General features: G+C 41.8%; 1 protein-coding gene across 2 annotated transcripts; it reads left to right on the top strand.

Moving 5' to 3' along the window:
* The first annotated feature begins 19340 nt into the window (after positions 1–19340).
* On the top strand, positions 19341–68412 carry LOC132393825 (uncharacterized). Of its 2 annotated transcripts, XM_059969216.1 has the most exons (8): positions 19341–19452; positions 23087–23410; positions 37473–37589; positions 44596–44614; positions 44778–44812; positions 46923–46957; positions 64857–64993; positions 65752–68412. In XM_059969216.1, the coding sequence occupies exons 1-7, from the start codon at positions 19398–19400 to the stop codon at positions 64962–64964; spliced, it is 693 nt and encodes a 230-aa protein (XP_059825199.1). In that variant the 5' UTR covers positions 19341–19397; the 3' UTR covers positions 64965–64993; positions 65752–68412. The 2 variants fall into 2 exon arrangements, with proteins under 2 accessions (XP_059825199.1, XP_059825198.1); XM_059969215.1 differs by having other exon boundaries at positions 64857–68412.
* The last annotated feature ends 3677 nt before the right edge of the window (positions 68413–72089 follow it).

Genomic DNA, 72089 nt, shown 5'->3' with positions numbered 1-72089 from the left:
CTGCCAATCAGCCAATGCTCTATCCACGTATGTAACTTTCCCGTAATTCCATGGGTTCTTATCTTGTTTAGCAGCCTCATGTGTGGCACCTTGTCAAAGGCCTTCTGAAAATCCAAATACACAACATTCACTGCATCTCCCTTCTGTAGCCTACATGTAATTTCCTCAAAAAATTGCATAAGTTTGTCAGGCAGGAACCCCTGTGTCACAACCACTTGTCACCAGTTCATCGGTCTATTCCCACGTGATAACTTCGTTTCCCGACAGGTTAGAACCATTAGTTCTTAAGTTCAGCTCTAGTTTCAAGATATTCCATGAAAACCCTGTCTCCGTATCAAGACTCCATATCAGAGCTCCGTGTCAAGATTCCTCCTGTTTGATGTTCAACGTTCACGTCTGCACAAGCATCCCAATTCAATCTCCGTGCCTGTGTCCTGCACTTGGGATCTCCTCAGTCGCTCTGTGCAACAGATTCAAGTTAGCAAGTTGCAAAGAGTATACAACAAGTCTGCAAAGGATACAGATGGGTTCATTAAATGGGAAGACACTAGCAACTGGAGTGAAAGGTGGAAAACTTTAGAAGGAAGAATGACAAACAAATTATTGTTTCAGTTGAATGGCCATACTGAAAATTACAGCATGGAGAGATATTGTGCTATAGAGTGCGGTTACCATCTGAAAGTAAGGCTTAGACCATTTTGGGACTGAACTAGGAGACTTTCCTTCACTCAAAGCATGGTGAGTCTTTGAGTTGAGAAGGACACTTGAGTTGACTTGGCTGTGGAGGGGAAGAGTGATACTGTCCTGCTGTGGAAGAAGGGTTAATTACAGTCAAAGGTAGGAGGGGAAAATTGGTCTGACAGATATGGAGGGTCAACAAATATAGGAGGGTGTCTAAGATGTGATAGTGGCTTGCAAGAGGCTCTTCAGCAGACACATGAATACATAGGAAATGGATTGTGCTGACAGGAAGGCAACCATAACTCAAATAACCATGTATTACAGCAGTGGTGAGCAGAAGAGTATCTCTGCATGCACGTCAAACATTGATGAGGATGGACTACAGCAGCAGATGACCATGAACATACACTCACTGGCCATTTTCTTCCGTACAGGTGGTACCCAAAACCTCCTGAGTGTATGTTCTATCAACAATCAAGATGGATGATATCTCCAGTGATGGATTACTTGGCTGCTCTCCAGGGCCTCCTTGTGTGTGGGTGAGACATAGTTGATGGGAAAGCAAGTAAAATAAATTGGAATCAGTCTAACTGGGTGGTTGATGGTCACAGTGGGACAAGGGGTTTGTTTCTATTTTGCATGACTGCAGGCTGGAGAGAATAAAGCCAGAGTGTGTCTAATTTTTGATAGGCTGGAGACAAGACACAGTATTTCCAGGTACAGAAACGGAGTGGGGTCAAGTGTTTCTAGATGTGAATGGGTGCAGGAGGGTAGATGGGGCAGTGTCTCAAAAAGGATAGGACTCTGAGGTAATTTGGGGTGGCATGGTAGCATAGTGGTTAGCACAATGCTTTACAGTACCAGCGACCCTGGTTCAATTCCCACTGCTGCCTGTAAGGAAGTACATTCTCCCTGTGACTGTGTGGGTTTCCTCTAGATGCTCCGGTTTCCTCCCACAGTCCAAAGATGTACTGGTTGGCAGGTTAAATGGTCATTGTAAACTGTCCTGTGATTAGGCTGGGATTAAACTGAGGAATGACACCTGCAAGAAGAGCATCTAGCTGCAGCTCCTAACAAACCGCGTTAAGGAACTAGAGCAGGAACTGGATGACCTCCAGATAATTTGGGAGAATGAGGAAGATTATAGATAGTAGCTACAGGGAGGTAGTTACGCCAAAGGAACTGCGCACAGGTAATTGGGTTACCGTCAGGCAAGGGAAAGCGAAAGGACAGGCAGAGCAGGGCTCCCCTGTGGCCATTCCCCTCAACAACAAGTATACTGATTTGGATACAGTTGGGGGGATGACTTACCTGGGACAAGCTGCAGCAGCCGGATCTCTGGCACTGAGTCTGGTTCTCCAGTGCAGAAGGGAGGGGGAAGAAGAGGAGAGCGGTGGTGATAGGGGACTCAATAGTTAGAGGTACAGACAGGAGGTTCTGTGGTCGCAACAGAGACTCCTGGATGGTTTGTTGCCTCCCGGGTGCCAAGGTCAGGGATGTCTCTGATCATGTGCACAGCATTCTGAAGTGGGAGGGAGATCAGCCAGATGTCATGGTACACATCGGTACCAATGACGTAGCAAGAAAGAGTGAGGAGGTCCTGAAGAGTGAGTATAGAGAGCTTGGTAGGAAGTTAAAAAGCAGGACCTCGAGGGTGGTAATCTCAGGATTGCTACCTGTGCCATGTGCCGTTGAGGACAAGAATAGGATGCTCTGGAGGATGAACGCGTTGCTGAGCAACTGGTGTAGGGGGCAGGGATTCAGATTTCAGGATCATTAGGACCTCTTCTGGGACAGGTGGGACCTGTACAAGGGAGACGGGTTACACCTGAACTACAGGGGGACCAATATCCTTGCAGGGAGGTTTGTTAGTGCTGTTGGATGGGGGGGGGGAGTTAAACTAGATTTGCAGGGGGATGGGAACCAGAGTGCCAGAGTAGATATTGGAGCAGGGGTGAAAATAAATGATGATAAAGTTTCATGCACAGTCACAAGTAAAAGGGTCGTGTGTGGTGGTAATAATCTTCTGAGGTGTGTCTATTTCAATGCGAGGAGTATTGTGGGGAAAGCTGATGAGCTGAGGGTGTGGATTGACACGTGGAATTATGACATTGTAGCCATTAGTGAAACTTGGCTACAGGAAGGGACAGGACTGGCAGATTAATGTTCCAGGGTTCTGATGTTTCAGACGTGATAGAGGCAGAGGGATAAAGGATGGGGGGGGTGGCATTGCTAGTCAGGGAAAATGTTACAGCAGTGCTCAGGCAGGACAGATTAGAGGTCTTGTGTACCGAGGTCATATGGGTGGAGCTGAGAAATAGGAAAGGTATGACCGCATTAATGGGGTTGTATTATAGACCACCCAACAGTCAGCAAGAATTGAAGCAGCAAGTCTGCAGAGAGATAGCAGACAACTGCAGGAAACATCAAGTTGTGATAGCAGAGGATTTTAATTTTCCACATATTGATTGGGACCCTGATACTGTTAACGGTCTAGACAGGTTAGAGTTTGTAAAATGTGTTCAGGAAAGTTTTCTAAATCAATATATAGAGGTACTGTCCGGAGAGGATGCAATATTAGATCTCCGATTAGGAAACAAGTTTGGACAGGTAATGGAAATGTGTGTAGGGGAACACTTTGGTTCCAGTGATCATAACACCATTAGTTTCAACTTGATCATGGATAAAGATAGATCTGGTCCTTGGGTTGAGGCTCTAAACTGGAAAAAGGCCAAATTTGAAGAAATGAGAAAGGATCTAAAAAGCGTGGATTGTAACAGGTTGTTTTCTGACAAGGATGTGGCTGGTAAGTGGGAGGCCTTCAAAGGAGAAATTTTGAGAGTGCAGAGTTTGTATGTTCCTGTCAGGATTAAAGGCAAAGTGAATAAGGATAAGGAACCTTGGTTCTCTAGGAATATTGGAACTCTGATAAAGAAGAAGAGAGAGATGTATGATACGTGTAGGAAACGGGGAGCAAATAAGGTACATGAGGAGTATAAAAAGTGCAAAAAAATACTTAAGATAGAAATCAGGAGGGCTAAAAGAAGACATGAGGTAGCTTTGGCAGTCCAGGTGAAGGATAATCCAAAGAGCTTCTACAGGTATATTAAGAGCAAAGGGATATTAAGGGATTAAAATTGGTCCTCTTGAAGATCAGCGTGATCGGCTATGCATGGAACCAAAAGAAATGGGGGAGATCTTAAATGGGTTTTTTGCATCTGTATTTACTAAGGAAACTGGCATGGAGTCAATGGAAATAAGGCAAACAAGTAGTGAGGTCATGGAACCTATACAGATTGAAGAGGTGCTTGCTGTCTTGAGGCAAATCAGAGTAGATAAATCCCCAGGACCTGACAGGGTATTCCCTCGGACCTTGAGGGAGACTAGTTTTGAAATTGCAGGGGCCCTGGCAGATATATTTAAAATGTCGGTATCCACGGGTGAGGTGCTGGAGGATTGGAGGATAGCTCATGTTGTTCCGTTGTTTAAAAAAGGCTCTAAAAGTAATCCAGGAAATTTTAGGCTGGTAAGTTTGACGTTGGTAGTAGGTAAATTATCGGAAGGAGTACTAAGAAATAGGATCTACAAGTATTTAGATAGACAGGGACTTATTAGGGAGAGTCAACACGGCTTTGTGTGAGGAAGGTCATGTTTAACAAATCTATTGGAGTTTTTCGAGGAGGTTACCAGAAAAGTGGATGAAGGGAAGGCAGTGGATGTTGTCTACATGGACATCAGTAAGACCTTTGATGAGGTCCCACATGGGAGGTTAGTTAGGAAGATTCGGACACTAGGTATACATGGTGAGGTAGTAAATTGGATTAGACATTGGCTCAATGGGAGAAGTCAGAGAGTGGTAGTGGAGGATTGCTTCTCTGAGTGGAGGCCTGTGACTAGTGGTGTGCCACAGGGATCAGTGCTGGGTCCATTGTTATTTGTCATCTATATCAATGATTTGGATGATAATGCGGTAAAATGGATCAGCAAATCTGCTGATGATACAAAGATTGGAGGTGTAGTGGACAGTGAGGAAGGTTTTCAAAGCTTGAAGAGGGATCTGGACAAGCTGGGAAAATGGGCTGAAAAATGGCAGATGGAGTTTAATACAGATAAGTGTGAGGTATTGCACTTTGGAAGGTCAAACCAAGGTAGAACATACAAGGTAAATGGTAGTACACTAAGGAGTGCAGTAGAACAGAGGGATCTAGGAATACAGATACAAAATTCCCTAAAAGTGGTGTCACAGGTAGATAGGGTAGTATGGAGAGCTTTTGGTACATTGGCCTTTATAAATCAAAGAATTAAGTATAAGAGTTTGTTATGATGAGGTTGTATAAGGCATCGGTGAGGACAAATTTGGAATATTGTGTGCAGTTTTGGTCACCAAATTACAGGAAGGATATTAATAAGGTTGCAAGAGTGCATAGAAGGTTTACGAGGATGTTGCTGGGACTTGAGAAAATGAATTACAGAGAAAGGTTGAATAGGTTAGGACTTTATTCCCTGGAGCGTAGAAGAATGAGGGGCCACTTGATAGAGGTATATAAAATTATGATGGGTATAGATAGAGGCAATGCAAGCAGGCATTTTCCACTGAGGCTAGGGGAGATAAAAACCAGAGGACATGGGTTAAGGGTGAAAGGGGAAAAGTTGAAAGGGAACATTAGCGGGGGCTTCTTCACACAGAGAGTGGTGGGAGTGTGGAATGAGCTGCCAGATGAAGTGGTAAATGCGGGCTCACTTTTGACATTTAAGAAAAACTTGGGCAGGTACATGGATGAAAGGTGTATGGAGGGATATGGGCCAGGTGCAGGTTAGTGGGACTAGGCAGAAAAATGGTTCAGCACAGCCAAGAAGGGCCAAAAGGCCTGTTTCTGTGCTGTAATGTTCTGTGGTTCTATGGTTGTAATTGCTGGGCGGCGCAGCTCCTCATCCTCACTGTATGCCAATAAACAAACAAATAATTAAATAATGTGACATTATTAATTAGAGTCATAGAAAACATGCACTTCAAACCATCTAATCCATTCCAAAACATTTAAACTGCCTAGTCCCATCAACCTGCACCCAGACCATAGCCCTCTCATCCACACTTCTCTTTAATTTTGAAATTGAAATTGCATCCACCACTTGCCCTGGCAGATCACTTCACACTCTCCCCACTCTCTGAGTGAAGAAGTTTACCTGTATCTTCTCTTTAAACATTTTACCTTTCACCTTAAACCCGTGACCTCTACTTGTAGTCCCACCCAACCTCAGTGGGAAAAGCCTGCTTGCATTTACCCTATCTATATCACTCATAATTCTGTATACCTCTATCAAATCTTCTGTATTCCAGGGAATAAGTTTCTAAACTATTCAATCTTTCCTTATAGCTCAAGTCCTCCAGTCCCGCAAACATCCTTGTAAATTTTCTTTGTATTCTTTCAATCTTATTTATATACTCGTAAGGAAAACACAATACACGTCAGCTAATGCAATGCAGACCATAAGGGTTAAATCATCTATGGTCGTTGTTTAAGAATATTGTTGCTTCTACGTTAGAGCGGAAATCGTGAAAATATGATTGCTGGATTCCGCCCAGCCTGACCAGCTCGAGAAGAGATAACCACAGGAAGAGATATCTGCTCTACACATCTAGCAGTTTGTCTAAACCAAGATCAAGAACTCATTTCATTTATCATTGTCTTCGCCTTCACTGTTTTCCTGTAAACAGTTTGCTAGTTAATATTAGTGGTTATTTTGTATCTGTGCCAGTTAAAAACCTTACAAGTTTCTGGAAGGGAGTTAACACAGATGTCTGTGATGTATGTGTGCATTCGGGTGTGGTTAATGTGTGTGTGAGAGTGTCTGTGTGCATGTGTGTGAGTGCTGAGTATGTCTGTGAATGAATTTTGAGTTACAGAGTATACATCGCGTGACTGTAATGTGTGTATCTGTGGGTGTGTCTGTACAGGATGTTATGTGTGATTGTGTGGAATGTGCTGTGAGTAAGAGTATGTGAGAAAATACGTTGTGTGTATTTTGTGTGTGTGTGTGCGTGAGAGAGTGGTGTGAAACGTGTGAGTATTTGTGCCTCTATGCACTCAGACATTTGGAGAGGAGTGTGTGGGAGGTGGTGAATGGGTAGTACTATTTTAGGAAACAGTGTTTCTTTTAGATTTTCAATGTGATTTTAGATGTGATTATCAGTTCCGTCCATTAATTTGACGCTTCACAAAATCTGCAAACAATAACTACATTATCAGGCAAAAGCTTGGATTAAAAATTAAGTACATGCTTGTAAAGCTGCCTCCAACCCACCTCTGTTGTTGTGATCTCTGTACTCCAATTCTGGACTGTGTGTGCTTCCAATTTCAACCACTACACTATTGTTGCCAGTGCTTCCATCTGCCTAGAAACAGAGACCTGAAACTTCCAATTTCAATGACAATAAGTAGAAATAGACCAAAAAATGGCAATACAAGAGAAGAAAAGCAAAGTCCTTTAATGTCAAATACAAGCCCCCAGGAACAATGTTTGCAGATAAAGGTCAAATATACAGTATTTGAAAAATAAACAAAATATCAAAATTAATCTGAATATAATCAAATCCAATGCTAGATATGCAAAAGCAAATTTCCCAAGAAAAAATATCAAATTGCTATTCACTGAAAGAATATCGTTGCAGAAATCAATACACCAACTCTAATAGACAATAGTGAAGTTATACTTCAAGTTTGGGGTGTAATATTTTCCTGTCATTCATTCTTTGGGGTTTCCTCTGTTTCATGGATGTCTACGAAGAGTAAGAATTTCAGGCGGTTTACTATGTACATTCTCTGATATTGAATGGAGCCGTTAAACCATTGAAGCTCGTTTATTGTTATATTCATATATACAACCAAATGAAACAACATTCCTTTTGAAAATGGTGTATACACACAACATGTAACACACAGCCCAAAAACCAAAATATTATACAATAAATAAATAAATAAATTGATAAAATATAATTCAAAATGAATGTAGTGAAGTGCAAAACAGGTAAGCAGTAAACAATGCTTCATGTCCCAGTGACAAAACCTTGATGCTGGCAGGGGAATCATCAGTTTTGCAGCCCGAGGGAAGATGCTGTTGTATGGTCTGGTAGTCCGAGTCCTGATGGTTGTGTACCTCACTTCTGATAGCGTTGGTTCAAAGAGATTGTAGAATGGGTGGTAGGGATCCTCAGACATGCTTTGGGCCCTTCATCTGCAACACTCGCGGTAAATGTCACAAATAGGGGGAGGGAGACCCCAAGGATCCCCTCGGTAGTTTTTACTGTAGTCAGTATGGTCTTGCAGTCCAGTCCCTTGTAGCCTTTGTTATCACACAATAAAGCTGCCAGACAGGACACTCTCGATGGTGCTCCTGAAGAAAATTGTTTAAATGGCAAGCCGTGCATGCCTCAAACTTCGAGAAAGTGTAGATGCTGTTATGTCTTCTTGATGAGTGAGGAGGTGATGTGGGTCCAGGTTACATCATCCATTATGTGCACACCAACATGCTCTTCACTCTCTCCACAGCAGAGTCTTTGATGTGCAATGGACAGTGGTTGACTCTTCCTGAAGTCCACAATCATCTCAATTGTCTTTTCTACATTGAGACTCTGGTTGTTAATCTCACACTATTTGACAAGCAACAATTAACATGGGAGTGTTGGTGTTGGGGATCACATGGACAGAAGTAGCAAGATACATAGAAAGTAAAACATGTCTCAGAAGAAAAGCATGAGCAAAATGTCTTGAACTAATAGTGAATACTTCCTACACAGTAATATTCAAACGCTTTGTAGAAAAAATATCAAGCTCTCATATAAAATTCCAAGTCCCCTGAAAATAAAGTCAAGCCCTTAATAGGGAGGTTCTCACATGTTCCTTCTCACAGTAGACACTTTAAAACAAACCACAAAAGGTGAAACAAAAGTAATCCTTCATTTATAAAAAAAAACTCAAATAAAAATGGATTTCAAAACAAATAAACTTCTGCAGCAATAAAGCAAAGTTGAGAGTATGAAGTATCTTTGAGGCAGCAAACCATCCAAGCCCCACATGTAAGTTCAAAACCACCAGGTATGATGCATCTATGCACAAAAGGAACAAGTTTACCTCTAACAAGGAAGCAACCAAATTGAAATAATGACTAACAAGAGAAAATCTGCAGATGCTGAAAATCCAAGCAACACACACAAAATGCTGGAGGAACTCAGCAGGCCAGGCAGCATCTATGGAAAAGAATACAGTCAATGTTTCCCTGCGACCCTTCATCAGGACTTTACAATTACTTTACATTCTCATATTGCATTCCCTCTTTAACACAGTGTTTAGTTACCTGTTTTTGGTTTCCTGTGCACCAGTGAAAACTATTGCTTCCTTGTGGTTAAGTTATATACATTAATGATCTGGATGATGGGGTGGTAAATTGGATTAGTAAGTATGCAGATGATACTAAGGTAGGTGGCATTGTAGATAAAGAAGTAGGTTTTCAAAGCTTGCAGAGAGATTTAGGCCAGTTAGAAGAGTGGGCTGAAAAGTGGCAGATGGAGTTTAATGCTCATATGTGTGAGATGCTACATTTTGGTAGGAATAATCGAAATAGGACATACATGGTAAATGGTAGGGCATTGAGGAATGCAGTAGAACAGAGTGATCTAGGAGGGAGAAAAAAAAGAAAAAAAATTCCTTAAAAAAAAGAAAAGAAACAAAAAAAAAATTAGATCATATTAAAATATTGAATAAAATGTCACCAGGTTTGCTCAAATTTGAAAGATGTATCAAACATCCGACTTCTAATTTTCTCCAAGCTTAAACAAGACATAATGGAGGACAGCCAAAAAAAACAGTAGGTGAATTGGGATCCTTCCAATGCAACAAAATAGCTCTCCTAGCCAAGAAAGTTGAAAAAGCTATCACATGTTCAGCAGAAGCAGGAACCTTTTCTGCTTCCTTTGGAGTATTCTCAAAGATTGCTGTAAGTGAATTAGGTTGTAAGTCCACACCTATGACTTTTGATAATGTTCTAAAAACATCTCTCCAAAAATTATTTAACTTTATACAAGACCAAAACATATGAGTTAGGGTAGCCACCTCAGCATTTCATCTATCGCAGGTGGGATTTATATTAGAAAAAATATGCGCTAGTTTATCTTTTGAAATATGTGCCCTGTGCACTACCTTGAACTGAATCAAGGAGTGACGGGCGCATATAGATGATTTGTTAACTAAATAATAAATCTTATTCCATTGATCATCTGAAATTGAGTCCTGAAGTTCCATTTCCCAAGCACATTTAACTTTATCAATAGGTATCATAGGTGAATTCATTAACCGTTTATATATAATGGTTATCAATCCTTTTCAAAATGGTTTGAGCTGAAAAATAGCATCTATCATATTTGATAAGTGAACAAGTGGATAATTCAGTAAGAAATCATATAAAAAATTCATAACTTGTAAGTATCTAAAGAAATTGTGCGTTAGGTATATCATTTTTATCCACTAACTGCGAAAAGGACATTAAACAATCCTCTAAAAACGATTCTAAAGAAGTTTTTATTCCCTTAGTTTTCCATGTTAAAAAAACCTTATCCAGAATTGATGGTTTAAAAAAAGTTACAATGGATATTACTAGAGAGAACAAAGTTACTTAAATCAAAAAATCTGCGAAACTGAAACCAAATTTTAATGTATGTTTAACAATAGGACTAAGACCTTGTCTACCTATCCTGGAGAACAAAAAAGAAAGAGGAGCCCCCAGTAAAGAAGCCAAAGAAAACCCCTTACCGAGTTCTCCTCCAATTCTAACCATGAAGGACAGTCCTGATTATCTATACTGTGAATCCAAAAGGTGATATAATGAATATTAATTGCCCAATAATAAAATCTAAAATTTGGTAATGCCAGTCCTCCATCTTTTTTTAATTTTTGCAATAAAGATTTCTGCACTCTAGAACTTTCGTTATTCCAAACGTATGACAGGATTATAGAACTTATTCTGTCAAAGAATGTTTTTGGGACAAAGGATGGAACTGCTTGAAATGTATATAAAAATTTTGGTAAAATTACCATTTTTATAGCATTTATTCGACCAATTAATGACATCGTCATAGTTGACCATTTGGAAAATGTTTGTTGGGTGTACTCAATTAGAGGAAGGCAATTAAGCTTATATAAGTCTTTAAATTTTTTAGTAATTTTAATACCAAGATAGGTAAAATAATTTTAGCAATATTAAAGGGTATTTGATCATAATAATCAGAGTAATTATTAATGGGAAATAATTCACTTTTATGCAAATTTAATTTATATCCAGAGAAAATACTAAATTCAGTAAATATGGATAGCATAGAGGGAATAGATTTCCTAGGGTCTGAAACATAAACTAATAAATCATTGGCATATAACGAAACCTTATGTAGTTTTTTCCCTCTGTTAATACCCTGAACAGAATTAGAGTCCCTAAGAGCAATAGCAAGTGGTTCTAAAGCCAAATCAAATAATAAAGGACTGAGAGGACAACCCTGATGGTTTCCTCTATATAGTCTAAAATAAGTAGATTTTTGATTATTAGTTATAATCGCAGCCATCGGGCCTTGATAAATCAGTTTGATCTGGGAAATAAATCCCGGACCAAAATTAAACCTCTTCAGAACCTGGAACAAATAAGGCCATTCCACCAGTCAAAAGCTTTCTCTGCATTCAGAGACAGAATACATTCAGATTCTTTAACTGAGGGAAAATAAATAATATTTAACAATCTTTGAATATTAAAAAGTAAATACCTATTTTTAATAGATCCAGTTTGATCATTTGAGATAACAGTAGACAAAATATTCTTAAGTCCATTGGCTAAAATCTTACAGAGAATTTTTAAATCCACAGTCAGTAAGGAGATAGGTCTATAGGATGCACATTCAGATATATCTTTTCCTTTTTTAGGAATCAATGAAATTAACACCTCTTAAAAAGTTTTCGGAAGATTCCCAGAGGATGTAGAATCAGTGAAAGTTTGACAAAGATGTGGTGTAAGCATTTCACTGAAGATCTTATAAAATTCCACTATATATCCATAGTCCCGGAGCTTTTCCTAGTTGCATAGAGGATATGGCCTTAGCTGTTTCCTCTTGTTTAATAGGTGCATCTAGTGTATTAATATCTTGGATCAAAATTTTAGGTATATTTAATTTTTGCAAAAATATATTCATAATAATATCATTGTCAGAGAATTCAGATTTATAAAGATTGGAATAGAAATGCATAAATATCTTATTAATTTCATAAGGGTCTATTGTTTCAGTTCAATCTGGTCTGCATATTTTCAAAATCTGTCTTCTGACCATGTTTGCCTTTAACTGACCAGCCAGCAGTTTACCTGATATATCACCATGTATATAAAATAACCATATATAACCATATAACAATCACAGCACGGAAACAGGCCATCTTGGCCCTCCTAGTCCGTGCCGAACCCTTAATCTCACCTAGTCCCACCTACCCGCACTCAGCTCATAACCCTCCACTCCTTTCCTGTCCATATACCTATCTAATTTTACCTTAAATGACACAACTGAACTGGCCTCTACTACTTCTACAGGAAGCTCATTCCACACAGCTATCACTCTCTGAGTAAAGAAATACCCCCTCGTGTTTCCCTTAAACTTCTGCCCCCTAACTCTCAAATCATGTCCTCTAGTTTGAATCTCCCCTACTCTCAATGGAAACAGCCTGTTCACGTCAACTCTATCTATCCCTCTCAAAATTTTAAATACCTCGATCAAATCCCCCCTCAACCTTCTACACTCCAATGAATAGAGACCTAACTTGTTCAACCTTTCTCTGTAACTTAATTGCTGAAACCCAGGTTACATCCTAGTAAATCGTCTCAGCACTCTCTCTAATTTATTGATATCTTTCCTATAATTCGGTGACCAGAACTGCACACAATATTCCAAATTTGGCCTTACCAATGTCTTGTACAACTTTAGCATTACATCCCAACTTCTGTACTCAATGCTTTGATTTATAAAGGCCAGAAATAGACTTTTAGATTTTAAAATTTGCTGCTCGATGGGAAAGATCGAAAGCAAAGCATATTGTAATTGAAGTTCAACCCTTTCCTTACATAGAACTTCAGTAGGTCTAACTGAATCCTTTATCTATCTCTCTAATTTTATTAGTAATCACTAAAAGTTCCGCTTTGGTTTTCCTTCTTAAAGCTGCTGAATATGAAATTATATGTCCCCTAAGAAAGGATTTCATCGTATCCCATATAACCAAATTTGACATTCCTTCAGTTGTATTAAGTTCGAAAAATATAGAAATTCGCTCCTTGATAAAACTAACAAAGGCTGGATCCTGTAACAACACGGGATTCAATCTCCACTGCGGCATTTTCAAAAGACGATCAGAGAGCTTCAGGGTTAATTTCACAGGCGCGTGATCCAACAACGCACAGTCACCAACGGAGCATCGCAACCGTGTATCGAAAAAGTAATCAATTTTTGAGTATTTATGATGACGTGTGAAAAAAAAGAAAAATCTTTGTCATTAGGGTGTTTATATCTCTAGATATCGACCAGGCCATATTCTAAGAGAAAAGAATTAATACAGGCCGCCGCTTTATTAGGAAGCGACGGATTGGTTGATGACCTGTCAATCACCGGGTTTAGACAACAGTTAAAGTCACCGCCCATAATCACCTTGTATTCATTCAGATTCGGTAGCTCAGAAAAAAATCTTCTTAAAAAATTCAGGACTGTCTGAATTAGGTGCGTATACACATACCAACGCTACCTTTTGACCGCATAATAAACCAGTGACAATTAAATATCTTCCAATCGAATCAGTAATAGTCTTAAAATGTACAAAAAGGTTAAAAGGGTTAGAGTTAACAAAACTAGATACCCCGCTAACTTTATTTATCGATAAAGAACGATATAAAGGGTCCTTCCAGAATTTGAAAAAGCTATCTTCATCCTGTCTCCGTACATGAGTTTCTTGCGCAAAAATAATATCCTCATTTTAATTTCTTAAAAATCTTTTTACGCTTAACAGGATGACTCATGCAGTTCAGATTCCAAGAGATTATATTAATTTTATTAGCATCCATGTTTAAGATTTAATTTAAAGTTTTATAAAGAAAACCATTGCGCAATCGCACACTAATCCAAAAGAAAAAAACAGCACTGATTTGACCAGAGGTGACGACATAATTGAGAGAAAATGCAACCTTATTGGAACCTACCAGTCGAGAAAAAAACCTATTCTAATAGCACCCCCTTCCCCCAAATCCCGAACCGAAAGAAGCGACCAATCAGAAAGTCGCATGCTAAACCTATTGACCCTTAACACCATCCTTCATTTTGCAGCTATATTTGACAAGTGTGGTATTTATCACACCAATTCTAGTCATAATAAAAGAAATAAACAAATTTCAAATACTGTAGTGTTATGTCTAACAATAATAAAAACTTAACTGGTGACGGCCATCTTAAATTCATCTAAAGTATATTAATCACGTATTCAAAAAAGAATAAATCCAAGCAAATAATATTAGAACTGAAGTTTTTTTTAAAAAACTTACAAGTCATACCAAAAAAGTGAATATATATATATCAATCAAACCTAAAACTATATTAATATTAAGACGAGCGAAAAGAGAGTAAAAATAATTCAAACCAGGTCCTGTGCGGACATCTATAATATGAAACAGGTTTCCTTCAAAGCAACTACAAATATATAGTAATTATTAACATAAAGAGACGAATTAAATCAGCCAAAACCCATACAGACATCCATAAAGCATGGAATAGACTTTCCTCAAAGCATCTGTGAACATCTCATAGGTCAAAATTACCTATTCAGGTTACAGTCGGCTTAACATTGAAGTTCTTAATAAACTCCCACCCTTCATCAGGGGAGAAAATCCTCTGTGGCTGAGAATCAGAAGATAAAATTACCAGCCGCGCAGGATAGCGAAGCGATGGATGGCATTTTTTTAATGCAATTCAATCATCACTTCCTGGTATTTCCTTCTTTCAGCAAAAATCTCAGGAGCAAAATCTTCAACTATAGGAATTTCAATTGATTTGTAGGTTATTTTCCCTCTTTTTCTAGCCTCCCGAAGTATAGCTTCTTTGGTTGTATAATAATGCAAACAAAGTACAATTGGCCAGGGATATAACTCAGGTGAACGCCGAATCCTGGGATTCTGTGGACCCTGTCAAGTACAGGGCTTGCTTCAAGTGTCTCACTAAAAAAGTGAATACAGCATATCTGAGAAGAACTTTAACAGGTCACCAGTTTCATTATTTTCAAGCAAACCTAATATACGTAAATTACTCCAACATGCTCTGCTGTCTAAATCAATCATTTTTCTTCTTCGTTCTTGATAATTCCAAGGTGATTTTACTAATTTTCTTTTCCATAGATGATATCTTCAGTTCTTGTTCATTAATAGTTTGCCTGAATTGTTCCTGTTCCCTCTCAATTTGATGGGTAGTCTGCTTGAGCATCTGAAATTGAAAGTCCAAATTCTTCAGAGATTCTTGAACATTAAAAATGGATTTTTCAAGCTTCCCGTTAGTATCCATCAGCTTATGCAATAGAACAGAGTGATTTAGGAATAATTGTGCACAGTTCCCTGAAGGTGGAATGACATGTGGATAGGGTGGTGAAGAAAGCTTTTGGTATGCTGGCCTTCATAAATCAGAGCATTGAGTATAGGAGTTGGGATGTAATGATAAGATTGTACAAGGCATTGGTAAGGCCAAATTTGGAGTATTGTGTACAGTTCTGGTCACTGAATTTTAGGAAAGATGTCAACAAAACAGAGAGAGTACAGAGGAGATTTACAAGAATGTTACCAGGGTTTCTGCACCAAAGTTACAGAGAAAGGTTAAACAAGTTAGGTCTTTATTCTTTGGAGTGTAAAAGGTTGAGGGGGGACTTGATAGAGGTATTTAAAATTATGAGGGGGATAGATAGAGTTGACATGGATAGGCTTTTTCCATTGAGAATAGGGGAGATTCAAATAAGAGGACATGAGTTGAGAGTTAGGGGGCAAAAGTTTAGGGGAAATGAGGCGGAATTTCTTTACTCAGAGACTGGTAGCTGTGTGGAACGAGCTTCCAGTAAAAGTGGTAGAGGCAGGTTCGATATTGTCATTTAAAGTAAAATTGGATTGGTATCTGGACAGGAAAGGAGTGGAGGGTTATGGGCTGAGTGCAGGTCATTGGGACTAGGTAAGAGTAAGCATTTGGCACAGACTAGAAGGGCCGAGATGGCCTGTTTCCATGCTGTAATTGTTATACGGTTTTATGGTTATCGATCTTAGTGTTAAGCGATCCAAATTCAAACTTAATATCTTTTATTGAAGAGAATATTTCTGCTAGAGTAACAGGTTCCTCCAATTTCTTTATTTGTTCAGCTTGTTCCGTTTCAGGAAAAGTCTTGCCGCTTCTAAATTCAATACCAGATCGACCAAGCCGAGATAAAATGCGTCTCCATTCACTGCAAAATCAACCCATAGCTTTCTATGCCTGGCAAATTTGGGTTCTCATCTAGACACCTCTTTATTGGTGTCAGTGACTTTGTTTCCACGACTCGCTTCAGTTGTGAGGTCCAGGTACTCCAGATCCTCTCTAAACCTCTTGCCCTTTACCTAAAGTCTAGTCCTCGATTTTTATTCACTTCTGACAGAGAGAATGGAGCAGTCTGCCCTATCGATACCAGTCATAATTTTATGTATCTCAGGCATGACCATTCTGAACCTCTGCTCGAGGGAAAGCAGATCTACTCTTTTCATTCCCTCCTCATCACTTAAACATCTCATCTCAGGCAACAACCCAGTGAATCTCCTCTGTGTCCTCTCCAGTGTTATCACATCCCTTCAGCAGTGAAGTGACCAGTACCTCAGCTGAAGCCTGACCAATGTTTTATTAAGAACGAGTATAACGCCCCTTGTTATGTTATTTATTCAGAGATACGGCACAGTGACAGGCCCTCCCTGTTTTTTTTTTTGAATGGCTTCCATGGTGTTTCTTTCTTTTTTGGCTGCCAGTGAGAGGACGAATCTCAGAGTTGTATTCTGTATACATACCTTGATAATAAGTAAGACCAAAAGATATAGGAACAGAATTAGGCCATTTGGCCCATCGAGACTGCTCTGCTGTTTCATCATGTCTGACCCATTTTCCCATTCAGCCCCAATCTCCAGCCTTCTCCCCATATCCCTTCATGCCATGACTAATCCAGAATATATCAACGTCTATTTTAAAGATATCCAATGATTTGCCCTCCACAGCTGCCTGTGGCAATGAATTCCACAAATTCACCACTCTCTGGCTACATGCACTTTCAATTTTTGAATATTTGAATCTTTCTTGCCCAACGAAACCAGTTACATCCATGTGACCAATTAACCTACTAACACGGTACATCTTTAGAAGGTAGGAGGAAACCCACGTGGACAGAGAGAGAAATACAATCTCCTTCAGGCCTTGTGGGAATTGAATGCAGGCTGACGGCAGAATAAAAAAGTGGGGGAGGGGAATAGCTAGAAGGTGATAAGTAAAGCCAGGTGGGTAGGAAAGACAAAGGGCTGGAGAGGAAGGTATCTGATAAGAGAGGAAAGAGGACCATAGAAGAAAGGGAAGGAGGAGAGGACCCGGGGGGAGGGGGGGGGAGGAGGTGATAAGTGGGTGAGAAGAGGTAAAAGGCCAGATTGGGGAATAGAAGAAGAGGGGAGGGAGGGGGAAATTTACTGGAAGGAGAAATCGATATTCATGCCTGCAGGTTGGAGGAATATACAGTCGTGATAAAGGGCCTCGGCCGAAGTGTCGACTATTTACACTTCCCCGTAGATGCTGCCTGGCCTGCTGAGTTCCTCCCCCATTTTTTGCGTGTTGCCCGGAATAGAGAGTGTTGCTTCTGTACTCTGAGAGTGGCCTTATCTTGGAAATTAACGACTCGGGTATCAGTTGTTCAGTTTTCGTGTCACTATTTGCTAGTGTCCCAACGCTCTCGCTTCTCATTAGTCTTTGTAGTTCTGCCTAGCTTTTGATAACGTGTGATAAACTCCCTGAGCTAGCCGCTGGTAACGTTTCCTTAACTGCACTGTTGTTCAGTATTTCTATCGTTGCTTTTGTAGTTTGGTGTGTCGGGAAGTCGCCACTGATCGGGTGATTGACATCCCCGAAGCTTTCCACCGCGAGCAAACCGAGCATTCAAAAGCACTTCGTGAGCGCTTCCTTGCTGGTAGGTTTTCGATATTTTCTCCGAGTTGTAACGAAACCTATTGATAGGGGAAAATCGATTAATTAAAAGAACGTCTCTGAAAATTCATCAGCAAGTCACCTTCCATGCCATCCGTTCACGTGTCATTTCTTGTCGTTCCCGTTCTGTTACTGGCGCCTTTTCCGAGTTCATTATTAACAAACTATCCATACACTCTGGTTATACTAGATTGAGATTCGTTTTCTAAGCATTTATAGGAAAATAAAATCAATAGAGTTTATGAAAAATTATACACAGCAAATAATGACAAACATCCGATGTACAAATAATATTTTAAAGTAAATGAATAATACTGAGCACTTGAGTTGGAGAGTCGTTGAAAGTGAGTCGTTAGTTGTGGACTCGCTTTCTAAAGCGGTAATGTTGCGAATTAGTATCCTTAATTTGGGGTCGGGTTCATGAGACTGTTGGAGACTGTTATACAAGCCGGGGATGTGATTATTTTCCCAAGTAAATCTATTCTTCTTTCATAGTCATAGAACAAAGAAAGCATCGCCCAAAATGGGGCAGGAACCCATGGCCCTGAGATTAATAGTCTCCTGCGGTACTGTCCGGCTTTTGTCATATATTGATTTTCGGAATCTGTGTTTCTTGGGTATGTACAGTCGTTCTTGCACATGTGAGCTATCAAAAAGCTGTCTTTTTGAACCGCATTGTTCTGGTGAAAACGGTCCCACGGGGATGATAGATGCGGAGTCCCAGAGCGTGAAGGAGGAAGAAGAAGATTCGCTTTATTTGTCACATGTCCATCGAAACATACAGTGGAGTGGCTAACTTGCGACTGGGTAGAGAACGTATACACTCTCACAGAGAGCGGCGGCGGTTGAGCCCGCATTTTACAGCTGTCTCGGCCCTGTACAGCGTTGCGCTAACCGAAATGGAAGGCGATGCATTTAAGCTTCAAGTTTGTTTATTGTCATTCTTCAGTGCACGAGTGTGAAGAGACGATACGACTGCTACTCTGGATTAAATGCAGCATAAAAAAAACCATAATGAACATAAGGAAAACAATAGATGTAAATATAAAAGTACAATAAAACACAACGTACAAATAATAGTTATACACGTAAATTGCGTACACTCACGTTGGGTAACACATCCTTAAAACATCCCGAGAATCTTCCCGCGTGTATAATGAGGCGACTTTCTGCAATAGAAAACGAACTATCTGAAGACCATATCAAAGGTTTAGTGCTCTGCTTTGTCCCTTCAAACCTTCGTGGGCGAAACGCTTTAGGCCTTCTTCTCATCCGGTTGCGCATTTCCTTGAACGTTCAGTGGTTGGCCACTAGCCTATCGCTTTCTGAATAGTTTCAATCTGTCATGCTCTTTACAATCCCGGGCCTCGACACCTCTCCACTTCTGCGATTAAACCAACTGGTAACTGGACACCCACTGGCTATGTATTTTCGCTCTGCTTTTGTGTTTACATTCATACCGAGTCTCTTGTTAATAGGTAAGCAAATATTCTAAATAATTTGAGTGGAAGGAACGTTGCCTGAAGACTGGAAATGTTTACGGGGGGTCAGCTTGGTTGGAGAATGGTGCATAGGGCTGTTGTGCAACAAGAAGTCTTGGACTCTAGCGAGCGACAAGAAGACTCCCATGACCAGCCCAACCGAGAGGAAAGCAGACAGAGTTTTCGATGACACCGTATATACTCCTCAAATGTTAGGGCGTGCACCTAAGGGATAGATGGTGAACGCTTTACTGTGGTGTGTGGGTGGGTGTGCCTGCGCCGGAATCTGTGCATCTGAGAGGTCGGCTATCAACTTGAGTGGGACAATAAATGCCAGAATCGGAAAGTTCAAATTAAGAACCGAGCTGGTACAGTCGCGGGCTTTCAGCGCACGGAGACACGGGTTCATATCTGACCTCGGGTGCTTTCCTGGTCGTGGTCCTGGTGCAAGGTCTTTGCGAAACGTCGGATCTTTATTCCCCTCCATAAATGCTGCCTGGCCAATGAAGAATTACTACTTGCAGTAGCATCACAGACAACAAGCGCATAGACAACATACAACCATTGGGATTTTGACCCTACCGTACACCCGACAGCGAAGAAAGAAAAAAGACCTGACATTAGTGCAAACAAAAGTACAAGCAGACACGTGCGCCGTTGCTGCTCAAGTCAAGTCGTCACTTTTTATTGTCATTTCGACCATAACTGCTGGCACAGTACACAGTAAAAACGAGACAACGTTTTTTCAGGACCATGGTGTTACATGACACAGTACAAAAACTAGACTGAACTACGTAAAAAACAGAACAGAAAAAAAAGCTAGACTACAGACCTACCCAGGACTGCATAAAGTGCACAAAACAGTGCAGGCATTTCAATAAATAATAAACAAGACAATAGGGCAGTAAGGAGTCAGTACAGGCTCTGATAGCTTGCGGAGTCTGATAGCTTGGGGGAAGAAACTGTTGTCTAGTCTGGTCGTGAGAGCCCGAATGCTTCGGAGCCTTTTCCCAGCCGGCAGGACGGAGAGGAGTTTGTATGAGGGGTGCGTGGGCTCCTTCTTAATGCTGTTTGCTTTGCGGATGCAGCGTGTAGTGTAAATGTCCGTAATGGCGGGAAGAGAGACCCCGATGATCTTCTCAGCTGACCTCACTATCCGCTGCAGGGTCTTGCGATCCGAGATGGTGCAATTTCCGAACCAGGCAGTGATGCAGCTGCTCAGGATGCTCTCAATACAACCCCTGTAGAATGTGATGAGGATGGGGGGTGGGAGATGGACTTTTCTCAGCCTTCGCAGAAAGTAGAGACGCTGCTGAGCTTTCTTTGCTATGGAGCTGGTGTTGAGGGACCAGGTGAGATTCTCCGCAGGTGAACACCAAGAAATTTGCTGAGGTAGGTTTAGAATTGTGCAGCCAGGGTTAAAATCCCGATGGCTGATGAGAAAAAACTACAGACTCGGTGGGCGGAGAGGTCTATTTCAGTCTAGTAGCTCGCTATGGCTCTAGAAATTGCTTCAGACGGGGGCTTACATTGTGGGTCGAGAGATATCGTAGAGCTCGCAGCCCTCCCGTCGTGGGACGGTGCGCGGAAATGGCTTGAGAGAGCAACTGACCGTTCGGCGCCACTGTTCCTGGCGTGTTTTTACTTGGAAACTTTCTCCCGTGAGATTAACCGCGCTGCGTTGAGGACCTCTGCAGGGAATGAAAACCTTAGTACCCAAATTTACATGAGACGTTTTCCTTTACACAGATAGTTGCTGGTTCCTGGGACAGGGAAGATGTCAGGGAAGGTAGTGGAAGCAGATAAACACAGCAACGTTTATGGGGGCATTTAGACAGGCACAAGAACAGCCAGGGAATGGGGGGATGTGCAGGTAGATGGGCTAATATCTCCCTCCATATCGTGGTATCCAAACCCAATCAAAATGTGTGTCTGAGTTACGGATTCATAAGGTACGATCTGGAAAATCAAGCCCTTGACCACTAGGGTTAAGGACAGCTTCTATCAGACCTCAGAACACAGAACACTACGACGCAGTCAAGACCCTTCAATTCCAATAAATACTTGCCTTGTGGATTCAGGTTCAAATTTTTGACTAGGCTATAATGCGTAAAGGAGCTTTTCCCCTTTGTTGTACAATTTTACATTCTACGTGTCCAACTGGCCTTTAAAGGAATCGCACATGTCAGAGGTAGATTATCCCCTGAACAGTTGCTCCCCATCTATTTTCCCCAGTTCCCGCCGAACACTGCTGCAACTAACCTTCCCACCCCACCCCAATTTTCACTTTGATCCGATGTCAAGACTTACTGTTTTCCATAACTAATTGAATTAGAACACCTGGGAGAAAGAATTGGGCTACTTGGCCCATCGAGTCTACCCGCCAATCCATCACAGCTAATTTATTACCCCTCTCGCCCACCTTCTTCCTGCCTTCTCCCTGTAACCTTTGACGTGCCGCCAGATCAAGAACCTATCAACCTCCGTTTAAATGTGCTCAGGGACTTACGTGCTCACGAGCTAAGGAAAGGGTTCAGAGGAGATTTACCAGGATGCTGCCTGGTTTAGAGAGTATGGATTATGATCAGAGATTAAGGGAGCTAGGGCTTCTCTCTTTGGAGAGAAGGAGGATGAGGGGAGACATGATAGAGGTGTACAAGATATTAAGAGGAATAGACAGAGTGTACAGCCAGCCCCAGGGCACCACTGCTCACTATAAGAGGAAATGGCTTTAAGGTAAGGGGAGGGAAGTTCAAGGGGGATATTAGAGGAAGTTTTTTCACTGAGAGAGTGGTTGGTGCGTGGAATGCACTGCCTGAGTCAGTGGTGGAGGCAGATACACTACTAAAGTTTAAGAGACTACTAGACAGGTATATGGAGGAATTTAAGGTGAGGGGTTCTATGGGAGGCAGGGTTTGAGGGGCGGCACAACATTTTGGGCCGAAGGGCCTGTAATGGACTGTACTATTCTATGTTCTATGTTCTAAAGAATTTCCTCATTGTCTCTGTCCTATTTTATTCTGAGACTGTGTCTCATATGATCGCTGTCCCCCAAATGGTCACTCAGTAAAAAGCCGATCACCTGGCTAACTCATTTCCCAATAATGGACATGTTCTCTATTCCAGAGCAACATACTTCACACAGAGAATGAAGTATGGAGAGGTTGTTGGGAGTGGACTGGTAGCTGGTGGTTTCGGACTTTAGTTTGACTCTGTGCCTTCAAGTGGAAGAAGTTAGAAGAAGATAGTAAAACGCTGAAAACGTTCAGCGAGTTGGTTAGAGTCTGTAAAAGGAGTTCACGATTCAGGTCCAAAGCTAGAAGTTGTTTTCTCTCACTGATGCTGCCTGAATCTTTGAGTATATCCAACGTTGCATCTTCTTGCTATTAATACCCTACGGCAGGCTGATTCTTTTCATTAACTGTAAATCAAAAATCCACAGATGCCGGGAGTCTGAAACAAAAACAGAAAAGTTTGGAAACACTCGGCAGATCGGGCAACATCTTTGGAGAGCGAAAATCTGGGTTACGCTTCAAACCGTATTTCTCACTCCGTGGATGTTGTTTGGCCCGCGGATTGTTCCCTACTATAAGAATTTACTCGGAACGTCATCGTCCTTCATTTCTTACAGGTATGACCTCAGCAAACTTCGAAGTTCAGCAAACGCCTCCCCTCGTGGAATTGCATGAAGGGCAGACGGTGACCATTAACTGCACTGCGGATTTTCTCGGGCCTAAAACCAGCACTTGGCTGAAAGATGACATGGAGATTTCACAAGACTTCGCGATGTTCAGAGGAAGAGTGATGCCAAGACCCGTGCCTGATGGTCAGAAGTTAAGAACATTTTTGGAAATCACGAACCTCACACAATGTGATTCTGCCACCTACTATTGTAAGGTGGTACCCATGAACGGCCCAGGGAAGACGGGTGGCGGGACGAAGATAATCGTACTGCGTAAGTCTTTGTGTCAATAGTGCATGTCCGTCTGTACATGGTGTATCTTAACGCTTGTTTGTAACGTGCTTGTATACGTGATAGCCTTTCTGAAATTGACGGAGCCCGTGCACACCCACACGTGTGTGTGTGTGTGTGTGTGTGTGTGTGTGTGTGTGTGTGTGTGTGTGTGTGCATGTGGTGTATATGCAAGTGAGCACAGTTTTATGGGAAAGTCAAAGTGCATGCCAGATTTATATACGCAAATGTGAGAGCGAATGTCGCGTGATTGTAAGTTATACGGGTCGTATAAACACCGATAAACAACCGGTATCTTTCTCCCAGGTTCGCGATGTCTGATTGCACTTAAAGTGAGAGGGTATAAGTTCAATGGTGTGCAGGATAGGGTTTTTACACAGCTGTTGTGGGTGCCTAGAATGCGTTGCTAAGGGTGGTGGAGGAGGCAATAGAGTAGAGGCGGCAACGATAAGCTTGTGGATATTCTGAGAATCGAGCGACATGGACTTGTGTAGTTAGAACAGGATAGTTAGTAGGCTTTTCATTACAAGTTTATTTATTCGGAGCAACATCGTGGGCCGAATCGCCAGTTTTATTCTGGTGCTGCTCTGTGCTCTCTGTATCTAGTACCTGTGTCCAATGGTGTGTGCTTGATTGAGAATGCGTATATGGCGTGTTTATGAGTGTGTATTAGCGGTGTGTTTGTATGTGCAAATAGGGCTTGTCAATCGTGGTTGGCAGCTCATTTAGGTGAACGATACGCTGATCTCAAACCTCCGCTGCCTTGCGGCTATACCAACTCTTGGGGTAGGCTTCGGGATCAACCACAATGAAAAATCTGGAGCTGGAGTCCCTAAGGCAGTTCCGTACGTTGAGTTCAACGCTGACCGGCAACTCTTGCAATGCCGCCGGTACCAAATTGAGTTGGTCTCTGCCGTTCCTTCAGATACAACAGATACAAGCTGCGTGGAGAGTGGTGTGTGTGTGTGTGTGTGTGTGTGTGTGTGTGTGTTTTTAATTTGATGTTTGTCTTCTTTTGCACATTGGTTGTTTCTCCGTTTTTGTTGGGCGCAGTTATTCATTGATTCTACTGTGTTTCCTTATATTTAGTGTGTACCTCCGCAAAAAAAAGTTTCGGGTACTATATGTATACCTTCATAATAAATTTACTTCCAACGTTGAACTTTGACATCTGCGGCTACTGAGGTCACGTCTTTGTCAGGGCAAGGAAACCCTCTGGGTGACCCCAACCAACTGACAAAATCATCTGCTTTCTCAGAAAATGATCCCTTCTGTGCCGAGTCTCCCCATATTTCCCGCGCATAACTGATTCAGAAGTTCAGGTGGGAAACAGATCTGTCCGCTGAGGAAAGAATCCGTTTTCAAGCGAGAACAGAAAGAAAGGAATGAGCCATCCATAATAGGAGCGTGAAATATTCCGTTTTGCTTGTGGAATTGAGCGTAAGTGGGGCGTATTCCGCGTGACCTTTCCTTTTCGGACTGCGCAATTGAGATTTCCCCTCATCTTTTCAAATTGTCCTCTAGTCCGTCATAGAGCGGTTCCAGAAAGATTTGGCCGGGTCTTATCAACTTAGGAAAATCGTATTGACTTTAATGAAACTTAAAAAGTCATTGAGTACGACATGTTGTATACGACTTACATAATGTTGCTGTTGTGTAAGACAGCGATAAGGGCGCAGTTAGACTATTGTTTTTAAATGATGGTTCAATAGATATCTTAATATGTCAATACTACTGTGCATAAGTCTTAAGCACGCCAGAGTTTTTAGGTGGTTTCAGATGCGATGGCCTCCTCAGAGCCCTGATCTCAACATCAACCAGGCTGTCTCAGATTACCTGAAAAGACAGAAGCGAGTCAGCCAAAGTCTCCAGAAGAACTGTGGCAAGTTCTCCAAGATGCTTGGAACAACCTACCAGCCGATTTTCTTATAAAAGCGCACGACAGTATATCTGATTTTGATGCAGTTTTAAAGGCAAAGGGTGGTCACGCCGCCCATTTTTTGCTGTTTACTGCCCTTTACAGTGTTTTTTTTTGCTATTTAGAAACTTTTAATTTCATTATTTTTGAAAGCATCTTCGCTTACAGAAATTTTACTTGGACATAAGAGTTTTACACAGTACTGTACTTTCACGTTTTCACGTGATCTAGTTGTTGTTTATTCACATTACAATGCAACCCTCAGTAACAATTGCCATCGTACACAGTCCCAGGCCTAATAACTAGAAGGGAGATGCAGCACTTGTTCCCATGAATGGAGCGCGTGAAGTGTTTTGGCTTTGGTTTCGTGTGGCCCCCAGTTTCTTGATCACAAACCGCAGCTTCACAAAGTCCATCCCGGTGTCCTCCTCTAATCGGGAGCAGGGATTCGGAGCAAGTAGACTGCGAGTGAACGGCAGATTTTTCGGAGCCAGGGGAGTTTTTTACCTCTTGGGGTTAAATAGAGGCGCGACTGCGCAGGCGCCTGACGTCAGCGAGTAGCGCGTGAAAGGTTTAAAAAGAAGACCGCCATACACAGCGGGCTGCTGGAGTGAGAGGCAGCAGAGTGATAGGGCTTCGGCTCAACAGCTTAGGCGGTAACGGGGCGAGGCGAGGTAGGTTTAACTGGGTTATTTGCAGAAAGGAGGAAGTATGTGTGTGAGGCCAGCTTTCTGCGCTCGGTGTCAGATGTGGGGGGTCCTGGAGTCTCCCAGCCTCTCGGACGGTCATATCTACACCAGGTGTGTCGAGCTGCAGCTCCTGAGGGACCGAGTTAGGGAACTGGAGATGCAGCTCGATTACCTTTGCCTAGTCAGGGAGAGCGAGGAGGTGATAGAGGGGAGTTATAGGCAGGTTGTCACACCGGGTCCACGGGAGACGGACAAGTGGGTCACAGTCAGGAAGGAGAAGGGGAAGAGTCAGGTACCCCTGTGGCTGTACCCCTTGACAATAAGTACTCCTATTTGAGTAATATTGGGGATGGGGACAACCTACCTGGCGGAAGCGGCAGTGGCCGTGCCTCTGGCACAGAGTCTGGCCCTGTGGCTCAGAAGGGTAGGGAAAGGAAGAGGAAGGCAGAAGTGATGGGGACTCAATAGTTAGGGGGTCAGACAGGTGATTCTGTGGACGCAGGAAAGAAACTCGGATGGTAGTTTGCCTCCCAGGTGCCAAGGTCCAGGATGATTTTTTTTTTATTTTTCAATATTTTATTAGTTTCTACACAGAAGAATACAGAGTACAAGAAAGTGTATATAAAAGGTCAAAAAAGATTTTTTAAACTACCAATTACATTATATCTGTTCATAATAACAATCCCATTACCCCATATTCATGTAAGTTAATCAGTAGTTACGTTGAAATATATTAATTTATTACAAAAAAAGAATCAAACCCTTACCAAGACCAAAGCTGTTTATTAAGGAGAAAAGAAGGTAAAATACCTTCTCATATAATAAAATTTAATAATAGCCAACATCTGAGTTTAAATAACGAATTGAAGGTTTCAAAAATCATTCAGGAACGGTCCCCACAACGTTTGGAAGTCTTGACAAGATTCAGAAATTGAACAACGAATCTTCTCCAAATCTAAGCATAACATAACGTCGCATAACCATTGAGCATGAGTAGGAGGAAAAACATCCTTCCATTTAAACAAAAGCTTCCTCCTAGCTATAAGAGAGCTAAAGCCCAAAATATGTAAATCAGATGCCTTCAGCTTAATATCCTGTCCTGCAACAATACTGAATAGGGCCGTCAGAGGGTTAGGCTTAAAATTGACTTTAAAAACTAAGGACAAAGTTTTAAAAACTTCCTTCCAATATTTTTCAAGATTCGGACAAGTCCAAAACATACAAATTAATGAAGATTCTCTATTATTACATCTGTCACAGTAGGCAGATATATCCGATTAAAAATGAGATAGCTTATCCTTAGTCGTATGAATATGAACCACCTTAAATTGTATGAGGGAATGATGAGCACATAGTGATGAAGTATTAACCAGTTTAAAATTTTCATTCCAAGTTCCCTCAGGTATTGATGTCTGTAAATCTTGTTCCTAGAGATTTTTACTTTTGTCTGAAGCAACATTCCACGTCTCCAGTAATGTACCATAAATATTAGATACCAAACCACTATGAAAAGGTGTGAAATTAAAAATTATATCTAGTAAGTTCTTATCTGAGCTTATAGGAAATGTGCATAACTGAGATCTTGAAAAGTCTCTGATTTGTAAATATCTAAAAAAGTGAGTTTTGTCTAAGCTATATTTAGCTGACAATTGCTGAAATGAAAAAAAGGTTTCGTCCAACAAACAGATCCCAAAAACATTTAATACCCAACCTGTCCCATTCTTTAAAAACTAAATCAGTCATGGAGGGTTTAAAAAAAATCAAAATAAATTGGACTTGAAAGGGAAAATTTCAATAAAACAAAGTGTTTTCTAAATTGATCCTCAGAGAAAGTTTAACTATTAAATTATCAGTTAGTTTACTTACAAGTAAAGGAATTGAGGATCCAAGAGAAATAATGGGAAATTTACTAACAGAGATAGCTTCTAAAGAGACCCATACTGGACAGTTTACATGATTAATATAACATAGCCAAAACGTAAGATATCATATATTAAATGTCCAGTAATAAAACCTAAAATTTAGTAAGGCTAAACCTTCAAACTTCTTAGATTTTTGAAGATGAACTTTATTTAAATATATATTTTTAAAAAATATATATATATATATATAAGAGGATAGAATAGAATCAAGAATAAAAATGATATATAAATTTAGGTAGAATATTCATTTTAATAGAATTAATTTGTCCAATCAACGATATTGACAGAGGTGACCAATTTAATGATACCCTTTTTACATGATTCAATAAAATCAGATTTTTTTAAACAAGTGTTTGTTATTCTTAGTGACTGTTACACCCAAATAAGTAAATTCAACCCTTACAACTTTAAAAGGGAGATTAGTATTAATTGATACCAAATTATTTAAAGGAAATAATTCACTCATATAGGTTCAATTTATAATCCTGAAAACTGGCTAAAACGGGAGAGTAAAGTAAGTACACAAGGTAACGAGGTCTCAACGTTAGAGATAAACAGCAATATATCATCAGCATTTAGTGAAATTTTGTGAGTAATACCTCTCCTTAAAATACCACAGATATCATTAGATTCTCAAAAAGCAATGGCAAAGGAATCTAAAGCTAGATCAAAGAGCAAAGGGCTCAACGGACAGCCTTGTCTAGTTCCGCAATGATGTTTGAATGGTTTGGAATTTTGAAAATTAGTAACAACCCAGGCAGAATGAGACAGATAAAGTAATTTAATCCATTGAATAAAATCTGGTCCAAAATTAAATTTTTCTAAGGTTTTAAATAAATAATTCCATTCAACCCAATTGAAGGCCTTATCAGCATCTAAGGATATCACACATTCCGATGTCTTCTGGGAGGGAGGGTAAATAACATTTAATACATGGCATATATTAAAATAGAAATCTTGGTTTTTAATAAATTCAGTCTGATCTTCAGAAATAATAGAAGGTAGAATATTTTCAATCCTATGAGCCAGAACTTTAGAAAGATTTTAGTATCAAAATTGAGTAATGAAATTGGCTATATGAAGATCATTCAGTTGAGTGCATGTTCTTCATTAGGATAAGCAAAATAGAAGCTTCATAGAAAGATTGAGGCAAGCTACCCAATTAGAAAGAATCCAAAAAGACTAAGTGTAACTGTGGTATAATTAATGAAGAAAAAGCTTTATAAAATTATCCAGAAAATCCATCTGGACCCGGAGCCTTCACCAAGTGTAATGAACATATAGCCTCAGCAATTTCCTCATAAGAAAAGGGTTGATCCATCTGTTTACAATTACCTGCAGAAAGTGCAGAGATATTTAATTGATCTAAAAAATTATTCATTACAGTATTATCTTTAGGGGAATCAGAACTATAAAGTTTAGAATAGAATTCTCTAAAGGTATCATTTATTTCAGAGTCACAAACATAAAGAAATCTGCTGGTGCTGAAAATTCAAGCAACACACACAAAATGCTGGTGGAATGATGGTGGAGGAAATGATAGGAGAAGACAGGGGGGGTGGATAAAGCTAAGAGCTGGAAAGTTGATTGGCAAAAGGGATACACAGCTGGAGAAGGGAAAACCTCTTGGGACAGGAGGCCTAGGGAGAAAGAAAGGGAGAGGCGAGCACCAGAGGGAGATGGATAACAGGCAAGGAGTGATTGTTGGAGGGGCAAAGAGAGCAAAATAAGAGGAGAGAGAAAAAAAGAGGGGAGTAATAAATCAATAAAGAAGGGATGGGGTAAGAAGTGGAAGAGGGGTATTAATGGAAGTTAGAGTAATCAATGTTCATGCCATCAGATTGGAGGCTAACCAGACGGAATATCAGGTATTATTCCTCCAACCTAAGTGTGGCTTCATCATGACAGTAGAAGAGGCCATGGATAGACATATCAGAACGGGAATGGGACGTGGAATTAAAATGTGTGGCCACTGGGAGGTCCTGCTTTCTCTGGTGGACACACCGTTGGTGTTCAGTGAAACAGTCTCTCAGTCTGTGTCACCTGCCCTTACACTTCCTCCCTCACCACCATTCAGGGCCCCAGACAGTCCTTCCAGGTGAGGCAGCACTTCACCTGTGAGTTGGCTGGAGTGATATACTGCGTCCGGTGCTCCCGGCATGACCTTCTATATATTGGTGAAACACGACGCAGACTGGGAGACCATTACACTGAACACCGACACTCTCTCACGATTACTGCCTATGCCATGCAACAGTGAGAATAGGACTAAAATGAGGTGGAGGATAAATGCATGGCTGAGGAATTGGAGCAGGGGGCAGGGATTCAGATTTATGGACCATTGGGACCTCTTTTGGGACAGGTGTGACCTGTACAAAAAGGATGGGTTACACTTCAATCCAAGGGGGACCAATATCCTGGCGGGGAGGCTTGCTAAGGCTACTGGGGAGAGTTTAAACTAGAATTGTTGGGGGGTGGGAACCAAACTGAAGAGTCTGGGGAAGAGGAGGTTAGCTCATAAATAGAGAAAGCTTGTAGACAGTGCAAGAAGCAGGTGATAGGGAAAGGATGCACTCAGACCAAAGGTTTCAGATGTGTCTATTTTAACGCAAGGAGTGTTGTGAACAAAACGGATGAGCTTAGAGCGTGGATCAGTGCTTGGAGCTATGATGTGGTGGCTATTACAGAGATTTGGATGGCTCAGGGACAGGATTGGTTACTTCAAGTGACAGGTTTTAGATGTTACAGAAAGGACAGGGCAGGAGGCAAAAGAGGTGGGGCATGGCACTATTGATCAGAGATAGTGTCACAGCTGCAGAAAAGGTGGACGCCATGGAGAGATTGTCTACGGAGTTTCTGTGGGTGTAGGTTAGGAACACGAATGGGTCAATAACTTTACTGGGTGTTTTTTAATAGGCCGCCCAATAGTAACAGGGATATCGAGGAGCAGATAGGGAAACAGATCCTGGAAAGGTGTAATAATAACAGAGTTGTCGCGATGGGCGATTTTAATTTCTCAAATATCGATTGGATTCTCCCTAGAAGAGCAAGGGGTTTAGATCGGGTGGAATTTCTTAGGTGTATTCAGGAAGGTTTCTTGATGCAGTATGTAGATAAGTCTACAAGAGGAGAGGCTGTACTTCAAGTCAAGTCACTTTTTATTGTCATTTCAACCATAACTGCTGGTACAGTACACAGTAAAAACGAGTAAAGTTTATCAGGATGATGGTGCTACATGAAACAGTACAAAAACTACACTGAAAAACAACACGGAAAGAAAGAAAAAACAGTACACTCAAATACAGACCTACCCAGGACTGCATAAATTGCACAAAACTGTGCAGGCATTACAATAAATAATAGACAAGACAATCAGCACAGTAGAGGGCAGTAGAGGTACTTAATTTGGTATTGGGAAATTAACCTGGTCAGTTGTCAGATCTCTCAGTGGGAGAGCATTTTGGAGATAGTGATCATAATTCTATCACCTTTACAATAGCATTGGAGAGAGATATGAACAGACAAGTTAGAAAAGCGTTTAACTGGAATAAGGGGAAATATGAGGCTATGAAGCAGGAAATTAGAGGCTTAAATTGGAAACAGAAGTTCTCAGGGAAAAGTACGGAAGAAATGTGGTAAATATTCAGGGGATATTTGTGTAGAGTTCTGCATTGGTGTGTGCCAATGAGACAGAGAAGTTATGGTAAGGTACAGGAACCGTGGTGTAAAAAGGCTGTAATAAATCTAGTCAAGAAGAAAAAAAAGTTTCATCTTAAAAGCATCTATATATTTAATCCTGTCTTTTGTAAATAAGGGCTCCAAATTTTCAAAAATGTTTCATATTTATCTCTTAAATTATAAGTAATTTTTTCTAATGGAATACAACCATAGATTTCTTTCTTCCAAGAATCTATACTTAAATGTGAATCCAATTTCCAAGTAACTGCAATAGCTTTTTTGGCTACTGCCAGTGCAATTTTTATAAATTCTTTCTGATACTTATTTAGTTTGAGTTTCGGTTTTATCCCTTCAATATCACCTAGTAAAAATAATATTGGATTATGAGGAAATTGTGTTCCTGTAATTTGTTCCAGTAAAAGTCTTAAGTTACTAGGGGAAAGAAATAAATATACATATTAAAATTATTACGAACTCCATGGAGCATGTGGAGATCTTCCAACCACCAGGCATTCTTTCTTTCTTTCTTTCTTTCTTTCTTTTTTTTCTAAGGGGTAGTTAGGGGGGAGGGGTTAAGGGGAGGGGGTATGGGTTATATACATTGTTTTTTTTCATACTTTGTAATCATTTAAAAATGCAATAAAAAATTATTTAAAAAAAAAAAAAAAAGAAGAAAAAAAAGTTTACAAAAGGTTCAGAGAGTTAGGTAATGTTAGAGATCTAGAAGGTTATAAGGCTAACAGGAAGGAGCTTAAGAAGGAAATTAGGAGAGCCAGAAGCGGCCATGAGAAGGCCTTGGTGGGCAGGATTAAGGAAAACCCCAAGGCATTCAACAAATATGTGAAGAGCAAAAGAATAAGACATGAGAGACTAGTGTGACAGTGGGAAAGTATGTATGAAACCGGAAGAAATAGCAGAGGTACTTAATGAATACTTCAGTATTCACTATGGAAAAGGGTCACAGTGATTGTACTGATAACTTGCAGCAGATTGAAAAGCTTGAGTATGTAGATATTAAGAAAGAGGATGTGGGCTGGAACTTTTGGAAAGCATCGAGTTGGATAAGTTGCCCAGACTGGACGAAAGGCTACCATGGGAAGTGAGGGAGCAGATTGCTGAGCCTCTGGCAATGATCTTTGCATCAACAATGAGGATGGAAGAGGTTCCAGAGGATTGGAGGGTTGCAGATGTTGTTCCTTTTTTCAAGAAAAGAAGTAGAGATAGCCCAGGAAATTACAGACCAGTGAGTCTTACCTCAGTGGTTGGTAAGTTGATGGAGGAGATCCTGAGAGGCAGGACTTATGTACATTTGGTGTGGTATAATATGATCAGGAGTAGTCAGCATGGCTTTGTCAAAGGCAGGTCATGCCTTTCGAGCCTGAATGAATTTTTTGAGGATGTGACTAAACACACTGATGAAGGAAGAGCAGTAGAGGTAGTGTATATGGATTTCAGCAAGGCATTTGATAAGGTACCCCATGCAAGGCTTATTGAGAAAGTAAGGAGGCATGGGATCCAAGGGGAATTGCTTTGTGGTTCCAGAACTGGCTTGCCGACAGAAGGCAAAGAGTGGTGGTAGATGGGTTGTATTCTGCATGGAGGTTGGTCACCAGTGGAGTGCCTCAAGGATCTGTTCTGGGGCACTTGCTCTTCCTGATTTTTATAAATGACCTGGATGAGGAAGTAGAGGGATGGGTTAGTAAATTTTCTGATGACACAAAGGTTGGAGGTGTTGTGAATAGTGTGGAGGGCTGTCAGAGGTTACAGTGGGACATCAATAAGATGCAAAACTGGGCTGAGAAGTGGAAGATGGAGTTCAACCCAGAATGCGAAGTGTTTCATTTTGGTAGGTCAAATACGATGGCAGAATATAGTATTAATGGTAAGACTCTTGGCAGTGTGCAGGATCAGAAGGATCTTGGGGTCCAAGTCCATAGGACACTCAAATCAGCTGCACAGGTTGATTCTGTGGTTAAGAAGGTGTATGGTGTATTGGCCTTCATCAATCATAGAATTAAGTTTAGGAGCTGAGAGGTAATGTTGTAGCTATATAGGACCCTGGTCAGACCCCACTTGGAGTACTGTGCTTAGTTCTGGTCGCCTCACTACAGGAAGGATGTGGAAGCCATAGTAAGGGTGCAGAGGAGATTTACAAGGATGTTGCCTGGACTGGGAGCATGCCATATGAGAATAGGTTGACTGACCTCAGCCTTTTCTCCTTGGAGCGAAGGAGGATGGGATGTGACCTGATAGAGGTGTACAAGATGATGAGAGGCATTGATCATGTGGATAGTCAGAGGCTTTTTCCCAGGGCTGAAATGGTTGCCACAAGAGGACAGAGGTTTAAGGTGCTGGGGAGTAGGTACAGAGGAGATGTCACGGGTAAGTTTTTTACTCAGAGAGTGGTAAGTGTGTAGAATGGTCTGCCAGCAACGGTGGTGGAGGTGTATACGATGGGGTCTTTTAAGAGACTTTTAGATAGGTACATGGAGCTTAGTAAAATAGAGGGCTATACGTAAGTCTAGTAATTTCTAAGGTAGGAACATGTTCGGCACAACTTTGTGGGCCGAAGAGCCTTTATTGTGCTGTAGGTTTTCTATGTTTCTAATACATCCGGGTATTACACAGTACGCAGTGTTCGTCGGTAGATTGGGATCATTAGCACTCGCATCCCGTGTCCCGTCACAGCTCTTTCTCCTCAGTCGCTTCGTCCATCCTGTTGCAGAATTCCTCGGGGAGATTTTGGAGCTATTGATGGTAAACATTGGAATATTTGTCAACATCGCATGGACATCGACCTCACAGAACAATACATGTCAATACTGTTTGGTGTTCTGGTCGTCCCGCTGTGAGATAGACGCCATTAAACTGGAAAGCAGACAGAAAAGGTTCACAAGAATGTTATCGGGTCTGGGAGGAGCATTGAGTTTTCAGGAGTAATTGGTTAGGCTGGAGTTTCTTGAAATGTAGAAAGTTGAAGAGGTCATTTCTCCCAGGATAGGGGAATCTAAAACTAGAAAACATGGATTTAAGATAAGAGGGGAAACATTTCAAGAGATTTGAGAGGCAATTTTTTTTTCTCACGAGTGTGCTGGGTACATGGATGGGTTGGCAGAGGAAGTGGTAGAGGTGGATACAGTGCGTGGTTAGTAGGGTTTACAGATAAAAGGCAAATGCAGGTAACTGGGACTAGCTCGGGAAGATTTGGTTGACACGGACTGGTTGGGCTGAATGGCCTGTTTTCGTGCTATATGAATTAATGACGCCAGAAATAGCTATAGATGGCCGTTCCGTCCATCTAGTTTGTGCTGAACTACTAGATGGAATCTCGCTGACGCAGGATAATAGCAGCATGTCGGGGCTGGAGATGCTAGAGCAGACCAGTTTGATGCGGCGGAGGAGAGGCGAGTTGCAGAAGGACCCGACGTTTGATCGATTTAAGAGCCAAGCGGAATTGGAAAGATCGAATAGGGGCCCGAGCCCGTGGGTGAGGAACTTCCCGAGGTTCGGACGATTTAAGCGTCGGGCCGGATTGAAATGGCCGTTGGGGTTGGAAGCGAGAGACGAGCCGGATTGGCTCGCTGCTCTGCAGGGTTTGCTCTGCTCTGTGCTGGACTGAGACTGGGTCGGCAGCAGAGAAGCCTGGCGTTGTGAACTTCAGTGCTGAATGTTTGCTTGCTTTATTGGTAGCACGGTTTGTTTCTTTCCCTCTGCGCTCTGGCTGGTTGACCGTCTTATTTTGTTTTTATTGTATTCTTTTCGGTTTCTTTGTTTCGTGCCTGCCTGTAAGAAGATGAATCTCAAGGATTTATAAAGTTACATATTTGGACAATAAAATATATTTTGTACTTTCAACTTTGAGTGAGCGAGTGAATGAGTGAATAACTGAGGGGAGAGAGTGTATTATGGAAAAAGTGTCCAGATGTTCAGTGTAAATAAGAAACGACTTGTCCATGTGTGTGTGTGTGGGGGGGGGGGGGGGGGGGATGGGCAGGAAACAATGCATTTAGATGTGTAAAGGGCAGTGGTCAAAGGGAAATGGATGGGGATTCTGCATAGCTCCTCGACTGGCTTCCGTACCATAGCCCTTCATATGTTCCCAAATGTCCGATAAAAATTGAAATCGAACCCCATTCCACACACTCACTAAACTGTGAAGAAGTTGCCTCTCGCGCTCCCATCAAAAATTTCAACTTCACCCTTGCCCTCCAGTTCTAGTCTCACCCAACCTCAGTGGAAAAAGTCTGTTCGCATTTACCGTCTCTACAATCCTTATAATTCTGTATTCTATGATCAAAACTCCCTTCGTTCTTCAATGCTCTGGGGAATAACAATAGACAATAGATGCAGGAGTAGGTCATTCGGCCCTTCGAGCCAGCACCGCCATTCACTGTGATTATGGCTGATCATTCACAATCAGTAACCCCTTCTTGCCTTCTCCCCATATCCCTTGACTCCGCTATCTTTAAGAGCTCTATCTTTAACGTCCTAACCTATTCAACCTTCCCCTATAACTCAGATACTCAAGTCCTGACAACATCTATGTAAATTTTCTCTCACTCTTTCTGAAACGCGAAATAAAAGTAGAAAAGGCAGCAGTGCAGATAGTAGCCGTAGAGAGAGAAACCGATAGAACGTTTCAGATCCAGAAACGTTTGTTAGGACAGAGGATGGATTAAGCCCCCGGGCAGATCTGCCATAGCAAATTTAATTACGCGAGGTTTTGCCGGCTTTTTAACCTCATCTCATGTTAATCTAACCATTCCCTCCTACATAGTCCTCCATTTTTCTATCATCCATACACCTATCTAAGAGTTTCTTAAATGCCCCTAATGTATCTGCCCCTGTTACTGCAGCCGGCAGCGCGTTCCTCGCACCCACCACTTTCTGTATTAATAAAACTACCGTTGTGCTTTCTTCCAATTACCTCAAAATAATGCTCATGTGTATTAGCCATTCCTGCCCTGAGGAAAAGTTTCTGGTTGACCCCTCGATCTATGCCTCATATCATGTTGCATAGCGTTATTCTCGCCGTTCTTCTCTCCGAAGAGAAAATCCCCTCCTTGATCAACCGATCCTCGTAGGACACACTCTCTAATTCAGGTATCACTCTGTTAAATTTTCTTTGCACCCTCTCTAAACCTTCTACATTCCACCTATAATGAAGCGACCAGAACTAACCACAATATTCCTCATCGGGGATTTACAGAATAGCAACTTTACCTCGTGGTTCCTAAAGCCAAGATCGTATTGAATGCGGGAGGACATTGTGGTGTGGGGGTGGAGGGACGTGAGTAGCCCACACCTGTTCCCATGTTGTTATATATCGACTTTAATAGGTTGAGAATAATCCACCGTTAGCGACATGGTTAACTTCTCGGTTCGTAATCTAGGTTTGTTTACCAAAGGTCTGATCCACAGCTATGAACTGTGAAGGCGAACAACCTGGCCATGGAACTAACCAGGTTCCTTTAATTAAAGCCGTCCATTTTCTCAAGGAGATAAGACATACCGTATGAGGAATGGACTACTCTTACCTTCGTAGCCCCTCCGTGATTCAATGCCAATTGCCGGTCTAAGGACCAAAGCTCCACATCCCATTAATATTCCAAAGCTAATGGGGGAAAATTCTTTTTAGCTGAGCTGGCACGTATGTGACACCAGGCTCATATCAACACGATAGACCTGTCAGTGCCTCTTAAATATTGTTTTCCGGTTGAAGAGTAATTTGAGAACGTTGCGAGTCTCGCCAGCGGCACCCAAATGCCTCACATATTGAATATATAAAACACGCTTCACCTACCGAGGAACTAATGCTTGTTTGATTTCTATTTTAGGTACACCTGAAAGCAATGCCATTAACGTTATTTTCATCGGAGTGTCGGCGGGAGTGATAGCAGTGCTGGTCACTGCTTTAATTGTTGTGTCTGTACTTCTCAGATGGCGCACTAAAGGTACTTTTAATCAATTTGCACTGACGCTACAATCCCAGACCGTGTAAATACAAGCTTGTTATCTGTCTGAATAGCGCATATTCTCCCAAATGAAGTTCATTACTGTCTCTAAACTGTGTTGTTTCTCATATATCCTTGTGTCACACACTGTGGATACAGGCTGGTTGGCCCTTTCGGTCCATCAAGCGCCTATTTCGCAGGTTTCATATTCTCCCCACGTTCCCATCAGCTCCCCAGAGGCCACCTTTACACGTGGAGCAAGTTACTGTAGGTGATAAAGGTGTCAACCTGCATGTCCCTGGAATGTGGGAGGAATTTGCAGCACCTGGGGGAAACCCGTGACATAGAAAGCGCGCAAAACTCGGGGCGTGCGAATAGCACCCTACTTCAGGATTGAACGCAAGATCCCGCTGTGAGGCAGCGGCTATATTAGATGCGGCTCTGTGCCGACCAAATGTGAGTGAAAGAATGATGGGGGGTGTAGTAAAAAGTGTAAATAAGAAATAATTTGTCCAAGTGTGGCGAAGAGGCTGGAAACAATGTATCCGGATGTGAGATAGGTAACGGGCAGTGTCCAAATATTACAAAAAAGTTGGGGGGGGGGGGGTCTGTGAAATGACTTAGAGCACTTCCCCAAATGAGGAGGAAGGTAAGGGGCAGTGTGTCACCAAGTACTCCATCACCTCATCCTTAACAATAGACTCTAACATCTTCCCAACCACTGAGGTCAGACTAACTGATCATAAGGTCCTTTCTGCTGCCTTCCTCCTTTCTTAGAGTGGAAAGACATTTGCAATTTTCCAGTCCTCTGGCACCACGCCAGAATAATTTTTAAAAGGTCATTTCTAATGCCACCACTATCTCTAACGCTATCTTTTTCAGAACCCTAGGGTGCAGTTGATCTGGTCGGGGTGACTAATGTACCTTTAGGTCTTTCAGCTTTTTGAGCACCTTCTCCCTTGTAATAGTAACTGCACCCACTTCTCTTCCTTCACACACAACAACATCAGGCATACTGCTAGTGTCTTCCACAGTGAAGAGTGATGCAAAATACTCATTGAGTTCTTCAGTCATCTCCTTGTCCCTCGTTATTATTTCTCCTGCCTCATTTTCTAGCAATCCTAAATCCACTCTTATTTCTCTTTTATTTTTAACAAACTTTTAAATCTTTTACTACCTCCTTGGATATTATTTGCTGGCTTGCTTTCATATTTCATCTTTTCCCTTCTAATGATTCTTTTAGTTGCTCTCTGTAGGTTTTTAAAAACTTCCTAATCCTCTATCTTCCAGCTAATTTTTGCTTTGTTGTACGCCCTTTCTTTTGCTTTTACAATAGCTTTGGCTTTCCTTGTCAGCCATGTTTGTACTATTTTACCATTTATTTCTTCATTTTTGGAATGCACCTTCCTCAATCTCCCAAAAATGCCATTGCTGCTCTGCTGAGAGCCCTGCCAGTAGTTCCTTCCAATTTACTTTGGCCAACTCCTCTGTCGTACCACTGTAATTTCCCTTACTCCACTGAAATACTGCTACATCAGATTTTACTTTCTCCCTGTTAAATTTCAAGTTGAACTTCTGTTACCTTAAACTCACTGGTTGCCTCTGGTGACACCCAATCCAGTATAGCTGATCCCCTGTTAGCTCAACAACAAACTGCCATAAAAGCCATTTCATAGGCATTCAACAAACTCACTCTCTCTTGAGTTCCATTACCAGCCTGATTTTCCCAATCAACCTGCATGTTAAAATCTCCTATGGCTACCATAACGTTGCCCTTTTGACACACCTTTTCTATTTCCTGTTGTAATCCGTGGTCCACCTCCCAGCCACTGTTGTGAGCCCTGTATATAACTGTAACCAACATCCTTTTAACCTTGCAGTTTCTTAACTCAGCCCACAAGGATTCAATACCTTTTGACCCTATGTCACATTTTTCTACTGATTTGATGCCATTCTTTACCAGTAGAGCCACACCATTCCCTCTGCCTACCTTCCTATCCCTCCAATATAATGTGTAACCTTGGACATTCAGCTCCCAACTACAAAAATCCTTCAGCCATGATTCTGTCAGACTTGTCAATCTGTAAAACGGGAGATGGGGGTCAGTATATCCCTGTGAGATGATTTAGGACAGATCTCCAAATGTGCGAGTGGAGTCTGCACCTCTATCCAGATGTGAAATGTATTTCAGAGAATATTACTTCAATTTAATCCCCTCCGCTGATCCACACAAGCAATTCTTGACTTTTTGATATTCTAGCATGAATCATCAACCAGCGACCTGGGTCCTCCGCAGAGTAAAAGATCCCAAAATATCTCCAACCAATTCAATATCAAAACACAAACCACATCAGCAAATATTGAGAAAAATTAGCCAAATTTGAATTGAGGTTACAAGGGTTGGTTTTCTTAGAGGAGCAAAGAGAAATGGCAGGACAGAGAGGCTTGGAGAGGGAACATTAGAGTGTAAGACCCAAAGTACAAGGTGCAAGAGGGTGAGATTGGAGAAATGAGAAGATCTCCATAGAGATGCGATGATATCATGTTGAACAATAGTGTGACCATTTTAAAATTGAACCGTTGCTTGTGTGACTGTCATTGCAGGTTAGTGAGAACAAGACTTGGTGGAAATTAGACATCATCAGAAATGTTTCGTTATGATATCATCGGAAATGTTTTGTCTGGCTGACCTCTAAGTAGTGGAGAACTTAGTGAGGGAGGCTGGACAGGAGTTCATTGGAATACATAGGCCCAGAAGTATTGGGGCTGTGACAGCACATTTTAAGCTAAGGTGGGATCAGAACTGGATCTTGGAGTCGCAAAATGAAATTTGCAGTGGGCATAAAAGACCATGGCCCAAACTTTCCCAGTGATTTGGTCCAGTTGTTCTTTAACACTTTATACATGAAATCATGATTATATACTTTCTCATTTCTAATCACACAGTCCTCTTCGGTCATTCTTGAAATGTTGGTATCTCTAATGCAAAAAATTGTGGAGATGCTGGAAATCCAGAGTAACACATACAAATGCTGGAGGAACTCAGCAGGTCAGGCAGCACAAAGAAATGATGTTTTGGGCTGAGAGTCTTCATCAGGACTGGCAAGGAAGAGGGAGGAAGCCTGAATAATAAGGTGGGGGTGGGGGGGAAAGGTGTACAAGCTAGAAGGCGATAGGAGAAGCCAGGTGAAGGGAAAGGTAGGTGGATGGGGGAGAGTCGATGGTGAGAATCGGGGAGGTGTTATGTGGAAAAAGTAAAGGGCTGAAGAAGAAGGAATCTGATAGGAGAGGAGAGTGAGGTATGGGAGAAAAGGAAGGAGAAGAGGCACCGGCATGAGATGATATGTATCTTAGGAGAAGTGAAGGGGTAAGAGGGGAGTCAGAACAGGGAATGAAAAAAATAGCCACCAGCCCTACAGCATGAGCATTGATTCCTCTAACTTCTGGTAATTTCTCCCACTCCGCCTTCTCTCATTTTCACTCTAAGCCTAGTCTCCCCTACCTCAAGGAAAAAACTGACACTATCCACTTTACCCATGCCTCTCATCATTTTAATCACTTCTATAAGGCTGTTTTCATTATCTTTCATGCCAATGAATAAAGTCTTAGTCCGGCCAACCTCTCCTAATAACTCAGGCCATCTAGTCCTGAGAATATCCTTGGTAAAAATGCCACCCTCTGCCATAAGTTGTCACATTTCAACCCTTCCACCAACTAAATGAACAAGAGCCAGATATCGAGAATGCCTTACTGATGAACTGACTTCGCAGGTTGCACACCATGTTAACTTGGAAACAAACCTCGGTTATCATCAGGGCAAAGTCAGGCTCAAACCTTCATGAGGGAATCTTCACCACATAGTCTGCAATGTCACATGAGAAATATAAATCCATAGTATGCATATAGAAGCAAGGATGTGATGTTAAGGCTTTATACGGCATTGGTCAGACCACACTTGGAATATTGTGAGGGGTTTTGGGCCTCTTATGTAAGAAAAGATATGCAACACACACAAAATGCTGGTGGAACGCAGCAGGCCAGACTGCATCTATAGGAGGAAGCACTGTCGACATTTTGGGCCGAGACCCTTCAGCAGAGATATGCTGCCATTGGAGTGGGTCCAGAAGAGGTTCACGAGAATTATTCTAGAAATGAAAAGGTTAATGTACGAGGAGCATTTGATGTCTTTGGGCTTGTACTCACTGGAGTTTAGAAGAATGAGGGGAACTCACTGAAACGAATCGAATATTGAAATGCATAGATAGAGTGGACGTGGAGAGGATGTTTCCAATAGTGGGGGAGTCCAGGACCAGAAGGCACAGATTCAGAATAGAAGGATGTCTTTTTAGAACAGACATTACTCGGACTCGGACCCCAAGATCTACAAAATAGATGTACTTGTGCAGATGGCAATGAAACTGGCTTTGGCATTCTACCATTCTACATCAGGAAATTCATAGCAGCCGGTCAGCCTACTGGGATGTTGGAAGAAGCAGGAATACCACATGTGATCACAGGAAGATGTGCAAACTCCACTCAGACAGCAGCCAGGATCAGGACTGAGTGTGGGTCTTTGGAGCTATGAGATTTCTGTGCGATTATGTCCCACCCAGCTTTTCAACTGGATTGGGCAATGTTGTAAATTTCCGTATCCAGAGAAATCCCTTGAGGAAAATGTAGAAATGCATTACAGACAGTGGCTGGAATCGAACCCAGGTCACTGCTACTACACAGCGTTGGGCTAACCACTACACTACCATGCTGCCCCAAGACACACATGCATATGGTTTCAGTTATAAAATATCAAAGCTTATTTCCAAGCACTTATGATATGTTTTATTATCCATTGTACATCCTGATTGTTCTCAAGAGAATATCAAAAGGGCTAATTATTCATGGTCTGAGGAATAAATATTAATTTATTGGGCTGAATAGCCTCAGTCTTCTGCTATGTTTTCTATTCTTATTATTTACTTCCTTAAGCCCATCACCTCTACCGGGGCATAGGCTGTTGATAGCAGCATACCAAATTCTGCTATCCTGGGCCAAACTTTCAGATTGTCCCCAAGTATAACCCATCTTCAAAGATCCTTCCTCTCCCAGGGATGAGGTCTTTGGAGCTCCTGTTGGCATTTCTGTAGTTCTGGGTTTTAGGGGATGGTGTTGCTAAACCCATCCCAATCCTCTTTCTTTCGTCGCCAGGCTTGGGATCACCCTTGGTGGAGTTCTTGTAGCCCTGTAGTCTAATTTAAACCTTTTGTTCATTGCCTTTAATCACGAATGTATAACTTTCATAGAATAGATTATATTCATTGATGTTTTCAGACAAACACTAAAAATCTTTAATTAATGTTGATTATTTCATTATCTTGAGTGTCAGTGACATTAAGTCAGGCATGGGCAAACTACGGCCCGCGGGCCATATGCGGCCCATTAAGCTTTTTTATCCGGCCCGCAGAACTTGATGAAATTATATTAATAAACCTTGTTAACGTTTTTCCCCGCAATTCTGGCGTTTTCCCAATAGATGACGCACTCTATATACATTTGTGGCGACCCATTTCCTGGCACATCCGAACCGGCTCACAATTAGCCAGCGTTCCGGCTAAGGGAGATAGCCTGCGGGGATTTGCGAGCACAGAGCTTTGGAGCCTCTGCGCCATGGAGGGCAGGTTCAGGGAGGCTTAAAAGTGAGGCTGGGGATTTCGAATAAAGTTTTTTTCCTCGACTGCAGTTACCGACTCCGTGTCGTAATTTTAGCGCTGCATGTAGCACACCGCTACACATTGATCTTTGTTGAGGTGCAGCGTATTACTCCACATTTGTGCTTTACTCTTTGTTCGGCCCGACCTATTTGTGTGAACAGGTGTTCAGCGTCATGAACATCAACAAAGCCAGCCACAGATCCAAGTTAATTGACCAACACCTCAGATCCATCCTGAGAATTGCCACAACAAAACTAAATCCAGACTTTGATGCGCTGGCTAAAAAGGGAGACCAACAACACTGTTCCCACTGAAATTAAAAATAAGTTTCTTCGTTGTGTTATGTAAAAAATGCATTTGAAAATATTTTTTCAATAAGCCTTACATGTTACATGTCATTTCTGTTAAGTGCGCAGGTGCTCGTGCGTTCTCAAAATAAAAAATGCGCTCCAGATCAAATAACGCGCTCCGCATTCTGGCGCGCTGTCACCGTACTGTCTTTTTGCTGGTCGTTGTTGAGTTTTGGCACAGGGGACAATTGAATAAGAAGGAGCAGGACAAGTAGACCTGCATCTCCTACCTTTTTTGAAATAGACAGGCAGGAGGAGAGTGATGATGATAATATCTTGAAGGATAACAGAATTTTCAGTGCTTTAAAATAATAACTGTTACTATTAAAAAAAGCTGTATTTTATTCATTTAATTTTCAGTGTTTTAAAAGTCATTTCAATAAATAGCTAAATACCATGGGACTTCAAAGACAGATATTTTGTTGTAATGCATTTGTTCATTTTCAATTGAAATTAAAGCACATGTTTTCTACATATCCCATGATATTTTATTTTATCTTATGAGGTGTATTACCAAAACACTCCGTCCATCTGCTCCTGGTCCGGCCCCCCTGTCAAATTTTAGAACCCTTTGTGGCCCACAAGTCAAAAACTTTGCCCACCCCTGCATTAAGTCAATGACCAGAGGATTATAACCAGCAGCAAATGTTTATTATGGTCTTGTGGTAGAACTTGGGGAAGGAAATATGGGTCCATTCTTCAATGAGGAGAAGCAATTGCAAGGTAGACAAAATTGGTTATTAGCAACTACCATGTTTGCCTAAATAAATGGAAGTCACTATTTAAACATGTTTAAGGCCTTATTTGTAAAATAATACTTTTTCACCCACACAAAATCATCAAATTAAATACAGTAACAAGTGTTCAATGCAAGGTGTTAGAAATTGCAGACAGTTTTATCCATGTAGTTTCAGCCACAATTAACACTTCTTGCTTTTTTCCCTATTGCAGCTTGTGTTGCTCTTCAGAGGTGAGTTACACATTAATTTATTTGCATATTCTATCTGTCCCTTCTAAATTTAAATGATCCAATCTGTTTGCCTTCATCTGGTCCCTATTGAATGGAAATGAGTGCTTGCAGCCTTCTGCTTAAATCTATTTGGTAACATAATATTTTTGTTTTAATTCTGCAGACAATTCGTTCATTATGTCACCGAAAAATCAACAGGTAACAGCCTTCTGAATTGTCAAAAAAAATTCATATTGATTCATCGTTTTGAAACATATCATTTCAGGAACACAGGAACATGGCAGATTGATAGCAGGCTTCTCGGCCCCTGCAATCTGCCTCACAATATTATCTGACCTGAACTGTCCCAGACCTATCTCCGCCTCTCTGCCAGTTGCTCATTGCCCTCAATTCCCTGGCCTTGCAAAACATGTCTACTTCCTTTTTGTCCTGATGAAGTGTCTCGGCCTGAGACATCAGCCATTCGTTTTCCTCCATGGATGCTGCCTGACCCGTTGAGTTCCTCCAGTATTTTGTGTGTTTTGCTCCAGATTTCCAGCATCTACAGAATCTGCCGTCTTTCTTAACTCCCAAGCCCAACTGCAGAAGGAGGAGGGACTGGGCATGGGGCTAGTAACTCCATTCCCATAAAAACTCAGTGCTAGAGAAACACCAACAGAAGCTCCAAAGACCTCATCCTTGGGGGAGAAGGATCTTTGTCTAGAAGGTGTATGAAGTCATGTGGTGAAAGCCGCTAGTCCGTGGAAGCCACTGAGCTAACCAGCCTTCTATCAAACTGGTGAAAGATTGGCCCAGGGTATAGGACACTGGGGAGCTGCTGTCAGCAGCCTATACCCCAGAAAGGGTGATTGATTTAAGATAAAGAATAGGAAGTAGTCTTTTTTGAGTTTATTTCCTCCTTAACAGCCCTAAGTGATCTAGCATGCACAACCCTCCTGGGGTAGATGACTCAATGAGGAATTGCATTATACTCAATTTTAAGTCATTCCCACCCTTTGTGTCCCTCATCTTGCAATGCAGGTTTGGTTGAGCATGCATCTGAATTTTCATCAACAGTCAAGTAAGCAAAGTTGCTACTTATCCGCAGCACCTCCCCTGTCCAGTTTATTTTATAAAAATCCACAGGACACAGAAGGAGGCCTTTCAGCCTTTTAGATCGATGCTTACCCCAGGCAGAGCAAACCAATGAGTTCCATTATGCTAGTAGCTTATTCTCTTATCATATTTCCTTTCATTTTTGTGCCACCAATATCTCCTAGGGGTAATTCACAAGTAGTTTGTAAACCCCTATGACTTTGGGACATGGGGCAAAACTGGAGTAGCAGGAAGTGACCCATGATGGTCACAGAGTTATCATGCCATCTCCACACAGGCAGAACTGTGAAATAGCAGTGCTTTGTCCCAGTACTGATTTGTCCTGTCTCCTTAATGTTTAGAAGATAAGAAGGGATTCCACACATAAAATGAACTGGCCTCCTGCTTTGCTCTCACGTAAGGTGCTAATACTGGACCGATACTTGCTTAAAAGTTACTTGGTCCTGATGAATGGTCACAGCACATAACATTGACTGCTTTCTCTATATCAATTCTGCCTGACCTGCTCTGTTACTCTGGACTTCCAGCATCTGTGGGATCTCTTGTGTTGGAACTTCGGAAAAGGTGTTTCCTAAAACTTGTAAAATGACAGAAAGTCAGAATAATGGTATCACATATCAAAGAGGGCAGCAGTGTACCCCGCTTGCTTCCTAGCCTGGATAGGGCTTAAAACATATTAATTTCCAAAGTGGGTCCCCTCCTCCTTTACTTTCTCTTATGGTCCACTCTTCTCTGCTGTCTGATTCCTTTCTCTCTAGCCCTTTATCTTTCCCACCCACCTGGCTTCACCTATCCTCCTTCCTGTCCCCCTTCCTCTCCAGTCCTTAAGAAGGATCTCAGACCAAAACATCAACTATCTATATTCATTTCCATAAAGGCTGTCTGACCTGCTGAGTTCCTCCAGCATGTTGTGTGTGTTGCTTTGAATTTCCAGAATCTGCAGACCTTCTCATGTTTGATGTCTATTCATTTCTGTGCTTGAAACATAAAGTGCTTAAGATAAAATGTTGACCATTCTCTATGAAAATAAAGAAAATATAAAAATTACTGTTTTGTTGAATATCCAAAGCATTCGAATAGTTATGTGACCTTATCATAATCCATTTGATAATGAAATGGTGATATTATAAATTTTGTGACTTTTTAATAGCCCTTGAAAAGTATTCAATATTTAAACATTTTAACCAATGAATATATCATATCTTTCCCACAGAATATATGAAAATGAACAAGAAAGCAAGGCATGGGGTAAGCCTGATTTTTCTGTCTCTGGTACAGTATATGGATCCATACATTAACTTCAGAACCAACATAAATCATATTGACTAGCAATGAGCCTGCACCACCCAGTTGTACCCATGTGTCCCATTTACCTGTTACATGTACATCAATGAATATGGAAGGAAACCGGAGCACCCAGAGGAAACCCATCACAGTCATGGGGAGAACATACAAGCTCCATGTGGACAGTGGTGGTAACTGAACATGTCACTAGTGTTGTAATAACGTTATGCTTACCACCATACTGCTGTGTGGACCGAATATCCACATATTGGGGGTTCATTTTCCGCATTAAAAAAGAAAACTGTGGATGCTAGAAAGCTGAAATAAAAACAAAAAATGATGGAAATACTTAACAGGTCAGACAGCATCCGTGGAAAGAGAAACAGGGCCAATGATTCAGAAGATGGACTAATGTCTAACTTGATATTACTTCCACTATTTCTTTTCTCTTTCACACCTGTGAATTTCTTAACATTTATCCCTGTCCCTTAGTGCCCTTAAACGATGTGGCTTGCTGGGGCATTTCAGATGGCAACTACGAGCCAACTAAATTGTTACTGAATTGCATAATGATCGGGCAGAATAAGGAATGAACAATTCACTTTCTGATTAGCATTACTTCACCAGTTTGCACTTGCACTCATCTGGTGGCCTTGCCATTGATTTCCTTGCATAGCGTCATAGATTCATGCATCATAGAACCAGGCCTTTATGGCCACAAGGTCTATTTGCTCACTTACACTAAGCATGTTAGGTCCGCATCCTTCATTGCCTTGCCTTTTCTGCTGCCACTCTAAATGTCTCTAAAAAATTCAATCATCTCTATGTTCTGGTTGCTTAAGGCCGTCATAGCCAGAGGTCGTAGTAGGAGTAAAGTCCCACAACCTATTAAATGTTCCCAATGGTGTGTGTCACAAATAGCTTCTGACAACCAAGTCCAGCTCCTGACCTTCACATGTGATTTTGCTACTAACCCTGGTGGAGCCATTTCTACTGACAGGAGAAGGGGCAAAGGTGGGTTACTGGCATCTTAAAACTAGTTGCTTCAGGCAGGTTGGGCTCATCAGCCATGGTTGGCAGTTCATCTAGGAGAAGGAAACTCTGATCTCAAAGCACAGCAAAGCATAAGGCTATACTCACTCATGGGGGGAGGAGTGTGGAGGGGATGGGGGAGCTGCATGGAGAGGGGGAGCCTGCCGCATGGGCATGGCTTGCTCGCCATATTGTACTGTCTTGGCTTACATATCACCTAGACAGCTACAACACAATATCCATGGCCGACCCCAACTGATGGGGAGCCTCAGTAGCTTTTATGTTCTAACTCCTCTGGCAGAATGATATCAACTATTCCATGTGAACAAAGACTTTCCACTTAAGTTCCTTTAAAACATTTTATGTAATGCACACAAAATGCTTGAGGAACTCCTCCATCCCTTTCTCTCTTCTTTTATTCCCTACTCTGGCTCCCTTTTTCCCTCTTCTCTTCTCCTCCCCTTCCTATCATGCTGGACCCTATCCCCCATGGTCCATTCTCCCCTCCTATCCACCTTTCACCTCCCAGCTTCTCACTTCGCCCCTCCCCCTCACCAACTTACCTTCCCCCCTCATATGGTTTCACCTATCACCTTCTAAACTGTACTCATTCCCCTCCCCCTACCTTATTCTTGCTTTTCAGTCCCGATGAAGAGTCTCAGATCGAAATTTCATCCCTTTATTCCTTTCATAGATGCTACCTAACCTACTGAGTCACTCCAGCATTTTATATACAATACTCTGAATTTCCAGCATCTGCAGAATCTCTTGTGTTCCTCCCAACTTATGCCCTCTTGTTTTTGATTACCCTCACATGAAAAAAAAGTACTGACTATTTACCCTATCTATGACTCTTACGATTTATATAGCATTTTAGGTTGGACTTCAGCCTTGTTTGTTTCACAAGATGTTGCAGGTTCCTGACACAAAACATTGACTGTCCCCTTCCATCCATAGGATGCTGTTTAACTCTGAGTTCCTCCAGCATCTGCTGTGTTACTCTACTTTCACACATGGTGCTAGGTGACTGGAAGGGTGGTAGACACAGAAGATGGTAACACATCTGAGTGGTACCTGGGTGTATAATTAAGAATCATGACCTACAATGAAACAAGGGTTACAAGGTGGGCAGATACTAGGTCTACACAAAGTAGCCCCTTTATTAGGTCTTCTGGTGCTCTAGCCCACTCACTTCAAGGTTCAACATGTTGTGCTTCAGAGCTGCTCTTCAGCACACCAATGTCATAACACGTTTGATGACACAAAGGTTGGGGGGATTGTGGTAGTGTGGAGGACTGTCAGAGCTTACAGCAGAATATCAATAGGATGCAAAACTGGGCTGAGAAGTGACAGATAGAGTTCAACCTAGATAAGTGTGAGGTGGTTCATTTTCATAGGTCAAATATGATGGGAGAATATAATATTAATGGTAACACTCTTTGCAGTGTGGAGGGTCAGAGGAATCTTGGGGTCCAAGTCCATAGGACACTCAAAGCTGCTGCGCAGGTTGACTCTGTGGTTAAGGAGGCATTGGTCTTCTTCAACAATGGGATTGAGTTCAAGAGCCGAGAGGTAATGTTACAGCTATATAGGGCCTTTGTCAGACACCACTTGGAGTACTGTGATCAGTTCTGGTCACCTCACTACAGGAAGTACATAGAAACTATAGAAAGGGTGCAGAGGAGATTTGCCAGGATGTTGCCTGGATTGGTGAGCATACCTTATGAGAATAGGTTGAATGAACTTGGCCTTTTTTCCTTGGAGCGACGGAGGAGGAGAGGTGACCTGATAGAGGTGTATAAGATGATGAGAGGCATTGATCATGTGGATAATTAGAGGCTTTTTCCCAGGGATGAAATGGCTAGCATGGAGGGCACAGTTAAAGGTGCTTGGAAGTAGATACAGAGGAGACGTCAGGTATGTTTTTTACGCAGAGAGTGGTGAGTGTGTCGAATGGTCTGCCAGCAATGATGGTGGAGACAGATACAATAGGGTCTTTTAAGAGACTCTTAGATAATTACATGGAGCTTAGAAAAATAGAGGGCAATGGGTAACCCTAGGTAATTTCTAAAGTAAGCACATGTTCGGCACAGCATTGTGGGCCGAAGGGCCTGTATTGTGCTGCAGGTTTTCTATGTTTCTACGTGGTTATTTGAGTTACTGTTGCTGCCCTGTCAGCTTGAACCCGTCTGACCTCACTCATGAACAAGGTATTTTCGCCCACTGAAATGGCACTCACTGGATGCTTTTTATTTTCTCACCATTCCCTGTAAACTCTACAAACTGTTGTGCGTGAAAATCCCAGGAGATCAGCAGTTTCTGAGATGCTTAAACCACCCCACCTGGCACTGACAATTGTCAAAGTCACTTTGATCGCATTCCTTCCACAGTCTGCTGTTTGGTCTGAACAACAACTGAACCTATAAGTACTTCTATGGATTGAGTTGCTGCCACATGATTGGTTGATTAGATATATGCATTAACACAGGTGTAAAATGGCCATTGAGTGTATTTTACTGCCAGGGACATGACTGGCTGGATGCCCCCCTGTACTTGATGTATATTGTTGGAGATTTTTTTTATTAAACAAAATATACTTCATTCAAAAATAAAATTATGTACAATAAACCGTTCAATGACTCTCAGTCCTGAGATACATCTAGATAGGCACTTGCATAACCATTACATAGAAGGCTATGGACCCAAAGCAGAGAAACTGGATTAGTATAGATATTGGCAGCACCTCTGCTTTCTTAGAAGTTTTTGAAGATTCAGCATGACATCTAAAACTTTGAGTAGAGAAGAGTATATTGACTGGTTATATCATGGTTTGGTATGGAAATACCAATGCTTTTGAATGGAGAATCCTGCAAAAAGTAGTGGATACTGCTTGGTGCATCATGGGGAAGACCCTCCTCACCACTGAGCACAGTCATGTGGAGCAATGTCGCAGAAAAGCAGCGTCCATCATCAGAGACCCCCACCACCCAGGTTGTGCTCTCTTCTCACTGCTGCCATCAGGAAGAAGGTACAGAAGCCTCGGGACCCACACCTCCAGCTTCAGGAACAGTTGTTACCCCTCAACCCATCAGGCTCTTGAACCCACAGAGATAACTTCACTCAACTTCACTCACCCCATCACTGAACTGCTTCCATAACCTATGGACACCCTTTCAAGGGCTCTTCATCTCATGTTCTCGATATTTATTGCTTATTTATTTATTGTTATAATTATTTCACAGTTTTCCCTTTATATGTGCACAATTTGTTGTCTTTTGTACCTTGGTTCTTTGTCTGTCCTGTTGGGTGCAGTCTTTCATTGACTCTATGATGACACTTGGATTTACTGAGAATGCTCGCAAGAAAACACATCTCAGGGTTGTATGTGTACTTTGATAAAAAATTTACTTTGAGCTTTGAAAAGCAAATGTCCCACATTCCAAAGACATACTATTTGGGGTTAGTGAATTGTGCTAAGTTGGTTAATGGCCAGTTTGTGTTCTGTTTGGCTCTGTCATTTGCTTTCAGCAGCCCCAGGGAAGTGGTTCATAGAGGGCATAGATTTAAGATAGGAAGCAAGATGTTTAAATGGGAAGTCAGAGAAAGCTTCTTCACTCAAAGGGTGGTGTGTATATGGAACGAGGTGGCAGAAATAGTGGTTGATGCAGGCACATTAATGATAAATGATTAACTTTAGTTGTCAAGTGTGCATCAAAATGCACAGGGAAAGTGCCCTTTGCAGCAACAATGAGCACAGTGTGAGGATGTGCTGGGGTTAGCCCACAAGTGCTGCCTTGCTACTGTTGACAACACAGCATGCCCACACCTGTCTAGTCTTAATTCAGAGGAAACTCACACAGTCACAGGGAGATCATGCAAGATACTTAGAGACAGCAACAAAAATTAACCCTGGTCACTAGTGCCCTGGACATCCTGTTACCATGCCAACTGAGCATTAGCAACATTTCAAAGTCATCTACATAATTAGATAGACAGAAAGGGTTTAGAGGCTATGGGTCAAGTGTGGGCAAATGGAACTAACTCTCTGGATAACTCAGTTGGTATCGGTGAGTGGGGCCAGAGGGCCTGTTTCCATCCTGTATGACTTATGGCTGTCTGATCCCTCCAATGATAGTTTTATTACGTAGGGTATAATTGAGAAGACTAGGGCAGTAGGAGACACAAGAGACTGCAGGTACTGGAAGCTAGACCAATGGACAATCTGCTGGAGGAATTCAGTAGATCGAGAGCAGAGGGAGGGGAAGAACTATTGAAGTTTAAGACACAGATCTGCATCAGGACAGAAATTAGGGCTGTACTCCAAGTGAAGGTCGAAGTATTGTATATCGTTCTGGAATCAAAATTGACACACACAGCAGAATAATGCCTATACTTTCAACACGTCCTATTTATTTGAGGTCTACATACATTTGAATATTGGAGAATGAGGGAGAATCTAATTAAAGTGTGTCACACTCCAGCTTGGCTTGAGATGGTGGGTGTGAAGTTGATTAAAGATTAAGGTTAGCTTTACTTGACATCAGAACATTGAAACATCGAGTGAAGTGCATCATATGTACCAACAACCAACACAGACTGAGGATGTGCTTGAGGAATCCCACGCGGTCATGAGGAGAACGTACAAACACCTTACAGATGACAGCGGGAATTGAACCTGAGTCACGGGCACTGCAATAGCGTTAACACTAATGTGCTGCGCATTACCCCCCCCCCCGAGCTCCACCGACAAATGACGTACTGATCCAGACTCAAGCACCTGCTGCCTCTTGTGTCTCCAATATTTCTCATGCCTGTAATGTAAGGTTTCTCACACCTTACATCTGTAATGTTTCCCAAGCCTGTAGTGTAATGTTTCCTACACCTGTAGTGTAATGTTTCTCACGCCTGTCGTATAAGGTTTCTCCTGCCTGTAGTGTAAAGTTTCTCACACCTGTGGTGTAATGTTTCTCACACCTGTAGTGTAATGTTTCTCACGCCTGTAGTGTAATGTTTCTCATGCCTGGAGTGTCTAAAACTGGGGGTTATAGTTGCAACTACACATATAAAATGCTGGAGAAATGCAACAAGTCAGGCAGCATCTACGGAGGAGAATAACCACTTATGCTGAGGCCTTCCCTCTACTCCAACTTCTTATTCTGCCTTCTTCCTGCTTCCTTTCCAGTCCTGATGAAGGGTCTCAGCCCAAAACATTGACTGTTTATTCCGCTCCAGACTGCCTGGCCCGCTGGGTTCTCCCAGCATCTGGTGCATGTTACTCAGTCCCACATTTAACTTCTGCAATCTTCTCGGCAACAACAGATTCAGTCACACTTGGGCAATCCACAGTGTCCTTTGGATGTGGGGTGGGGGGACCAAAGCATCTGGAAATCCACGAGGTCTCAGGAGAAGAGGATACAATAGGCTCTTTTAAGAGCTTCTTAGATACGGACATAGAAAAATAGAGTGCTATACTTTGGTTCCAGTGATCATAACACCGCTAGTTTCAACTTGATCATGGATAAAGATAGATCTGGTCCTTGGGTTGAGGTTCTAAACTGGAAAAAGGCCAAATTTGAAGAAATGAGAAAGGATCTAAAAAGCGTGGATTGTAACAGGTTGTTTTCTGACAAGGATGTTGCTGGTAAGTGGGAGGCCTTCAAAGGAGAAATTTTGAGAGTGCAGAGTTTGTATGTTCCTGTCAGGATTAAAGGCAAAGTGAATAAGGATAAGGAACCTTGGTTCTCTAGGGATATTGGAACTCTGATAAAGAAGAAGAGAGAGATGTATGATACATATAGGAAACAGGGAGCAAATAAGGTACAAGAGGAGTATAAAAAGTGCAAAAAAATACTTAAGATAGAAATCAGAAGGGCTAAAAGAAGACATGAGGTAGCTTTGGCAGTCAAGGTGAAGGATAATCCAAAGAGCTTCTACAGGTATATTAAGAGCAAAAGGATATTAAGGGATAAAATTGGTCCTCTTGAAGATCAGAGTGGTCGGCTATGTATGGAACCAAAAGAAATGGGGGAGATCTTAAATGGGTTTTTTGCATCTGTATTTACTAAGGAAACTGGCATGGAGTCAATGGAAATAAGGCAAACAAGTAGTGAGGTCATGGAACCTATACAGATTGAAGAGGAGAAGGTGTTTGCTATCTTGAGGCAAATCAGAGTAGATAAATCCCCAGGACCTGACAGGGACCTTGAAGGAGACTAGTGTTGAAATTGCAGGGGCCCTGGCAGATATATTTAAAATGTCGGTATCCATGGGAGTGATGCCAGAGGATTGGAGGATAGCTCATGTTGTTCCGTTGTTTGAAAAAGGCTCCAAAAGTAATCCAGGAAATTACAGGTCAGTAAGTTTGATGTCGGTAGTAGGTAAATTATTGGAAGGAGTACTAAGAGATAGGATCTACAAGTATTTAGATAGACAGGGACTTATTAGGGAGAGTCAACACAGCTTTGTGCGTGGTAGGTCATGTTTAACAAATCTATTAGAGTTTTTCGAGGAGGTTACCAGGAGAGTGGATGAAGGGAAGGCAGTGGATGTTGTCTACATGGACATCAGTAATGCCTTTGACAAGGTCATGCATGGGAAGTTAGTTAGGAATATTCAGACGCTAGGTATACATGCAGAGGTAGTAAATTGGATTAGACATTGGCTCAATGGGAGAAGTCTGGGTGTGGTAGTGGAGGATTGCTTCTCTGAATGGAGGCCTGTGACTAGGTGTGTGCCACAGGGATCGGTGCTAGGTCCATTGTTATTTGTCATCTGTATCAATAATCTGGATGATAATGTGGTAAACTGGATCACCAGATTTGCTGATGATACAAAGATTGGAGGTGTAGTGGGCAGTGAGGAAGGTTTTCAAAGTTTGCAGAGGGATTTGGACCAGCTGCAAAAATGGGCTGAAAAATAGCAGATGGAGTTTAATACAGATAAGTGTGAGGTATTGCACTTTGGAGGGGAAAACCAAGGTGGTACATACAAGGTAAATGGTAGGGCACTGAGGAGTGCAGTAGAACAGAGGGATCTAGGAATACAGATACAAATTTCCCTAAAAGTGGTGTCACAGGTAGATAGGGTAATAAAGAGAGGTTTTGGTACATAGGCCTTTATAAATCAAGGTATTGAGTATAAGAGTTGGAATGTTATGATGAGGTTGTTTAAGGCATTGGTGAGGCCAAATTTGGAGTATTGTGTGCAGTTTTGGTCACCGCAGTACAGGAAGGATATTAATAAGGTTGAAAGAGTGCAGAGAAGGTTTACAAGGATGTTGCCGGGACTTGAGAAACTGAGTTACAGAGAAAGGTTGAATAGGTTAGGACTTTATTCCCTGGAGCGTAGGAGAATGAGGGGCGACTTGATAGAGGTATATAAAATTATGATGGGTATAGATAGAGTGAATGCAAGCAAGCTTTTTCCACTGAGGCTAGGGGAGAAAAAAAACCAGAGGACATGGGTTAAAGGTGAAGGGGGAAAAGTTTAAAAGGAACATGGGGGAGGGGGGCTTCTTCACACAGAGAGTGGTACGAGTCTGGAATGAACTGCCAGATGAAGTGGTAAATGCGGGATCACTTTTAACATTTAAGAAAAACTTGGACAGCTACATGGATGAGAGGTTGTATGGAGGGATATGGTCCAGGTGCAGGTCAGTGGGATTAGGCAGAAAAATGGTTTGGCACAGCCAAGAAGGGCCGAAAGGCCTGTTTCTGTGCTGTAATGTTCTATGGTTCTATGGAAATTCTAGGCAGTCTCTAGAGTAGGTTACATGGTCGGCACAACATTGTGGGCCGAAGGGCCTGTAATGTGCTGTAAAGTTCTATGTTCTATGTTCTAGGTTTAAGACATAAGGTCCACACCCACAGCACCGAGATCAGGATTGAACCCAGATCACAGGAACTGCAAGATGGTGGCTCTACCGGTGGTGGGGAGGGGGCAGTGTGGCGTCATAGTTTAGAGAAGGAAGTTGGCATTGAGATAAAAAATCAGCCGTGACCTAATTGAATACTGGAATAAGTGTGAGTGAGAAAATGTCTTCCTCCTGTTATTTTGTACTGTGGGCGCCATGGTAGTGTAGTGGTTAGAGTCATAGAGTGCTACTGCATAGAAAAATGCCCATCAGATCTGTGCTGAACCATTTAAACTGCCTAATACCATCAACCTGTACCAGGACCATAGCCTTCCATACCCCTCACATCCATGTACCTATCCAAACTTCTGTTAAATGTTGAAATTGAGCTCATGTGCACCACCGGCACCAGCAGCTCGTTCCACTCCTTCATGACCCTCTGAAGAAGTTTCCCCTCGTGTTCCCCTTAAACTGTTCACCTTTCTCCCTTAATCAGTGATATTTAGTTCTAATCCCACCCAACCTCAGTGGAAAAAGCCCACATTTTCCCAATCTGTACCCCTCTATTTACCCTATGTATACCCCTTACTACAACACTTTACAACAGCAGCTGTAGGACTGGGGGGAGGTGAGGTTTGACTCCTGTCACTGTCCATAGAGAGTTTGCACATTCTCTTTGTGACTGCATGAGTTTGGTCAGGGTGTACCACTTTCCTGCCACATTCTAAAGACACATGGGTTCGGGTTAGTGAGATGTAGGCGCTGGAACCGTGGCGACACTTGCCATCTGCCCACAGCACATCCTCCGTTGATTTGACTTGATGCAAACGACACATTTCAATGCAGGTTTCAAAGTCTCAATGTACCTGTGACAAGTAAAGCTATGCTTTAAGTTGCTACCTCTCAATGGAAAGCTGCCCTTCCCTCGCCTGAAGGAAAGGTGAACTTTACTGAATCTGACAAGATTGAAAAGTAACGTTAACCTACATATAAAGTAGAGGCAGGATGTGGTAAAAATATTTCAAAATAGTTTCTGCTCATTGCAACTTTGTGCAGACTGAGGCAGTGTGCTGTCTGAAACAATGATGGTCTGACCACAATATGTTTCCACCAAAGCTCGCTAATGCCCATTGTTCAAGGTTATTGCTTAATATCCCAGCCAAGCAAGTGATTCTGATCTAAACAAAGTTTCACCTGACTTTGGAGCAACAGACAAGCTGATGTGTTTTGACCCGAAAGAATGTTGAAAAGAATGCAAAGACCTTCGAGACTGTAGCCGTGACTCAAGCACCCAAGATACAGGGAGAGGTAGGGGCCAGGCCAGAACCTTATTCCTTGGATCGTAGGAGTCAGAGGGTGTGGACGTTGCAGTATGGACAGAATTAAGATGGTGTGCTAACAGAACACCATCCTTTTTCGGTAAGACAAGAGACAGGGGCAGTGTGCAGCACGGAGCAGTCACCCAGCCTGAACACTGTCCTTGAAAGCCCAACTCTCCTTTGTACAGCCCTTCTGTTTAATCCAAGGTCACAGAGCAAGATAAAGATGCAACCAATGGATACAAGTAAATAAAGGACGCACTAACTACTGGACGGTTATTTTTCACATTTATTTATTAATTCTCAAGTATTATTGGCCTTTAATTGATTTAATTGGTTATTAACTTCTGAAATATGTATTATGATTGGTACTTAAATATGTAAATGATGGGATTCAGTAGAGTACAGTTTCAATTTGATCAATATCTGTATCCAACAAGTTAATTTCTGTATGAAAATAGCACTTCTTAGTTCAAACAAGAACAGTTGGTGACGAAGGCCAGTCTGTTTTCTTTGTGAACATAAATAAATACAACAGATTCTGCAGATGCTGGAAATCCAGAGTAACACACAAGAAGTGCTGGAAGAACTCAGCATCCATGAACAGCAATAAACAGTCAACATTCCAGGTTGAGAAGGGTCTTGGCCCGAACCATCATCTGCTTATTCCTGTACAATTAAATAAAGTTTGATTGACAAAAGAGTGTGAGATTTCAGACTCCAGTAAATCAGCAATGACAAGATGTGCAAAATGATGGGTGGTATAGACAGCATAAATGCAAACAGTCTTTTACGCAGAGAATGTGGAATCAAAAACAGTGGAAAAGCTATTACCCTTCAACCATCATGTTCTAGCAAGAGGGATTAACTTCACTCAGTTTCACTTGACCCATCTGTTCCCACAACCTATGGACTCACTTTCAAGGTCTCTTTATCTCGTAATTCTCAATATTATTGCTTGTTTATTAATCGTTATTATTATACTTTTAATTCTCTTCCTTTTTGTGTTTGCACAGTTAGTTGTTTTTCTTTTGTTGTTTGTCTGTATTGTTCCTTTGTATTTACTGTGGTTTTCCACAAGAGAAAGAATATCAGGGTTGTGTATGATGACATATATGTACTTGGATAATAAATTTACTTTGAACTTTGAAAACTAGAGGGCATACTTGTAAGGTAAGTGTGGAAAGATTTTAAACAGACAACATCATGGAAAGTTTGTATATGGAATGAGCTGTCAAAAGGAAGTTGTAGAGGCAGGGATAAATGCAACATTTAAAACACACTTGGACAGGTTTGTGTTTAGGAGAAGTTCTGAAAGATGTGGGCTGAACAAGGGCAAATGGGGACAAGCTGAGGTGGGCATTTTGGTCAGCATGGTTGAGTGGGCTGAAGGGCCTATTTCTGTGGTTATTACTCTATGATTTTTACTGATTTCCCCTCCCCACTCCCCACAGATGCTGCTCAACCAGTTCCTCCAGCTGATTGCTTGTAGCTCCTGATTCCAACAGCTGTCATCTCTTGTGTCCCCCATTAAACCTATTTTGTTTGCTGTAAGAAATTAAGAACCAATATCAAGATAATCAGGTCCAAGCATCTGAAGTATGTTATTACAATCCAAACATACATTTATTTTGCCCACAGAAATATGAAAAATTAAATTGGATTAGTTTAATCTAAATTAACTTAGCGTTTTGAAGAAAATAATATTGTTGTCATGACATTACTCACCATAGTAATGGTGTACCTACTGACCACTCTTTCTCTATGCAGAGAGATAGAATGGCCACAATGGACTGAATGGCCTCTTTTTGTGATCCTATGTTTGAATAAGTTTATAATCCCATGGCCTGTATTGGTCTCAGTGCCAAGGTGATAATTTTGTAGAATAAAACAGTCTTTTGTATTGATGTATCATATTTTGTAGAATGTGAGTAAATTATCACACACAAGACACAGCTGTGTTTTTAAATTAGCTCATTTCCTTCAACAATATTTGCTGGTAATGGTATCCTCTGGTAACCAGAATTGGAATCAAGTTTATCACCACCGACATATGTCATGAAGTTTGAAGCTTAGTGTTCAAAGTAATTTTATTCTAATAATAGTGCAAATTTAAACCAATCCTTTCTACCTACTCATGATCCACAAACCTGCATTCCTTGTGTATCCATGTCCAAGTCAACATAAAGTTTATTATCAAAGCACAGAACCAGGTTTAATAACACTGGCATATGTGGTGAAATTTTCCTACAGAAAATCCTGGTAATTCTCACCGTCTGCATGCCACCTTGGCTGAACAGCAGAGCACTTTTAGTGATAGACTAAGACAACTGCTCTGCTCCAAAGAGTGCTATATGAGGCCATTCTTACCCTGAGCCATTGTACTCTTAACGAGTCAACCTATAGTCAGGGAAATGATAATCCCCTCCTGTTTGTGGTAACTTGTGTTTGATTCTTTCTACTTCTCTTCTACTATTTATATTTGTGCACTTGTAATGCTACAGTGACACTGTAATTTCCTTTGGGATCAATAAAGTACCTATCTAACTTTGTGGCAGCAATACATGATAATGGAGAAAAAATGAATTACAGTAACTATATAGTTAAATTCAATAAGCAGTGCAAGAAAGTAGAAATAAAAAAGTAGTGAGGTAATGTTCATGGGTTCAATGTTCAATACATATACCCCATGTTACCATATACCACCTTGAGATACATTTTCTTGTAGGCATTTACAAGAAAAAATAATCACAGTAGAATTTACAAATAAAACTACACAAACAGACAAAGACTGGCAAACAAACAATGTGAAAAAGGACAACAAAAATAATACTGTGTCAGCACTCAATCAGGCTCTGATGAAGGGTCTTGGCCCAAAACATCATCTGTTTATTCCCCTCCATAGATGCTGCTTGACCAGCTGAGTTCCTCCAATGATTTGTGTGTTACACAGCAGATTATAATATGCATTCATAAGCAAATGTATCGTGTTGGTCACGAAGGATGTTGTTAAACTAGAAAGAGTGCAGAAACGATCTACCAGGATGTTGCCTGGACTTGGGGTGAGTTACAAGGAGAGTCTGCATAGACTAGGAATTTATGTCCTGGAACGTAAGCGATTGAGGGGTGACCTGATAGAGGTGACAGTATATAGGATCATGAGGGCCATAGACAGGATGAATGCACATTTTATGGGTCTCAGACCCAAGTGGTGATTTGGACAAGCAGAGTGTCAAATTATCTTGTGGTATTATATTTGTAAGATGTCAGTAAATTATCAAACACAGGACACAGCTGTGTTTTAAATTTAGCTGACTTCCTCAAACACTATTTGCTGGTAATAGAATCTCAGGGTTGAATATGGTAACACATTATAAATTTAATTTGAATTTGATAATCAGAATTGGAATCAACTTTATTGTCACTGACATATGTCTTGAAGATCAAAGTTCAAAGTAAAGTTATTATCAAAGTACATATGTTACCACAAACCACCTTGAAATAAATTTTCTCAGGGAAAAGATACTAAAACGAGGGCATAGGGTTAAGAGAAGAGATAAGATATCTGAAAGTGACATCAGGAGCGACCTCTTTACACAAAGGGTAGTGAGTATTTGGAACGAGCTGCCAGGAATAGTGGTTGAGGTGGACAAGTTGACACTTAATAGTTATCTAGATAAGAACATGAATAAGGAAAGCTTCTATGTCCACGGGCAAAATGCAGACAGCTGTGATAAGCTCACTTGGTAACACAGTGGGTATGAATGAGTTGAGCTGAATGGCCTCATTGCATGTTGTAAGACTTTATGAATCTATAAAACTGTTACACTATTTTGCCCCCAACATTTTCACTCTGTAGTAATGGCTTTATCCATCAATGGAAAGTATTGCTTACTTTTTTCTCAATAATCCTTCAGCATTTTCTCCCCTCGATCAAAAACTCCCTCTTACACAACTCCATTCCTCCCCTCCCATCCCCCTACACCAGCCCAAAATTTTTGCATTAAGTGAATCAACCCTTTGTCAGTTCTCTTGTTCCTTTTTCATGCCCTGTGGTGCGTCGGATGGCGTTTTTTGCTGTTTCCTTAGCATTTGACTTTTTTTCTTACGTGGCCAAGTTGCTAGCTCAATGCTCTTCCCATCACAAATGGAAAGTGTGCAAGGAGCTGGCCAGATTTGAACTCAGGACCATTTGCCTTGGAGTCCGGTGCTGATGCTGCTTCACCATCTGCAAACCTTTGTCAGGTTTAGGTGACATTGCACTCTCTAATCCCTGATGAAATCTCATGCTCTGTCTCAAATATCTTGCCCCCTGCTGAAATGAAAATCAAGTCTCAGTTTATACCTACAATGTAAAAGATTAAAATATCCTATGTAGAACATAAGATTATAAGAAAAGACTAATCTACGATCACTTAAGCCGGGTGTAGCATGCAATAAACTTACCTTAATGATACATCGCCTTACCTCCATCAGTTCCCTTCACTCATACAGGTTCAGCTACAGCATAATTGAGGAACTTCATTGGATGTTGTATCCCATCTGCCTACATGACACACAAGCCAGGGGAGCATGATATGAAGAGCAAGCTGGTGTCCACGTAGTCGACTCCCCCTTGCCTCTTTGATTCGGCCGGTACATGCCACATCGCAACCATCCTGCTCCTTCGAGACCTCAGGTCTATGCAATAACGCCAGGTCACGCAGGTAGATTAAAAGTTCATCTCTGAAAGGGAAATGACAGGCTACTGATTGCAGAGAATATTGAAGAAAGTCAATTCAATTCATTTTATAAGAAAAACTGTCATTAATGAAGCAATTAGTAGTTGTGTTTGCTGCCAGCAAGTCATCGTTGTATACACTAGTGTCATCTTAAACCAGAAGAGGCTATTTGAGACATACATTGGAAGCATTTAACAGGTATTGGGAGATTATCCCCACTACCACCCCCTCTATTATAACCTTAAGGAACCTCAAATATTACATACAGTGGATTCTCATTATTGGGGTAGCCATTTATCTGAGACAACTCTTACAGACCGAAAACTAAATCAGGATTCCCTTTACTTACTTGGGACAGTATGCTGCTTAATTGAGGCAGGAGACTGTTGCCAAACAACTTCTAACAAACGTCGGTTCTGTGCACCTGCGTGGCCATTAGACGCTATACAGCGCTTAGAGCAATCAATTTTTAAATAGCGTCATTTGTGTGTGTTTGTGTTCAAAAAGCGGTGATTTTTGTCACAGGTAGTTGGGGAGAAACAAACGGTATGACAATTCAGAACCGTTTTGTTCACTGTGGTTTCAAGCATTCAGGCTTGAAGAAGGTGGGGACATGTTCGGCACAACTTTGTGGGCCAAAGGGCCTGTATTGTGCCCTTTGTATTGTGGTTTTCTATGTTTCTATGCCAGAAACAACCAGGAGTGAAAATGAAACAATTTCACTACTTCAACAAGTTAGCAATAGCAAGGTATTGACAATCGTCTTGAATGTTGCAATGAAATTAAAATTTGGAGGATGCAGTCATTGAAAGCATTGTCTGAAGGCCATCCATTATCTGCACTAGGTGTCTGCACTGATATTGTTTATTTAAAGTCAATCAAAAGAACGTGGCGGATGAATTAGTCCGTCAATAACTATAAGGAGCTAATACGTAGTTTTATAATACTGTAGAGGCAGTGGTAGTGTTCTAATTTAAAGTGCAATGAGGTAGATTGGGAGATCAGGAATTCATCCTTAGCATATGAGACCATATCCACAGATGCTTCAAAGTTCCCATGCAAGTTGATAGGGTGATCAAGACGTTGTGTGGTGTACAGGCCTTTATTAGTTAGGAGAGGGAGTTCAACGCCATGAGGTTATTTTGCAGTTCAGTAAAACCTTGGTTAGATTACACTTGGAATATTGTGGTAATTTTGGGTCACCTCACTATAGGAAGGGTGTGGAAGCTTTAAGGAGGGTGCAGAGAAGATTTACCAGAATGCTGCCAGGTTCAGAGAGCATGTCTCATGAGAATAGGTGGAGGAAGCTAGAGCTTTTCTCTTTGGAGGGAAGGAAGATGAGAGGTGACTTGATGGAGGTGTATAAGATGATAAAAGCATAGACACAGCACCCAGGGCATGCCCTTTTCTCACTGTTACCATCAGCTAGGAGATACAGAAGCCTGAAGGCACACACTCAACAATTCAGGAACAGCTTCTTCCCCTCTGCCATCCAATTCCTAAATGGGTATTGAACCCTTGGACACTACCTCACTCTTTTAATATACAGTATTTCTGCTTTTTGCATGTTTTCTTAATCTATTCGATATACATATACTGTAATTGATTTACTTATTAATTAATTGTTATTATTATTTTATTTTATTTATTATTTTTTCTCTGCTAGATTATGTATTGCATTGAACTGCTGCTGCAAAGTTAACAAATTTCACGTCACATGCCGGTGATAATAAACCTGACTCTGATTCTGCTTCTGATTCTGATCGAATGGACAGCCAGAGACTTTTTCCCAGGGTGGAAATGGCTAATGCGTGGGGGCATAATTTTAAGTTGATTGTAGGGAAGTATGGTGGAGTGGGGGGGTGTCAGAGGCAAGTTCTTTACACAGAGAGTGGTAGTTGTGTAAAATGTCCTGCTACGTTTAGTGGTAGTGGTATATACATTAGAGGCATTTTCTCATTGGAACAACAAAGATCCCCACTACTGAGCCCATGTTCTTCTCTCGCTGCTGCCATCAAGTGGAAGGTTCAAGAGCCTCAGGACTCGCACCAACAGATTGAAGAACAGTGACTACCCCTTAACCATCAGGCTGTTAAACAAAAGGGAATAACTACACTTGCCCATCCTTTGAGATGTTCCCACTATCAATTATCTCACTTCTAGGACTCTTTATTCTGTTATTTCATGCTCTCATTATTTATTGGTATTTACTTATCTTTGCATTTGCACGATTTGTTGTCTTCTATACTGTACTTGATCTTTCATTGATTCTGTTATAGTTACTATCCTATAGATTTGCTGAGTATGCCTGCAGGATAATGAATCACAGGGTTGTATGTGGTGATATATATGTACTCTGATAATAAAATGTACTTTGAACTTAGAGGATGAGAAGTGTTTTGATAGAGGTGTACAAGATGATAAGAGCCATAGATCGAGTGGATAGCCAGTGACTTGTTCCCAGGGTGGAAATGGATAAAAGTTAGAGGCAGAATTTTAAGGTGATTGGTGGAAAGTATAGGGAAGTAGAAGTATTTTTTTACACAGTGAGTGCTGAGTGCATCGAATGCCTGGCCTGGGGTGGTGGCTAAGACAGATACATTAGCGGCATTTAAGAAATTTAGATAGGCACGTGATCAATAGAAAAATGGAGGGCTATGTAAGAAAGAAGTTTAGATTAAAGGGCCAGCACAAGATTGTGGGCCAAAGGGTGGAGTGTTGCTCTATGTTCCATGTGGGGTCCATTTAAAAGTGTAAAACAGCGGAATAGAAGCTGTCCTGAGGCTGGTGGAAAGTGCTTGATTTTCCAGTTCGTACCTTCTGGATCCGTACCTCAGACAAACATTTTGATTTAATTTCAACTCCATGATGTATCTGAACAAGTCGAATTCCCCATGAAGTCACCTAACATTTACATTGCTCTCTCTCTACTTCCAAAGGTCAGAGAGGATGGTTCTGCAAGCTCCAGTCAAGAGAGGAAGAAGAAGAAAAGGAAAACAAAAAAGTCCAACAACATGGATTGCTCACAACAAGGCAACATCCAGTAACCCAGGGCAACCCTATTCCAAGATTAAAAGTACAGGCCTTTAGCAAATGCTTCACAAACAGACAATAGTTATGCACCTCTTTTGTCCTATGGTCTCTCCCTATAACCTTAAATTTTAAAATTATATATATATCTTTAGTATTTTCATGTGTCACGCTGAGAAAATATGCTTTATTCCAGCAGTAAGTACGACATACAACTCTGCTTATTTGAAAGATGGGCTTGCACTGGAGAAGGTGCAGGGGAGATATACAAGGATATTGCCAGGTCTAAACAATTGTAGCTAAAAAGTGAGATTGGATATCTGGGGTTGACTATAAGACTTAAGAACAGAATCAGGACATTTGTTCCATTGGGTCGCTCCACCATTCAATCATGGCTGAATCATATTCCCATTCAACCCCTTTCTCCTGCCTTCTCCCTATAACCTTTGACACCCTTACCAATCAAGGACACAATAAGACCTTTGACACTTATTATGACATAAATCTCATTTGACTCATGCCAATGCCCCCATTCTCCCTCTTTACTTCTCTTCCTCTGGAACTTAACTTCAACTCACGTTCCCATCAATTGTAATTATTTTACCCCAATCCTACATAAGGGGTAATTAGCAGTAGCCAGTTATCCAACCCGTAAGTCTTTGGGAAAGCCACTTGGTCAGAGGCACAGCGTACAGACTTGACATGAACAGCACCCAAGGTACGACTCGAGCAGGGGATTGTGGAGATGTGAGGCACAGCTCTAACCTCTGTACAAGATTATCTTTCTCCTCACCTCCTTCACAGAACTGCAAAGACCATCCTTTCCCCACTGCAGAGATCCCACAGGCAACTCGCGGTGAGAGTGATTCTCCGGGCACATAGGGAGAATCCAGCTGGGAGGAGCCTTCTCATTCTTCTAAACCCCAGTGAGTACAGCCCCAGAGCCATCAAACACGTCTCATATGTTAACCCTTTCATACTTGTGGTTATTCTCGTGAACCTCCTCTGGACACCCTCCAATGCCAGCACATCTCTTGTTAGATAAATCTCAAAGTGTGGGCTAACCAATGAGTCAGCATTACAACCTTGATTTTGTATTCTAGGCCTCTCAAAATGAATGCTAACATTTCATTTGCGTTCCTTGACATCAACTCAACCTACCTGGGTCTCCAAATACCTTTGCACTGAAGTTTGAATTTTCTCCTCATTTAGAAAAAAAGTCCACACCCAAATTCCTTCTGCCAAAGTACACAAACGTACATATCCCTACACTATATACCATCTGCCACTTCATTGTCCATTCTCCCAAACTAAGTCCTTGTTGTAAAGACATCATCCTTCCTCAAAACTACCTTTCCTTCCACCTATCTTCATACCATGTGCAAAGTTGGCCACAAAGCCATTGATTCATTCATCTAAATCACTGACATATTGTGTAAGGAGAATCTGTCCCAACACAGACCCCTGTGGCACACCATTAGTCACCAGCAGCCGACCAGAACAGGCTCCCTTTATTCCCACTCTTTTCCTCTTGCCAATCAGCCAATCTTCTATGCAAGCTAGAGCCGATCCTGCAATACCATGGACTCTTCACTGGTTAAGCAGCCTCACGTACAACACCTTGCAAAGGCCTTCTGAAAATCCAAGTAAACAACATCAACCAATTCTCTTTTATATATCCTGCCTGTTATTTCCTCAAGGAATTCCAACAGCTTTGATAAGCAAAATTTCCCCTTTAGAAAACCATGCTGACTTTGGTCTATTTTATCATGTATGTCCAAGTACCATGAAAACTCATCCTTAGTAATAGATTCCAACAGCTTTCCAGCCACTGTAGTCGACCTATCTGACTTACAATTTCCTTTCTTCTGCCTCCTTCCCTTTTAAAAAAGTAGAGTGACATTTGCAATTTTCCAGTCCTCAGGAACCATTCCAGAATCTAGTGATTCTTGAAAATCATTACTACTGCCTCCACAAACCTTCAGAACTCAGGGGCGTAGTCCATCTGTTCCTTCAGTCTTTTCAGCTTCCCAAGCACCTTCTCCTTAATAATAGCAAAGACGCTCACCTGCATTGTTTGTCTGTCTTTGCAGCGTGTATTGCCTCATTGATTCTGAACGCATGCAAGAAAACAAATCTCAGGGTTGTATATGATGACATATATGTACTTTGATAATAAATTTACTTTGAACCGTGAATTGCTTATTTCATAAAAGATTTCTATAAGTCACAAAGTGAGCTAGCAATTGATGCTAAAGCTAAATTCACACTAACTGAATATCTTTGTCACTTTAAAAACACTTTACCAGCCACAGATTGTTTGATATCTGTCAACGGATTGAGCTGGCCTTGGCGTCCATAGTTAATTCACATGAAGTGTGACACAATCATCACATGCTGGCTCGCTAATGACCCACCTTCAACCATGGATAGGGCCTTTAATGGGGAGGGGGGCTAATGAGTGCATGAGGCCCTTTTGGTGCTGGTCTGACCAGTCGTCTGGTACCTTTACCATCAATGACTCCCTGAAGGTCCTGGAGACTCAGGTTGGGGGAGCCAGGGCGTGGCAAGAACTTGGTGATCTCGGTGTTGCTGACACGTGACTCACTGCAGCTGCTGGAATTCTGGATAAGCGCATGCAAAATGCAAGAGGAATTCAGCCCAGATGCTGCTTGGCCTGCAGAGTTCCTCTGTGTGTGGCCTAATCTCACATCCCTCACCTCTGAAGCCATCCTTGGTTTCGTGTGGATGCCGAAAGAAAATGCAGTGAGTCCCAGGAGTGTAATGTCCCAAGGAAAAAGGAAAAGTGTATACATTGTTGCCCTCAACCTGATGGCCACCATTCAATATGGCTGCTCCAGGTGTATAGAGCCCAAGCAGAAACAGACTGAGTGTCACAGCATGCAGAGGTTCCCTTACCCCTTTACAAAGGATGGCGGAAGTATCCTTGTTCCACTTAACACCCAAGGCCTGAGTCCTGTGTATTTGCCTCTCACAGTTATTTAAGCTGGAGTGTTTGCACTGAAGAATCGATGAGATGTTGACATATTGTAAAGATCATAAACAAATGTACTGATATATTTGGTAAAGTGAATTAAGACAGTAGAATGTCCCATTTGTATAACAATAGTGTCCCATTTGTAGAGGAGTAGAGTGTCCCATTTGTTTTTTAATAATCAATTATATTTCTGGAGAGGGAAAAACTTGCCCTGAAGCCTCTCCATATTGTGCTCCATAATCCAATCCTATCAACTTTAATATTATCAGCAATTTTTGAAATGTGACTTCAAGTTCCCTTTGCTGAACTGTGAGATGAGTAACACAGCACAAGCACAGACACAGAATCAGAATCAGGATAAATATCACCTGCATATGTGTGAAAATTGTTAACCTTACAGCAGCAATAAAATGCAATACATAATAAATATAAACTGCATTACTGTGAGTATATACATGTATATTAAATAGCTTAATTAAAATAAGTGATGCAAAACAAAAAATATTGAGGAAGTTTTCTTGGGTTCAATGTCCATTTAAAAATCAGATGGTAGACGGAAGAAGCTGTCCCTGAATCACTGAGTGTGTGCCTTCAGGCTTCTGTACCTCCTTCCTGATAGTAACAATGAGAAGAGGGCAAGTCCTGGATTGTGGGGGGTTCTTAATGACGGATGCTGCCTTTCTGAGGCACCACACTTTGAAGATATCTTGAATATTACAGAGGCTAACTGCCATGATGGAGCTGACTAATCTTACAACTTTCTGCAGGTTATTTTGATCCTCCACCAGGCCAAACCTACATATCTGATTCTGCCTACTTTTTTCCTTTCTGTTTCATAATTCTCAATTTAACTGGTAATTGCTTCGTAGACTGTACTGAGATACAGAGAAAACCTATTTATGAGCCTTCCATTACTATAATTCCGAGCATAAATGCAAAAGGGAAAAGTACTAACACAATGCAGTGGAATAACTCCCAAGTTATGCTTTAATTTTGTTTAGCCAGGGAGTCGTTAATCTGTGGGATACTCTGTCACAGACTGCGGTAGAGGCCAAGTCCATGCGTACGTTTAGGGTGAAAGTTTCTAGTTTCCCAATTGGTCAGGGCATCAAAGGATATGGCGAGAAGGCAAGTGAATGGGTTTCAAGTGGTAGCTGGGATCAGTGATAATGGAATGGCAGAGCAGACTCAATGGGCTGAATGGCCTGATTCTTTTCCTATGTCTTATGGTCTTGTGAACAACTCACTGTGTGGAGTCCTTTAAAAAATTCCAGTTACATCTGGTTCCCACCTTTCCCTAATCTATTCTAAGAACTACATCCTCAAAGAACTCCAACAGATTAAGGGAACGTGACTTTTCTTTAAAAAGTTATATTGTTGCTGTATCTCCTTACCACTTAAAAGACCATTCAGTCCATTGCATTTATGCTGGCTGTCAGAGCAAACCCATCAATTATTTTCCTCCATTTATTTCTGTGAAACCTACACTCTCGCCCATGTCATCAACTGGGCCACCTCCTACCCCCATCGGGGGCAATTTACAACTCCAATCACCTACCACTGGGGTAATTTACAGTAAGCTTTTTCCATCACCTACCCCACCAGGGCAATTTTCAGTCATCTGTCTCTAATAACCTACCAACATCGGGGGCAATTTACAATCAGCTGTCAGCCTGCACCTCCAGGGGAAATCAGAGGAAACCCACCAGCTCACAAGGAGAACGTGCAAACCCGGATGGAGAGTCGCTGGCACAGCAAAGCGATTGCACTAACCGCTACACTACTGTGCTTCCCCTGTAAGGACAATCTTCTGCCTCCTTCGTTCTAGTTACCCCATCCAGGGGGCACATCGTCTAACCTGTCAGACCCGAAAGAACTTCTCAGTGAGTCATTTTGCCATTGTTCTAAGCTCAGGCCAGTCTTTCCAGGATGAAGACCTGCTGTGCCAGGAAGCAAGCTGTGAATCTTCGCTGCTCTCCTCAGCCATGACTTGTTCAGTACGGAAACCTGAGTACAATACTCGGGAACATGTCACCTGGAAACGTAAATAAAATCTCCAGGTTAAAGATGGCACGGGTGTATCTCAGCAACTTCTGACTAATAAAACAAGGAAAACAATTGAATACTTTGTTAGACACACTTTTCCTGGCAAATACATTGATTGCAAACAATAGTCTGTCACTTCCCTTTGGGCTTGGAGTCAGTTCGATGTGACAGAACTGAGGTGAGGCGAGGCAGAGGGCCCACCACCGAGAGCGAGGACGACCCGAGGTTCAATCGGAAAGGTCAGGTACAGGCCAAATCGAGGCGACAGGGTCCAGGCCCCAGAGCGTAGTGAGGTGATTGAACCCAAGATTTGGACAATGATTTGGGTACCAGGCCAGATTGAAAAGGTCAGGGTGTCGGGGTCCGAGGCAAAGGCTCACTGCTCCACTCTTCACTGAACTAAGGGTCCATGAACAAACAGTCCTTGTGGATTTCAGTTCAGAATGCTATTTGCTTGCGTTTATTGTTTTCATGATTTGATTTTCCTTCTCTGCACATTGGGTGTTTGATGGCCTTTTTTTTAAATGGGTTCTTTTGGGTTTCTTTTTTTCACAGCTGCATGTCAGGAGGTAAATCTCAAGGATGTGTAATGTATACATAATTTGATTTTGAATCATATTCCACTGGGGAAAAGAACAATCAAGTAATGCAATCCAGGTCTGCATAATATGACCAAAGTATGGCCACTGATGTTTGGACAGGGTTTCAACCCGAAATGTCGACTATTCATTCCCCTCCATCGATGCTGCCTGACCAGCTGAACATGTATTGTGCATGTGTGTGTGTGTGTGTGTGTGTGTGTGTGTGTGTGTGTGTGTGTGTGTGTGTGTGTGTGTGTGTGTGTGTGTGTGTGTGTGTGTGTGTTTGTTTTGTGCTCACTATCACCATCTCCTGGTCGGAACTTGCACTACAACACCATGCACTATCCTCCCTGTGGTAGAATGTGGGCAAGTCCCCTCCAAATTCTTTTACAGCGGTGCAGACCAGCCATTGCTCTCAGCAGGAATATTTTACACTGCCCCACCCAGTCCCAGAGAGCAAGAGGACAGACAGGAGAGTGTGTGACCCAGTGCCCCGCCTGTTCCCAGAGACCAAATCACAACATCCCTGAAGGACAGACAATCAGCATTAATGAATCTGTTTGCATCTCTAGCCTTAGTTGCACTCTGCGCCAGCCTGCCTTTGGCTCTGAAATATGTTCAACTGTTCTCCGAAGAGAAGCGCCTGCAATGAAGGATCATTCCAGCCACCATGTTTTCCTGGCCTCATGGCTGAACGTTCCAATTCCAGCTGCACTCTTGGTCCCCTCTTCATCAGGCCTCCGTCCCAGGGAGCGGTCAATGCCATGGTCCCTAGTAACCTCGATCGGCACTTTGTGCCAAGCTGGATTGGATCTGGACCCTCCCTTCACTAATGATCTAAGCCCCTGCAGTAACCCGGCGGCAGCTGTTCTGGGTGACACACAAGACCAGGGACAAGCCCCATTGTCACACACTGTGCTTGCCCCCCTCTGGGACTGGGTGGGGATGGGGGGGGTCACATACAGTTCTCTCCTCGGGGCACTGCGGGGTCAGGGGGTCACGCAGTGTCATTTCCCCTTCTGGGACCTGACAGAATGAACTCGATGAACTCCCCCCCTCCCACGTCCTTCAGTATGACTCTGTCCGACCACTTCTCCACACTCAGAGTTAATGAGAAACTTACGGTTGCTATATCTCTACTCTTCCCACACAGAAACAGAAATCAGTTTGAGAAGTTCGCCTTTTCCTGCGACCCATGGGCCGGTGAGTGTGGGTGGCTAGGACTCCGAGTTCAAAGTCACTTTGCAACCTCAGTGGGAAAGGAGGATCCCACCGTTGGGGATCTCAGGTTAACTGCTTTAACCACATTGTGCACGAGGAGGAATACAAACCTTCCCAAGACTCGAAGGGAATTATTAACAGTGCTGGTGGGGCGGTAGCTTTGGTTTAGAACATAGGCCACTGTGGCAGGGAACACAAGACTGGAGAATAAAAGCTGAGGAGTAGGTTTAAAAGGCGGGGGGAGAGAAGAGGGAAACACAAGATGATAGGTGAAACCTGAAAGCTGAAAGGGAAGG

Source organism: Hypanus sabinus, chromosome 5 (genome assembly GCF_030144855.1).
Source record: "Hypanus sabinus isolate sHypSab1 chromosome 5, sHypSab1.hap1, whole genome shotgun sequence".
NCBI lineage: Eukaryota > Metazoa > Chordata > Chondrichthyes > Myliobatiformes > Dasyatidae > Hypanus > Hypanus sabinus.
The sequence above is the reverse complement of the archived record's forward strand: the minus strand, read 5'-3'. Positions and strand labels throughout refer to the sequence as shown.

What these genes read in the sequence shown, in the direction of transcription:
- LOC132393825 (XM_059969216.1), top strand. Translation starts at nt 19,398, where the DNA reads ATGTATTTTCGCTCTGCTTTTGTGTTTACATTCATACCGAGTCTCTTG. An exon ending in GACGAAGATAATCGTACTGC is followed by an intron (nt 23,411 to 37,472) that starts GTAAGTCTTTGT and finishes TTTCTATTTTAG; the next exon opens with GTACACCTGAAAGCAATGCC. An exon ending in ACAAGAAAGCAAGGCATGGG is followed by an intron (nt 46,958 to 64,856) that starts GTAAGCCTGATT and finishes CTACTTCCAAAG; the next exon opens with GTCAGAGAGGATGGTTCTGC.